Source organism: Felis catus, chromosome B1 (genome assembly GCF_018350175.1).
Source record: "Felis catus isolate Fca126 chromosome B1, F.catus_Fca126_mat1.0, whole genome shotgun sequence".
In the NCBI taxonomy this organism is placed as follows: Eukaryota; Metazoa; Chordata; class Mammalia; order Carnivora; family Felidae; genus Felis; species Felis catus.
In genome coordinates, this window is record NC_058371.1 from 36,642,237 (window position 1) to 36,714,325 (window position 72,089).

Here is a 72,089-nt window from a genome sequence, read left to right on the forward strand (position 1 = left end):
GGGTACATCCACAGTTCCCTGTGGGTCAATCCCTTTGGCTTCTTTTAGGTCCTCCTGTGATCTATAGTACTCTGGTGCCTCTTCTAGCTTAAACAGTGCATCCATTCCAGCAGGCCTATTTTACTCAGCCTCTTTATTTCTTCATCTAGCTTCTGCTAGGACAACTCAAGCATTTCTGTTTTACCAGTGGTGTCTCTCTTTTTTCTAGGATTCTAAGAGCTCCTTATTACCCACCTACCCATGGGTTTTTGCTAGGGAATTTAATCCTACCTCCCAAGAAAGAAGCCTAAATCAATGAATTCTTCCTTATATAATATTACAATTCTGGCCTCCTTGATAAAGCATCTTTAAAATCCAGTCTATCTGATTAGTCCTTTGGTTCTTGCTAGTACTTACCAGCTAATTCTTAGAACATCTTCAGTATATAGTCTTTTTCCTTCCTTAGTAAGTTCAGCATGTCTGTAGACAGATTATTTTGATGAGATTAATCCTAGTTATCAGTCTAGAAACTGGGAGAAGATGTGGGGGCTAGCTCTTGAGGGACGCACCTGCTGCTTTAAGGGAAGGAGTCCACTATAACGTCTTTGATCTCAGTGCAAGTACTGCCTCTTGCTAGACAAGACACACCCCTCTGCAAGCTCTGATGGTTTAGGGGTCTTCAGAGCTGACATTCTCAGGGGCATCTACCCAGATGTTGCAGGGCCCCAGCTTTTCCCTCTGTTACCTTAATCTTAATGTAAGAGGTCTGTGTCATTTGAGAACTCAAATGGTACTGTAACTGCTCAGCTGTGTATGCTCTTGTACTATAGAATGTAAGGGTGTTTGGGTGAAATTTTATGAATAGCCATTAGCTACTTGTTTCTCTTTATCCCTTTGCAGGACATCAACATAATTCATCAGTAAACCAGCCAATTCTACATTTTCTTTGTATACACAGTTTCTGCTTATTTTTAAATTCCTGAATCACTTGTACAATGGTGCTCCCCTTTACCAGAACATTTTTCCACCTGCAAGAGCGTTCTCCTGCATCAAGATGTTTTCGCAGCTCATCAAGATGTTTTCGCAGCTCAGTACCAGTGGAATCTTTGGCAATTGGGCACCCTTTCTTTCTTTTTTTTTTTTTTTTAATTTTTTTTTCAATGTTTATTTATTTTTGGGACAGAGAGAGACAGAGCATGAACGGGGGAGGGGCAGAGAGAGAGGGAGACACAGAATCGGAAGCAGGCTCCAGGCTCTGAGCCATCAGCCCAGAGCCCGACGCGGGGCTCGAACTCCCGGACCGCGAGATCGTGACCTGGCTGAAGTCGGACGCTTAACCGACTGCGCCACCCAGGCGTTGGGCACCCTTTCTTGCTGCAGCTTCTCCTTGTACCACTTAATACTCATGATGGAGGAGTGAGCCAGTTCAAAGTACACATCCTACTGTCTGTTTTCTCAGACCTCACTCCCCTACCACTTGTGTTAGTTTGGATCCACCTAAAGCAGATGCCACAACAAGATTAGATGTACAAGATATTTACTGAGGGGAAATGCCTGCCAGAGAAAAAGAGAAGCTGGAGGAGGCAAGAAGCCATCAGACCATAATGCAGGTCTATATCAGTTCCTGCTGCTGCTGTAACAAATTACCACAAAGTTAATGGCTTAAAACAACACAAATTGATTATATTATAGTTCTGGATGTCAGAAGTCTCACTGGCTAAAATCAAAATGTTGGCAGGGCTGTGTTCCTTCTGGAAGCTTCAGGGGAGAATCTGTTCCTTGCCTTCTCCGGCTCTAGGATGTGCCTACATTTCTTGGTTCATGGCCCTCCTTCATCCTCAAAGCCACAATCACATCACTCTGGCTTCTGCTTTCATTATCACATTCCCTTTTCTGATCCTCTTGCCTCTCTCTTATAAGGATAATTACATTGGACTATTAGGATGACCCAGGTTAATCTCTCATCTCAAAATCCTTAATCACACATGCAAAGTTCCTTTTACCATATGAGGTAAATAGTTCTGGGGATTAGGAAGTAGACATTCTCAGGGGGCACTATTCAGCCTACAGCAAGGCCTTCCTCTGTAAAGGAGAGAGGGAAGGAAGGAGAACTGGATAGTTATAGTCTCAGACTGTAGCATACTTCTAAGAAAGTATTGACTGGGCTAAGGAGGTCTTTGAATCAAAGTTTCCCTTTAGCACATGCACCTTAATGTTTATAGCAGCATTATCAACAATAGCTAAACTATGGAAGGAGTCCAAGTGTTCACCGACTGATGAATGGATCAAGATGTGGTATACATACAATGGAATATTACTCAGTCATGAAAAAGAATGAAATCTAGCAATTTGCAGTGACATGGATGGAGCTAGAATGTATTGTGCTAAGCGAAATAAGTAAGTCAGAGAAAGACAAATACCATATGATTTTACTCATGTGGAATTTAAGAAACAAAATGGATGAACATATGGTAAGGAAATAAAAGAGAGAGGGAAGCAAGCTATAAGAGACTCTTAACGATAGAGAACAAAATGGTTGTTGGAGGGGAGGTGGGTGGCGTATGGGCTAAATGGATGATGGGTATTAAGGAGGGCACTTGTTATGATGAGCACTGGGTGTTCTACGTAAGTGATGAGTCACTAAATTCTATTCCTGAAACCAATGTTACACTGTATGTGAACTAACTAGAATTTAAGTAAAATTTTAAAACATATATGAATAAATAAAGTTGCCCATCAGAAGAGTCGTGTGTCTCCCAAGAATAGGCCAAGCTTAGGATGTCTACCTCCTTCAATTATTGTCTGGGTGGTGGACACTGGGGTCATTCATTAGTTATACTCTGCACCGCTGGAGACCTGAGGTCACATGTTCATGGTTGCCATGGTCAAAGCCTCGGGAATCAGAATTCCTGGGTTTGCATTCAAGCTCCAATGTCTGGTTAACAATAAGAACTTATGCAAGTCATTTTTCCTTCTGGCCTCAGTTTCCTCATCTGTAAAATGTGAATAAGAGTAGCACTAAATTAATTAACTAACAGAGAATAATAAGCTTGCCGTGAGTAATAAGTTAGAGCAGTGCTCTTAATAATGTTTTCTAACTTAGCCACTGCTGGTGGCAGAATTATGATTCCATCTGTGTACCTGACTTTATTTTCTGTGCTGGTTTTGCTCTATCACCTTATTATGTGGAAAAGGCTTCATGGTGGGGTGGTTAGGTCCCTATGTCTGTTACTTTCTAAGTGAAGGCTTGTGGCCACCTGGCAGAAGTTTTATAGGGGAGATTCCTACAATGGGTGGGCACAAGACAAAATGACCCTACAGCTCCTCTTATGCTCAAACTCTATGATTCTGTGGTCTCTGCCTGTAAGGAAGACTGCTCGGTACAGGTGGGTGAGCTGGTTAGAAATCCAGGCCCTGGCTAATAACCCTGTCCTTGTCATGCCATCTTGGATTTGCCTTTCAACCTCTCTGAACATTGGTCAATAATCATATCTTACCTGCTTACTTTCCTTGTTGGGTTGTGGTGATGAGCAAGAAGATGATACTCACCCTTCCCCCCAGACTTCTGGTAAATATAAGCCTTTTAAAAGAAAAATACTTATGCTCCCTTGTCTCTACATTGCTGACTTAAAGTGTTTTTATTATATTATTACTTATATATTTATAAACAGAAAACTAGGCATAAACTCCTCTTATATCACTATAAAAGCAAATCAAATTTATAAACTAAATACAAACAAAACCACAAAACCAATAATGTTCAAATGAATAAAATTAACTGAATAGGATGAAATTTTTTTAAATAAAAATTAATTGTTACTTGCAATGGTACTGGTTGCCTTCATGTCAATTCTTCTGAGTGACAGTATTTGGCCTCTGGTAACTAAACATAATTTATTCTTTTTTTATTAGTTGAAAACAATTAGCACTATATTTCTTATTTATTACCAGTACAAATTTAAAATGATGTGCCAGATCCATGTTTAAGTGGTTATCCAGTTATGTATAATCTACTTTTATTATTTGTTCTAGAGTATAAAGACAAAAAGTAAAATATTCAAGATGAAATTATTGGAGAAAACTTGGAATCTCTAGAAATGTTACCCATCATCAAATACTCAGATAATGAATGTGAATGAGTTCTTCAAAATTTAAAAGGAGTTTTTAGTTGCTAGGCATCATTACTGAGACAAGATTGCAAGCTAATAGCAGCTACTCTAGATGACATGAGTACCTCTTTTTGTCTTGCTCCCATTCCTGACAGTGACTTGATCCTGCAGCATTCAGATTGGGAGGCAGATATTCCTGTTTCATTTTACATTTCCAGACTACTGCTACTTGCAGCCCCATGCGAAGCCTCCAGGGTCCAGCAGGAGTGAGACCAAGTGCAATAAGCCAGTGAGGCAACATCTCTGTACGGAAGGAAGAGCAGAGAGGAAAAGGGAATGGTATGTACTAAATAAAACATTTTTCTGGACATGACCCCATCTGGAAGGAAGGACAATGTTTCTTTCTCTCTCTGCCAGCTACTGGCTCTGTCCTCCCAGGGGGTCTGATTTATGGAAGTAGAATAAACAAATTGCAAGGCCCTGTGGATCTTTAAAACTCTTACTACAAGGTTAGGGGGGTGCCTGGGTGGCTCAGTCAAGCATTGGACTCTTGATCTCTGCTCAGGTCATGATCTCAAGGTTTGTGGGATCTAGTCCCACATTAGGCTCTGTGCTGACAGCGTTAAGCCTGCTTGGGATTCTCTCTCTCCCTCTTTCTTGCTCCTTTCCCGCTCCTGGTCTTTCTCTCTCTCCTCTCTTCTTCTCTCTCTTTCTCAAAATAAATAAATAAACTTAAAAAATAAACACTTTTACTACAAGGTTAACAATACTAATAATGACTTTTGGGTTATGTTTCTGGACACACAAAGAGCTGTGAAGCCTGTTCTTTTTTCTCTTTAATCCTCCTCACTTTCCCTGTAGTTACCTTTTCTCTTCTTTTTCTGTCTTTTCCTGTGAATTTTTCTTTGTGAAGGACACAGTCCTTCTAGATGCTTGCTCCTGATTTTTTCCCTGACTCATTTCCCAGATATCACATTTGAGGTTAAACATCTGACTGAGGAAGGAAGAAAATAATGTTAAAATAATATTAGTATCCATGTCATTTTCAGGTTTGTACAATGTTTTAAATGTAAATATAACTGGGACTCAAGTAAATGTAAATATAAAACTGGGACTCAAGTACAGAAGCTCTTTCTATCTTCTCATTTCCCATTGCTTGTCACCCCTCACTTTCAAACTCAGTCTTCCATCCAGAGGCAGGGTGGAGAAAGGCCCAGGTACTGCCAGACTCACTGGGGAGCTGCAGTGAGTGGCTCTGGTGGAATGGCAGAAGTGGAGCAGAGTAACTACAAGAATCACTAAGTAGATCTGGTATTCAACAGTGTGTGTCCCATACTCAGAAAAATGAAACAAAGTAGTCAATAGCAATAAACTCTAAGTGGGCCTGGGTAAGACCTTTAACAAAGACTTAAACATAGCTTTCATAAATATTTTTAGAACTAAAGGAAAAAAATGACAAAGTTTCAACAAAGAATCTAAAAAAGAAATAAGAAATGTAAAAACAAATAGCAAATGGAAATTCTGGAGTTGAAAAGTATAATTGAAATGAAAAACATGCCTCATGGGCTCATTAGCACATTTGAGATGGTGGGAGAAATAACCAATGGGCTTAAGATAGGTCAGTAGAAATGATCAAATCTAAAGAGTTGGAAGGGGAAAAAAAGACATAGTGAAAAATGAGCAGAGCCTTAGAAACCTGTGAGACAGATGCATATGATGGGAGTCCCAGAAGGAGAGGAGAGGAAGATAAAAAAACAAAATAATATTTGAATAATAGACCAAACTCCTCAAATTTGGTAAAAGACATTTAATGTACTGGTTAAAGAAATTCACTGAACCCCAAGTAGAATAAGCTCAAAGAGATAAACACCTAAACACATAATAGTCAAACTGTTGAAAACCAAAGCCAAAGAGAAAAATCTTAAAAAACACAGGTGAAAAATGACTCCTCACAAACAGGGGACCAATAATATGATTAACTTCTGTCTTCTCAATAAGCAGTGAAGTTACATATTCTAAGTGCTAGGAAAAATATCGTGTACCTGGGTGGCTCAGTGGGTTAAGTGTCTGACTCGATTTCAGCTCAGGTTATGATCTCACAGTTCCTAAGATCAAGCCCTGCATTGGGCTCTGTGCTGATAGTGCAGAGGCTGCTTGGAATTCTCTTTCTCCCTCTCTCTCTCTGCCCCTCCCCTGCTTTCTCTTTCTCTCTCAAAATAAATAAATAAAAACTTAAAAAAAGAGAGTTCTATACGTAGAAAGAGGATACTTCAAAACTGAACATATAATAAAAATGTTCCCAGAATACAAGGACTGGGAGGAGTGGACCTGCATTACAAGAAATACTGAAAGGAGTCCTTCAGGCTATAAGAAAATGGTGCCAATAATAACTAAAATCCACAGGAAGAAATGAAGAGCCCAGAAATGATAAATATGTAGATAAATATAATAGAAAATATAAATATATTTCCTTTACTTTCCTCTGTTAATTTCCTTAAAAGACAGAAGATTTCATAAAAGCAATACTTAAATACTGTATTTAGATATAAATAGAACATATATATTTATACCTATATGAAAATAATAACAGAGGAAGAGGAGGAAGTGAAGAGATACTAGAGCAGAGTTGTTGTATTTTATCGGAATGAAGTCAGTAGAGACTTGAAGTATCCTATGATGAATATTCTAATTCATACAGCTGACTGAGAAATCACTGAGAAAATAGCTGAAAATGTATCCTTAAACATCATAGAAATTAAAGGAATTAAGAGCAAAAGAGGAAGTAAGCAAAACAAAATTGCTTACAACAAAAGAAGGGTATAAAGGAAGAATAGATGGAGAAAAAAGATATGGAGTGTATAGAAAACAAAACAAGATACCAGATGTAAATCCAAACATAATAATTCTGTCAGGTTTGGATGGACTATACAGTCCAACAAAAAGGCAAGATTGTCAGACTGGATAAAAAAAAACAAGATTCAACTGTTTGCTATCTACAAGAGACACATTTCAGATTCAAAAGCACAACTAGTTTGAAATTAATAGAATGGAAAAAAGATATAGCATGCAAATAGTAGCCATAGGAGAGCTGGAATGACTTTATTATTATCAGACAGGAGTTTTTAAACATTATTAGAGAATAAGAGGTCGTTTCATAATAAGGGGCTAATGTATCAGGAAGCTATCATAGTTAAAAGGTAAAGTATCTAACAAAAAAGCCAAAATAAATTAATATAAAGCTGATAGAATTGATAGAAGCAGACAATTCAAAAGTTACAGTTGGAAATTTCAATCTTACACTTATAATATTTAAAAAAACAGAAAATCAGCCAGATATAGAACACTTGAACAACCTTATCAACTGATGTGACCTAATTGATATTTATAGAAAATGCCACCCAAAAGAAAAGAATTTGCATTCTTTTCAAGAGCACCTGGAACATTCTCCAGGAAAGATCATATGCTAGTTCTTAAAATAAGTCTTAGTCAATATAAAATATTTAAACCATTCAAAGAATTTTCTCTGTCCAAAACAGAATTAAATGAAAGATAAAAAATCAGAAGAAATTTGATACATCAACAAATGTTTTGTAATTAAACAAAATAACTTTTTAATAATGTGTAGATCAAGAAAGAATCCACAAGGGACGTTAGAAAAATTTGAACTGTGAAGGAAGAGAACATGACACATCAACACTTATGGGATGCAGCTGAAACAGTGCTTAGAGAAAAAATTATAGGTTTATTTGCCTATATTAAAAATGATGAAAGATCTCAACTTTCATCTTGATGAAATCATCTTGATGTCCTTACAAACAGAAAAACAAGGACAAATCAAATATCTAACTTCTTTTGAACTTCTGGCAAAATTGGCAGCACAGTGCATATTGGGGCATGGAAGCAAATCCTCAGTTGAGTAGCAGCTGCCTCCTTGGGGCAGGCCCCGTGTGGTTCCTCAGCCTATCTACAGCTCTCTTCTCCCTTACTGCTAACTATGCTGCTCTTCCAGGCACTTGAATTCAAGATCCCTGCCCTGAATTCACTTCCAGGAGCTGACCCCAGGATGTGCATGTGGCCTCTAGCCTGTTCTTTTCTAAGTATGACCAATTAAAAAAAATAACACAACTTTGCTCTTTTGTTTTTACCTATACAAATTACATGTATTACTTATGTATGGATTTGTTATGGTTGGGTTTCCTCTATAAAAGAGACATAAGTACAAATGCTTCATGAATATAATTTTACAAGAAAGAAAATCCTTAGGAATGATGTTTCCACAGACTACTTGTTAATCATTTCCCCTAAATGAGTCTCTCAAGTTTTCTGAGAGCTAATGTCTCACTAGGATGTCATCAGAAATAAGCCATACCATGAGAGGAGGGTGAAGGATGGACACTGGGCTGGGTGAGAGAGTGGTTGATAAATTACACAAATGAGAAAGGCCAGGAGTCAAATCCAGAAAAGGGTGAAAGAAAAAGAGGTAAGTGACCCCACACCTAGCCTTCCAGAAGACAAGGGATAAGAGACTAAAAAGAAGTCCTGGAGGCATGAAATTGCCTAGTATGTTTGGGGAATTTAAAGTCACTCAGCAAGTGATGAGACCAGAGAGAAGGGGAAGGAAGGCCCATGTTATAAAAAGTCTGATACACCAGGATAGGGCATTGGCATTTATCTTGCAGGTGAGGAAAGTCAAGGAAAGACATCAGCATGGAGAGAACTATGATTAGCTATACACATTGATCACTTTTGTGGTGGTGAGGCAGATGGATTGGGGGCATCAAGAGCAGACCAGTTAGGAGACTATTGGCACATGCAGGTGAGAGATTTGCTTGAACTAAGGAAGTGACAGAGGGTATGGATTGGGGAGGGGACTGATGAATGAGCAAAGTCAACAGGGCTTGAAGATTGTTGGGGATCAGGTGGCTGGAGGGGTTGTGAGTGATACACAGCTCTGGAGTAATCCATCAAGCATAGGGAGCACAGACAGAGAGAAAGCTGAGTGTGGTGTTGGGGGAGATATGGTGAGATGGTTTTCTGAGATATATTGAATTTGAGATATCTATAGGAAATTCATACAAGGACATGGAACATGTAGGTTTATAACTTACTTTGATCCGTTGTGGGTTTTATATCTTAAGAGAGTGGTCTTGGATGGAAATAAAGACTTGGAAACCATGAGTAACTAGATGTTAGTTAAAACCATAGGAGAAACGGTATCTGGTAAGAAAAGGATGTAAAACAAGAGAAGTGGCCAAATGCAGTATCCTAGACAATGTGATCAATTAAGGTGTGGGTGCAAGAGGATGGTCTACCAATCATGAACGATCAGAAGCAGAAGATCCGGGAGGGACCTGTACCATGCAAACCAAAGAAGGTAAGTTTTAAAGAGATGAGAGTGGCCAACTTTTTAAACCCCATTAAGTGTTAGGATAATTAATGGGAAAGGCTCCTTGGAGTTGGCAATAGTGATGTTGATGATGGATGAGGTCAGAGTGGTTTCCATGGAATGGTAGTGATTGAGGCCAGAGTGATGGCTCTAGAAGTGATTGGGAAATGAGGAATGGAGACAGCTAGTGCCAATTATTTTTCGAGATGCTTGTCTGCCAGGCAAAGGAGAGAGTAGAAGCCATGGGTGAGCAGCAAAACCAAGGAATGTTTCTCTGTTTATTTGTTTTAGGGTAAGGCAGACTTGAATGTGCTGATAAGTTAAAGGGACAGAGCTGGTAAGAACATCTGACAATACAGAAGAGTGAAATTAAAATTAATAGAGAAAAGGTCCAATTTGGTGCCATTTGGTAGCACATGGGCCCCTGGACACAGCTGGGGAAAGGCAGGACTTGGGACTATGACTTCTTCTCTAGGACTTTCTGGGAGAGAAGGTCAGGAGCAATGTAGAGTCCATATCCACCTAAGGTGGCAAAGGTGAGCATCTGTGTCCCAGATCCAGGGCTTTGCCAGGAAGGACATATGAATGACTGATACAGTCTCAACTTCCCCTGGTCTGGTCCCAGGTTTACTCAGCCTGTGCCTGTTCTCTTTAACCACAGAATTAAATTAAGAAGTTAGAGGACACAGGCCCTTAGGAACTATGTGTTGAGTTTTCAGGATGGTTTGTCTAAGCAGCAGTTAGCCTAAGACCACACAGCTAGTTAGGGAGGGTTAGGACCAGGGATTTAATTTTTTTTAAAGAGAGACAGAGAGTAGGGGAGGGGTGGAGAGAGGGAGAGAGAGAGAGAGAGAATCCTAAGCAGGCTCCACGTTATCAGTGCCAAGCCCCATGCAGTGCTGAAACTCATGGACCGTGAGATCATTGCCTAAGCCAAAGTCAGATGCTTAACCAACTAAGCCACCTAGGCACCTTGGTAATTCAGTTTTGCCAACTCAGTTGTACACTCTGAGCTCATCAGAGGCTGGTCCTGGACGTGCAGTAACTCTGTTTCCCTGATGAGTAGTCGTACCATTTTTGCCATTGAACCCCATATGTGTGCTAAGGGGACACAGGCCATTTCTGCCCTGCTCTTTCCTCTTTTGTTCAAGACTTTCTGTCACACAACTGGTTGGGCAGATAGCTCAGCAAGGGGTTTCTACAGAAACCCCCATCATAGCCCATGCTGCTATTGTTGTTCCTCTTTATGCATGGATGAAATGTGCCAATGATAATAACAGCTGTTTATTTAGCACTTACTACATGCAAGCACTATGCTAAAATGCTTTAATTCTGTAAGTAGGTACAATTATTATATTCTTTTTCTTCAGATAAACAAGCAGACACAAAGAGAGACATCGAGCCACTTGGCCAAGGTTGCCTAGCAAAGGGGGAGAGCCTGGATATGAACAAGACCTCCGGGCCCTGCAGCCTGCACACCCATAGGCATGGTGAGAAGGCAGTTGCCTCTCCTCAACGTCCCAGCCCAGCCCCTGCTCCATCCCAGGGCCCTTTCCCTGAGACCCCTGGGAATCCATCACCACTGCTTCTGCCTCTACTTGCTCTCTCTGAACCCTCCTCCAGCTGACAAACCATCCTGGCAATTCAAACCTGACGTCTCGTGAATTATGTTTCTCCAAATTGCTACATTAATAAGGGCCGTGTGTTCCTAGAGGATCATTAATTACAGACACATTTTTATTTCCTGCTGAAATATGGCCTGTGTTTCTGCTCCATGCAGCTCTGGCACAATCTTGCTAACGTGCCTCTGTGTTGCTTTTGACATCTGTCTCTGGCTTTCTAGTAAACAGCTCTTGCAGTTCCCTGCTCTCCACATCTTTCTTCCTTCCGGCATATGTGTCTTTCCCCAAAAAGAGAGTTCCCCCATGTAAGCCTGGATAAATGTGAAGGTCTCTCATTCCTCAAACTTCTCCAATCAAAGCCAGTTGTTGTTGCTGTTGGGGAAAGTGCAGGACGGCCAGAGGTGAACAGGGCAAAGAGATGACACCCGGCTGAAGTTCCCCTCCAAGACTTTCATGGCAATATGGTTCCATGGATTTAAGGTCTTTCCAATAATTGGAACATTCTGGGTAAGGTAGGAGGCACCGGGTCCCAGCCTCTGCCCTCATAGCTTCCTTGAACTGGATCAACTAATAGACCCCACTTTCAATCTCAGGCTCTGAGCCACATAGGACTGAGGTAGGAAACTGACAGGGGTGCCCTTCTTCCCCCATCTGCTGGGCTTGGAAATTAGTCATTCTAGCACTCTCTTGGACTCCAGAAGTGAGACACAGACACCTCCTGGATGTCTATATAGGTTAGAATCTGAAGCAGTTCCTATCCCTCTGCATTGTTCCTATCCATAGATTTTGGCTCCTCCTGGATTTTTACTCAATCTAACTGGACACCTGCTTAGAACACCAGTCTCTTTCTGCATCAATTTGAAACCATGCTTACATATTAGAATCACTTTGGGGAAATTTTTAAAAACTCTGATGCCTAGGTCACCCCAGAGACTAATTTAGAATCTCAGAGAATGAGACGCAGGCCTCAGTGGTTTGTACAGGTAATTGCAATATGCATCCATGTTTAAGAAACTGATGTAATCCTTGCTACTCAAAGTGGAGTCCAGGAACCAGCAACAAGATCCTGGCCTGAGAGCTTATTAGGAATGCAGAATCTCAGGCCCCACCCAGACTCACTGAATCAAGATCATCTACATTTTAATAGCTTCTCCAGGCAATTGGTATACCCTTTAGAATTTGGAAAGTGCTCTAGCTCAAGATGTTTTTCAAACTTAGCTTGCTAAGGAATTATCTAGAGAGCTTGTTAAAAATAAAACTCCAATAAGGTTGGTCTGGGATGGGGTGAGGGTCTGCCTTTTTAACAAGGCCCCCAGATAGTTCTGACGCAGGTGGTCCTGGGATTACACCTCCAGACGCCTGCCTCTAGGATTTGGCCTCAGGTGTCCTGGGCTATGGGCTTGCTGACCTTGGTCAGGCTCTCCATTGGGCAGGAGCCCTTGAGGCTGCCTTTTCCTGCGGTGGGTCAGCTGGATCCTCTCCCCCTTAGCTATGCTGGCTGAACTACCTGGTCCCCACTGAAGCAGGTCCTGGGTCCCCTGTGCTTAGCTGATTCCTTCACCTTGCCAAGGTCTGCAGTTGTTTAAGAGCTATATATTTTTAAATTGAGGTATAATGCACATAACATAAAATTCATCATTTTAAAGTGTACAGTTCAGTGGTCTTCAGCATATTCACTGTTTTGCAACCATTACCTAACTTCATAACATTTCCATCACGTGCCCAAAAAACTGTTCTCCTTAGAAGCCAGTCTTCATTTCTCCCTCCCCCCAGGCCCTGGCAACCACTAATCTACTTTCTGTCTCTATGGATTTGCCTACTCTGGACATTTCATGTAGATGGAATTATACAACATATGGCCTTTTGGGTCTGCCTTCTTTCACTTAGCATGATGTTTCCCCGTTCACCCATTTGTTGCATGTAACAAGGTCTGCATTTTTGCATTTCCCCACCCCACCCCCAACAAATGAGCCTCATGAGACAGCAGCCCTGGCTACAGTTTGGGTATCCCAGTACCACTGGGGTCACTGGAGTAGAAAGAGGCCTGCCAGGTCATTCAGTCCAACCTTTTTGATTAAGTTTTGGGGTGATGGTGGGGTTTGGAGCTGATGGCCAAGAAAGAATTCTTGAAGATGTCTTTGGTGCAAAAAGGTGATTTTATTAAAGCACAAGGACTGGGCCTATGGGCAGAAAGAGCTGCACTGGGGTGGTGAAGAATGACTGGTTACATTCTGTGGAGTGGTGGGAGGTAAAGTCAAGAAGTTTCTTAAAGGGATTTTCATATGCTAAAAACTCATAGGTTACTAGAGGCCTAGCTATTGTCAGGCTAAGGTTGTTTTCCCCTCTAGCTAAAGCCTTGACATTAAGACAGTAGGGAGTTCTGGACATTAGGCTATTGATAAGATTGTCCTTTCCTTGTAACTGTACTAAGATATTTGTAAACTGATGGAGACTCTATCAGTTTAACCTTTTAGTTTCTGTCCTTTCCTTTGTTCTTGGGCAGCCTGGAATGCCTGAGGAATGTCACACATATCCCACCTGGGAGGTAGGGGTAGGGGGGTTGCTAGCTTGTGCTTGGTCTTCAGCTTGCCTTATGGTCCCTCATCATCTTTATTTCCCGCATGAGGAAACTGACGCCTGGAGAGGCTTTCTTTGCATGTGTGCAGTGTCTCTAGCACACTCCGAGGGCTCCAGGATGAAGAGGAGCAGAAACTGTTGGAGCAGGAAGGACTGGAGAGAAGAGTTAAAAGAGACACTGGGACACACAGGGGGTGCTGGGAGGCATCCATGTCACAGTTTGGAATGCCATCCCCCTGAGGAGAGAAACATGAAGCCTAATGCTGAGATTTATATCTTGGATTTTCAAGTTTTCAGAAGATAGTGCAGAAAAGACACATTTATTGAGAGATGATAAATTTCCTTTTTGCAGATTTATTAGAACTTGTATAGAGCTGGATCATAGATTTTTTGGTGAAAGCCCTTAAACTTTTATGTCCCATCATAGTGGTAAATGAAGTCCAGCAAACAGTTTAAATAATTCTTGATTAAATGGTCCTCCCCTGCTGCCTGTTCCAAACCCCTTCCCCTCCAGCTACATCAGGCTGTGAAATGAAGAGTCTGCAGGCTCTCAGGGAGGCATGGCAGGAAGGAATAAAGTCTCCAGTTGGTAAAGAGTTGCTTCAAGCTAGAATCCAGGAGCTAAGCATGAAAAGGGTACAGGGTGGGTATGGCCTTGTGAATAAATACTCAGATTAAACTGATTTTTAAAAATAAATGTCTATTGTGTGGTAGTTCCTTTAAGATTTGGTCTCTCATTCACTGCTTTGGGAAGTAGATTTTCTTAATGAATTTCTCCTCTCTGTCTCTGTCTCTGTCTCTCCCTCTCTGTTCTAGCTCTACTGTTTTCCTTGCTAGCCCTCAAACACACTAAACTCTTCTGTTGCCTTAGGGCCTTTGGACCTCCTGTATCCCTGCTGAGAAACTCTTCTCTTAGCTACACACAGAGCTTACTTCCTGACTTCTTTTAGGTTGCTGTTGAAATATCACTTACCTAGAGAGTACTTCTCTAGTCTTCTTATCAAAAATAGACCTTTATTACTCTTTTCTCCCACTTCTTCTGCTTTACAATCCAATAGTAACACAAAGAATCCAGTGGGCAAAAGAATTGATAAGTACTTTATAATAGAAGATATATGGATGGCAATTAAATACATGAAAAGGTGCTCAACATCATTAGTCATTAAAAAAATGCCAATTCAAAGCACAGTTAGATATCACTATGTGCCCTTTAGAATGGCTAAAAACTAACACTCTCCCCACCAACAAAAACAAACACAAAGAACAAAACATTAAAAAAAAACCCTGACCATATCAGGAGTCAATAAGATGTTGATGAACCAGAATTCTCATTCACTTCTGGTGGAAATATAACTGGTATAATTACTTTGACAATTTAAAAAGTTAAAAGATGGACCAACTATATGGCCCAGCTATCACACTTGTTGCTATATATTTGAGAAAAATAAAATCATGTGTCCTTAAAAGACATGTACAAGTGACTTTATTTGTTACAGTCCCCAGTTGGAAAAAAAAACCCTCAAATGTCCATAAATAAGTGAATTAATAAATCAGGTATGTTATATCCACTTAAGGGAATACTACTTAGCAATAAAATAAAATGAATTGTCAATACACAAAACAACATTAATGAATCTCAAAAAACATACCGAGGTGTAAAAGCTAGACAAAAAAAAAAAAAAAAGGAATAAATACTATATGACTTGGCCTATATAACATTAAAAAAATTTTTATTTTACATTTATTTATTTTTGGGAGACAGAGAGAGACAGAGAGTGAACAGGGGAGGGGCAGAAAGAGAGGGAGACAGAATCCGAAGCAGGCTCCAGGCTCTGAGCTGTCAGCATAGAGCCCCATGCGGGGCTTGAACTCACAAACTGTGAGATCATGACCTGAGCTGAAGTCAGATGCTCAACTGACTGAGCCACCCAGGCACCCCGGCCTATATAACATTTTAGAAAATACAAACTAATCTATGGTGACTGAAAACAGATTGGTGATTGACTGTAGTTGAGTGGGGGCAGAATGGGTAGGATGAAGGGATTGTGAAGGGGAAGGAGAAAACTTTTGGAGGTGATGGATATTCATTATCATGATTGTGGTAACGGTTTTATGGGTATATAAAAAGTATGTCAAATTTTAGACTTTAAATATGGACAGTTTATTATAAGGCAATTATACCTTAAGAAAGTTGTAGAAACTCCTGAGTTTCAATCTCTGGGTTAAAGAATGGAAGTCGCAGGGTAGGGGGTAGGAGGTCCTGATAGTAAAGAAACAGACCTAGTCTCTGGAATGACAGCTCCCTATAGGTGCTCCTTCCCCTGAGAGACTTCTAGAAGTCAAAAACCATCATGGCCCCGAAAGTAGGATAAAGATGGATTGTCCTCTGTTGACTCTTTGACCCCAGCCTTAACCTGAGCTACACCCTCCCCCTTGGACCTGAACACTCTTGTTGATTTTCAGCCTCTTTCTGCATTGCTTCAGGCCCACTGATCTCACAGTTGGGATACAATGGGCTCTACATGTATATCCACCTGAACCCAGCTCATTGTGTTGAAGTCTTTGACTGTAATGGAGAATTTATTATTTCATCTTACACTTCCATCAGGTTTTGCTTCATGCATTTTGAAGCTCTGTTATTAGAAGCACAAATATAATTGTGTATCCTCTTTATGAACTGACTCTTCTATCAGTATGAACTAACTGTATCCTTGGACATATTATTTGCTCTGAAATTGACTTTGTCTGATATTGATACAGTCACTCTACTCCAGCTTTCTTCTGATATGTTGTTAGCATGGTATTTTTACCCTCACAAATTTACTTCTCAATTATTTGTGTTTTTATATTTAAAATGGATTTCTTGTAGGCAGCAGTGGATTTCTGTAGTCGTCTTGCCTATTTATGCAATCTGGTAATCTGTTTTTTAATTGGGATACTTGTGTCATTTAAATTTAATGCAGTTATTTTAAAATCTATCTTGTTTTCTATTTGTCCTATCTTGTCTTTTTTCCTCTTTCCTTCTGCCTTCTTTTAATTAATTATTTTAATTTTTAAATTTATTTTATTTTTATTTTTATTGAGGTATAATTAGCATACAGTGTTATATTGGTTTCAGGTGTACAAATAGTGATTCAACAATTCTATACATTTCTCAGTGCTCATCAAGATGAGTGTACTCTTAATCCCCTTCACCTATTTCCTCTCTACCCCACACCTCCGTCTGGCAACCACCAGTTTATTCTCTATGTTTAAGAGTCTATGTTTTGGGGTGTTTCTTCTCCCTTGTTTGTTCATTTGTCTGGTTTCTTAAATTCCACATATGAGTGAAATCATATGGTATTTGCCATTTATCTCCTTTGTTGGCTTATTAACTATATTCTCCCTTTTTTAGTTATTATGTTAGTGCTATACTATACATTTTTAATGTTTTATAGTCTAATGTTGAGTAATACTAAACCACTTCTTATACAGTACATGAACTTTAGCAGTATACTCCAATTTTTACCCTGCTGGCCTTTGTACTGTCATTGTCCTAAGTTTACTTTTACATATATCATAAAACCCATAATATTGTGTTGTTTTTTCTTGATTTAAGCATTCAGTTTTCTTTAAGATAGATTTAAAAAATAAAGATGGAAACATTTCATATTTACTTACAAATACCTACTATTTTTTTAAGTTTATTTATTTATTTGAGAAACATGGAAACAGCACCAGTGGGGGAGGGGCAGAGAGAGGGAAAGAGAGAAAATCCCATACAAACTCTGCACTGCCAGCACAGAGCCCGATGTGGGGCTTGAACTCACGAAACCGCAAGATCATGACTTGAGCCAAAACTAAGAGTTGGGTGCTTAACCGACTGAGCGACCCAGGAGCCCAAACATATCTACTATTTCTCAAGCCCTTTATTTTTCTGTGTAGACACCTGATGGTATTGTTAAAACAAGTATCTCACATAATTTTCATGGGTTAGTGATTGGGAGAAGTTTAGGTGAGTGATTCTGACTTAGGGTTTCTCATGAGGTTGTAGTCAGTTTGTTGACCAGGGCTGTGGTCATCTGAAAGTGCTAGAAAATTTGCTCCCAAACTCACTCACATGATTGCTGGCAGGAGGCCTTGTTCCTCACTATGTGGTCCTTTTCTCAGGGCTTCTCACATGCCATGACATCCCAGAGCAAGTGATGGGAGAGAGACAGAGAAGGGGAGAGAAAGAGAAAGAGAGAGAGAGGAGGGGTAGGTGTGGGGAGAATGAGTGTCCAAGATGAAAGTCTGCCATCCTCATTTACCACCACTCCTGCAGCATGCTTTTAGTCACACAGACTAGATTTGCAACGATGTGGGAGGTGACTATACAGGGGCTTCAATACCAGGAGGTGGAGATTGTCTAGGATCATCCTAAACCTTCAAAAGCTGCCCACCACACCTTGGTCTCCGTGTATCCCCAGCTCTGACTCCTCAACTCTGTCTCCTTCCGGATTCCTCTCTCTTGCTCTGCTGACTGGAAACTTTCTCTAGACAGGAAGGTAGAACAATAATAGGGCTCACCTTGTTATTTCTCCTCTGTCAGGGATCATTGTCCTGTGCTACCAGATGTACAATGTCTGAGAACTGCTGTTTTATACATTTTGTCAGTTTTTTTTGTTTGTTTTAGGAAGGAAGGTAAATCTGGTTCCTTTTATTCCATCTTGGCTGGAAGTAAAAGTCTTGATGTTTTTAGATATAAATTCCAGTTGTTGGCTAAGCTTTTACTCTGAGAACAGATGTTCTGTGAGAGAAGGATGAAGTGGATAGAGGGGGTTTGGGAGCACCCTGGGAAGCTGTGGTGGGAAGACAGTTGGTTGAGGCCATGAGAGGGAAGGGGCCTAGTGAGGAGCATAAGGAATCGGGGTATGGAATAGAAATCACCTTTATTTTTTCAAGGGTGATCTTGGGGACTTTACTTCCATTGTTTTAGGCATTATTCCCCCCTCCCATGGTGTCCCTTTGACAGGGTTTTGTCCTAGATTGACACATCTGATGTATAATCTTGTGGATTTCTTGTTTTGTATCAAGATAATGCAAGAATCTGAGAAGAGAGACTCAGGCGAACCCTGCATTAGAGGAGAGGTGGCAAGAAGAGAGAGTAGGGCCAAGAGCCGAATCTGGCCCCAGAACTGTCTGCAGATGATGGGAACCTTCCCAGTTATGGAGTATGCTGATCACTATCTTTGGCTAACTGCCTTTGCTGACTCCAACACTAGCTGTTGATTTATTTATCCATTTATGATTTTCTATATTTATTGAACATCTATTATTTCTGAGACATTTGGAGTACAGCAGTAAGCAAAACATGCATGCTCCATGTCCTCTTGGAGTTACATCTCGGCATAGGAGAGAGATGCTAGAATACTCATCACCCTTTTCACCTCATTGCAATCTTTATAACCACAGAGGGAGGCCCTTGGTGCTAGGCCTGTGTCAGAGGGACCCAATGGGAGAAGGGAGGTCTGTGAAGAGATAAGTGTCTGGCTTGTTGTGAGTCCTCCTTCCAGTCACCCAGCCTTCCTGCTCTCCCCCAGTGGTCTCTGGGGTCTTCTTGAGGGGCTTTTTACATTGAGGCATTAACATAAGTCCATACCACCTTTGCTCCTGGGTGCCCAGGTGCTGCAATGTGGAGCTGGTTCCTCTGCAGTCAGTTTTCATGGCAGAGTCAATATGCATAGGATTAAAGCACACATGGATTTTTGTTTTACAGTCTCCTGAAAGCCACAGAGTCCTTTGGTTTTCTGTGTAAATGTAAAGTCCGTTGATTCTTCCTGATCCCTGATTTTATCAACAGAACTTGGATTACTTACCCCACTTCCTTATTCAGACACCTGTGCCTGTGGAAAGCACAAAGGTCAGACAGGCCTAAGGATGTTGTGCTTGAACATGTGTATGTCTGTGTGTGTACCTGTGTGTGTCTGTGTACGTATGCCTGTGTGTGTCTGTGTGTGTGTGTTTCTGTACATGTGTATGTATGTACGCATGGGTAATAGAAAGCTCTGATGTGGCTCCTTGAATGCAGTTGTTTTGATGCAGCAGTTTGGATGTGGCTATGAGGCTTATTTTCAGTCCTCACTGATCCCTGATCCTCACCCATCCCTGATGATGCATGTGCCAAATGTCTCTTGTTTGCATGTTGTGTGCCCTTCCTGAGACCAGCTCTCAGCCATATGCCTTTTCCCAGTTAGCTCATCTTGCTCCATGTGCTCATTCTCTGATGGCCCATAGATTCTGTGACCCTCCTTTTTCTCATTCCTGGTGGCATGCAAATGCTGTAGCTGCCCACTTCTTCTGGGGACCAGCCCCTCTCTGGCTACACCCATTTCCTCTCATGTTAGCTGTGCAAGTTTGCTAACTCAAAGAGATATGTGTGTGTGTGTGTGTGTGTGTGTGTGCATGTGTATGCATGCATGCATGTGTAGTGTCTTTTCCTTCTCAAAATTATTTAAGTTCCCCATGGCCCAGTCCTAGTTTATCTCCCAAATTATTATAAATTAGATGAGTCCTTTCCATTACCACCCTACAGCAGTCAGACAGCATATGACTGCCAAGTGACATGTAGAAGAACAGAAAGAATAAGGAACATTTTTAAGGAGCTCAATATCAGATTTACATATATTAACTCATGTAAGCCCAACAGAGATTCTGTGGTATAAAGATTACCTTCATTTATTGATGAGGAACAAAGGCTGAGAGAGGGTTAGTAACTTTCCAAAGCCAGATAGTAACAGAGCTGAATTTTGAACCTAAGTAGAGGTTCTGAGACCAAAATAGTCAATGTGCTATGTCGTTCAAAGTCTTACTGAGAAGAAAGCCATCAGATCCTAGTAAAGGAGAGCAAAGGAAAATTAAGGAAAGCAGTGATTATTGCCTAAAAATACTTATTTAAGGAGAGTTGGGGCAATTTGTGTCTGGCACACGTGCATGACAAGCAAGACCCTGGATTCACAGCTGGACAAGTGTGCCTTATGTGCTAGTTTTGCTCCTGACCATGCCAGAACCCTTGGTCAAGTTTTCTGCCCTGTCCTTGAATGGAACCTACCTATAAGACCGTTAACTTGGATATCTGCACGTCCTAGGCTTTTGGTCAGTGACAACTCTGATGATCTTTATGGATTGGGTAAGTGATATTCAGTGGGACATGCACCCATGCACATGTCCCACACTAGTAACATGGAAATAGAACAGTTTTTGGTGCTTTTTCTGGTATTCATGTCTTTCATTGTACCTCACCTGAAGAAACACCATTCAGCTTAGATATAGGAAGACCTGGTCCATCTACCAGTGACAACCTAAGGTGGGGAAGTCATTGGATTTGGACCAATTTGTGGAGGGTTCTTGTATAAAATGCAGAGTCCTTGGGTCCCACTCAGACCCGCTGAATCTCAAAATGAGCATCTGCATATGCACAGACACCAGTGTAGTCACAAGGCCTACTGAAGTTTGAAAACCACCAGTGTCTGTCCACAGGATACCTTTTACCATGTGAAGGGACTGAGGCTGGCTCTCTCCCTGGGATTCTCTTTGGACCTGCAGGTGCCCTGAGCTAACTCTGGAAGCTATGCCCTGTTTCAGGGTGGTAGGGGAAGGGCTGACTGCATCATTTCCTGACCTGGAGCCTCCTGAGAACACCCCTCTTCTGGCTGGCCACCATCACTTTCTAGACTGCTTAGGTTGGGGTACCTGCCTCACCTGCAGCTGAAGCCATGCACAGTGGAAGGAGGAGTACTGTACCCCTTAGGCCTTGTGCTTGTCCACAGCCCACAGACTCACTAGGGAGAACGTGGTGTGACCTACAGCCTCCTCCTCTCTGGTCCTGTAATGTTCTGCTCACTCCCCCACAGCCACGACTGTGGGAGCCAGGAGTCTCGTTCCCAAGGCTGCCATTGCTCTCCTAGAGTGCTCTGTGCTCTGAGAGCTGGAAGGCTTTTCACTATTCTGAATGATTTTTTTCTATGTTGGGGTGGAACCAGCCCACTCCATGAGCAAAATCTATAGTGCTGAGAAGCGGCAGAAAATTGGCAAGGCTTAATAAACCTCATGCCTGACGCGCTCCTGTGGCTATATATCAAAGGGAAAACAAATATATTGACTAATTCCTCTCGGAAGAACATCCATAAATTACAGCTGTTTGAAATCAGCCTGTTGTGAAAAAGGTTACAGATGATGTAATTTGCACCATTATAGGTATAACTATGTGGCACCCAGGTTTTACTTCTCATGCAGCCTCTTGTCTTTGAGTGTGGGAAGCACCCAGCATCTTGGAGGACATGTGATTTAGGAGGATAATAATACCTTACATTCGCCTTCTCAGGTTCCTTCCCACCAAGGGCTCTGTGTGACCCTTCTGACAGCCCCATTGTGAAGGGTTCAGCTTCTAAGAGGCAGAATAAAGACCCTGAACACAGATTGGGGAAAATTGAACTGACGCATGTTTATTGACCCTTACCAGGTGCTCTGGACTTAGAGCTTAGACAGGCCTGAGTCCAGTTCTGTGCAGGGTAACTGCCACTGTCCCATCCCCACCTGAGACATTACACTTCCAGACTCTGTTCCCCTCTCACAGAACCACATAGTTCTTCTCATGGGACCTTTGTCTCCTAAGGTTATCTTAGGTATCAAGAATGGTGGCTCTTCATCAGCGTATTTCCTCTACTTGGTTGGAGAACAGCTGTACTTCTTTTTGTTTGAAAGTGCCCACTGTTGGAGCCAGTGGTATATTCCAGCAATACTCTACACAGGTAAAGTGTTAACCTTCATTTATAGCCACAGGACACCTTCAAAAGCACCCCTGGACTCCCATGTTATGTTAGACTAGTGTTAATATCCCCATCTAACAGATGAGAACACTGAGACCAGCAGGGTTAGAGCTGTCCATATAGTCAATGACATAAGTAGACCTGGTATTCCACTCTCCTGTATCCTTCATCTACATCCCTCCTTAGTAGATTGTTGGTTTCCAAGCTTAGGTGCACATCAGAATAGGATACTGGAGATGCAGATTCCAGGGCTCCAACCCCAGAAAGTCTGAGACTTTGAGTCTATGTATTTTTAAACAACGCTTCAGTAGTTGCAATGTTCCCAGGTTAAGAACTACTGGAACTGACTAAAGGGCCCTTTGGTGCAAGCTGGATCATGGTCTCCCCTGCATCCCTTACTGACCAGGGACGCTGACCACAGGATACAGGGTTTTTGCTGCTCCCTGACTCCCTGATTGCCCAGGTTATGCTGAATAAACTCCTTGTCCCAGAGCTCTTACTACTGACAGGGAGCAGGGGGAAGCCAGAGGCCTCTCTACCTGCCAGATCGGGAGGAGTGTAACGGGAAGGTGTGTAATGGAGTAGGTCAATGGCTGGGCAGAAAGACAGTGTCTGAGTCAGAAAACAGGCTTGAATCAAGCTTCATTATGTGGCTTAATTTAGTTATTGAACTAGTATATCTACAAATAGTGTTTCTGGGTGCTGCATTCCCACTGCGGCGGGAGGGGTCTCATTCCACAGTGAGTATAAAGAGTGGCCCCCAGGCCCAGGGCACACTAGCTCCTTAACAGCAGGCATGGAGCAGAGACAGCTCTGCTGACGCAGGCGGACACCCCATGTGTCTGATTGCAGTAATTGCTTGCTTGATGTTTTGTATTTGTCTGCATATACCCCGTCAGTGGCAGCCACCCACTCAGTTTCTCTCGGAAAGCCTCTTGCTCTCCTTTCCCTCATACGCATGTATTCACATATACACACAAATATACATGGCCACAGGCCCAGCTTGGCCCACTCCCTGCCGTCTATTCACAAGATAAAAATAGCCACAGACTACTTGCAGATGAGTCTGATTAGACTGTCAGTTGCTCCCCTCCTTCTCTGATCACAGCCCTAAGAGCCACCCACCCTCTCCTTGTTTCCTTAGAGGGTCCAGCTGAATGCCTGTGTGGGGGTGGGAAGAGGCATGAATGGGCTCCACTTCCCTTCTCTCCCTGCCTTGTTTTAGAGTGCTGCTTCTTGGAAAGCCCAGGTAACACAGCACGAGTATCAGGAAGAGGATTTTCTTTGAATTGTGTATTGAGAAGGAGTCCAGATTGTTTGGTAAGTGAGCATAACCTAGATCTGTGGACATGGGAGATGAAGAGTCTAAAGGCGACTCAGAGAGCATGATTCTGCATTGAACTTGCATTCAGAAAAGTCAGAGTCTTCTTAGCTACCTCCACGTCTGACCAGGAGAATTTAGTAATGCTCTCTTCCCAGTCACACTAGTGCTGGTTGTCATTTAGTTTTAGTACCATTGGAAGTTTTAGGGATGTACAGTTCTATAAATTTTAACATATGGATACACTTGTGTAGCCATCACCACAATCAGGGCACAGAAGAGTTCCATCAGCCCCCCAAACTTCCCTGGGCTTTCCCTTTCTAGTCGCACCTCCGCCATCTCTGATTTACTCTCCATGACCACAGTTTCATCTTTCTGATTGGGTCACATGAATGAAATCATACAGCATTCTGCAGACTAGTTTCTTTCACTCAGCATAATGCCTTTGAGATCCATCCAAAATATTCTGTGTATCAATAGCTTGCTCTTTCTTATTGTTAAGTACCGCTCCATTGTGTACATCTGTACCATGATTCATTTATCCATTCATCCACTGAAGAACAATGGGTTGGTTCCAGTTTTTAGTAATTTTGAATAGGGCTTTTGTAAGCATTCATGTATAGATTTTTGTGTAAATCTATGTTTTTACATCTCTAGGGTAAATGCCCAGGAGTGGGATTACTGGGTCAGATGGAGGTATATGTTTAACTTTATAAGAAACTTGAGTAAGCACTTGGCATTGTCAGTGTTTTTAATTTTAATCATTCAAACAACTGTACAGTGTTATCTCATTGTGCCTTTAATTTGCATTTCCCTAATGGCTAATGATGCTGAACAATTCTTCATGTGCTTATTTGCCATCTGTTTTGTTAAGTATCTGTTAAGTCTTTTGCCCATTTTTTAATTGGGGTTTTTCTTTCTTACTCTTGAGTTTTGAGAGTTCTTTCTATATTTTGGATCAAGTACTTTGTTGGATATGTGATTTGCAAATATTTTCTCCCAGCCTGTAGCTTGTCTTTTTGTTCTTTTAATATTGTCTTTTTAAGAGATTTAGTTTTGATGTGGTAAAATGTACTACTTTTCTTTTATAGATCATGCTTCTAATGTCATGTCTAAGAACTTTGGCAAGTCCCAGGTCAAAAATATTTTCTCCTATGTTTTCCACTAAAATATTTATAATCTGATTTTTTAGATATGGATTTATGATCTAATTTGTGTTATTTTTTCATATGCTGGGATATTTAGGTTGAAATTTTTTTGCCATTATTATTTTTCAAAATGAGAATAATTATTTTAACAGCATTGTTGAAAAGAGTGTTCTTTCTCTATTTAATAGCTTTTGTGCCCTCATAAAATATCAATTGTTCATATTTGTGTGGTTTTATTTCTGGACTTTCTATTCTGTTCCATTGATCTATGTAGGTATCCCTTCATCAATACCACATTGACTTGATTTTTGTGACTATATAGTAAGTCATAGAATTGTGTAGCTTGATTTCTCTTTTATTCTTCTCTTTCAGAACTGTTTTATTTATTCTAATTCCTTGGATTTTTACATAAATTTTAGAATAAACTTATCTATTATAGAAAATATCTACAAAACACTCTGTGAGGATTTTAATAGAATTACATTAAACCTGTGAATCAGTTTGAGGGAGAATCAGCATTTTTAGTATGCTGAGTCTTCCAATCCATGGACAGAATATGTCTATTTATTTAGGTTGTCTCTAATTTATTTCATCAGGATTTATAGCTTTCAGCATATAGATTCTGTGATCCCATATATATTATGTTAAATTTATATCAAAGTATTTAAATTTCTGGAGTTACCCTAAATGGAATTGTTTGTTTTTTCAAATTATATATGTATATAAATAGTATTATATAGTATATAAAATATTATATAGTATATAAAATAAAATAAATTTTGTGTGTGTTGATTTTGTATTCTGTAAGCTTGCTAAGCTCTAATATTAGCTCTAGGAGAGATTGTTATTATTATTATTATTTTTTTGTAGATTTCTTGGGGTTTTCTACACAATCATGTTTTCTGCAAATAGCTACAGTTTTATTTCCTTATTCCCAATCTTTATGCCTTAAATTGACTTTTCTTATCTTATTACAATTACTAAGACTACTAGTTCAATACTGAATAAGAGTGGTAAAAGTAGGCATTACTTCCCTATTCCTGGTTGTAAAAGAAACATTAAATCCTTTATTATTAAACATTATTCTTGTGGGTTTTTTTTTAAGTTTATTTATTTATTTTGAGAGAGAGAGAAAGAGAGAGTATGCAGAAGGGGCAAAGAGAGAGGGAGGGAGAGAATCCCAAGCAGGCTCCCATTGTCAGCACAGAGCCCAAAGTGGGGCTATATCCCATGAAGTGTGACATCATGACCAGAGCCAAAATCAAGAGGCAGATAATTAACCAACTGAGCCTCCCAGGCACATGCTAGTAGGTTTTTTAAAGATGCCTTTAATCTGTCTCTGGTGGGTTGAAAATTTTTATGATGAATACATGTTAAATTTTTCAAATGCTTTTTATTCATCAATTGATATGATCATATAGTTTGTTTTCTTTAGAAGGTGCATACAGTGGATTACATTGATTTTTAAAATATTGAACCAGCCTTGCATTTCTGGAATAGACCCCACTTAGGTTATTATATATTATTCTTTTTATATACTGATAGATTTGATTTGTAATATTTTGACTTTGTGTCTATGTTCATGAAGGATATTGACCTATAATTTTCTTTTTTGTAGTATTGGTCTGATTTTGATAACAAAATAATGCTGACCTGAGAAAATGGTGACCTGATTATTTTCTGAAAGAAATTATATAGAATCCTGAATGTTTGGTAGAAATTAACTTCTAGGCTGAGGAGTTTTCTATTTCAGAAGGTTTGTGAACTATGGATTTAATTTCTCCTCTAGTCATAAGACTATTCAGATTTTTTATCTCAAGTTGGGTGAATTTTGGTGGTTGTGGTTTTTTTTTTTTAATTTTTTTAACGTTTATTTATTTTTGGGACAGAGAGAGACAGAGCATGAATGGGGGAGGGTCAGAGAGAGGGAGACACAGAATCTGAAACAGGCTTCAGGCTCTGAGCTGTCAGCACAGAGCCCGACGCGGGGCTTGAACTCACGGACCGTGAGATCATGACCTGAGGTGAAGTCGGCCGCTCAACCGACTGAGCCACCCAGGCGCCCCGGTGGTTTGTGGTTTTTGAGAAATTAGCCCATTTCATTCAAGTTGATAATTTGATGTCTATAGAGTTGTGCATGGAATTTCCTTACCATCCTTTTAATGTCTGTGGAGTTTGATGTTAGCAGTATATGTCCTGCCTTTTTCATTCCGTCTTGCTAGAGACTTATCATAAGTTTTTTTCACTTATATTTTCTCTGTCATTTTTTTCCAGTTGTATTGTTTTCTGATATTATCTTCACTATTTCTTTCTTCCTGCATGATTAGGGAGTGTTTTGCTCTTTTTTTCTTCTTGAAATAGAAGCTGAGCTTATTGATTTGACACCTTTCTTCTTTTCTAACATAATTGCTTAATGTTAGAAAATAATCTCTGAGCACTGCTTTAGCTGCATCCTGCACATTTGGATAGATTATATTTTTATATATTAGAGTTCAATTAAAACTATATTCTAATATTTTTGAGACTTTTTCTTTAATTTCTCGGTTATTTAGAAATACTGTGAATCTTCCAAGTGACTGGTAATTTCCTTATATCTTTCTGCTATTTATTTTCAATTTAATTTTATTATGGTCAGATATTTAACTTTGTATGATTTTAATTATTTAAATTTGTTATGGTTTGTTTTATGATATAGGATATAGGCCATCTTGATGAAATTTCCATGCACATTAGAAAAGAATGTGTTTTCTACTGTTGTGGGGTTTAATGCTCTATAAATGTCTATTAGATTCAATTGGTTCACAGTATGTTTAGTTCCTCTATATCCTTGCTGATTTTCTGTGTAGTGGTTCTATCAATCAATGAGAGGATTATTAAAGGCTCCTTCTATAACTGAATTTGTATATATTTTTTCTTTTAGGTCTTTCAGTTTTTTCTTCAGGTATTTTATTTTTAAATTTACTTATTTATTTTGAGAGAGAATGAGAGGGTACAAGTGGGGGAAGAACAGAGGGATAGGGAGAGAGAGAATCCCAAACAAGCCTGCAGCTGTCAGTGTAGAGCCCAATGTGGGGTTCAAACTCATAAACCATGAGATCATGACCTGAGCTGAAATCAAAGAGTCGAGCACTTAACTGACTGAGCCACCCAGGTGCTCCAGCCTCAAGTATTTTGCAACTCTGTTGTTAGGTGCATGCATGCTCAAGATTATCTCCTTTTGCTCCCTTTGGTGAATTCGTCCTTTATCATTATGTACTGTCTTCATTTCTTGTAATTTTCTCTTCTTTGAAGTCTACTTTGATGTTAAAACAGCCACTCCAACTTTTTTATTAATACTGTTATTGTTTACCCTTTCCCATTGTTTGACTTTCTTAAGTGTTAAAATTTGAAATAAGTTCCTTATTGATAGCATATAGTTGACATATTTTATTTTATTTTTTTAGTGTTTATTTATTTTTGAAAGAGAGAGACAGAGAAAGAGTGCAAGTGGGGGAGGAGCAGAGAGTGAGATACAGAATCTGAAGCAGGCTCCAGGCTCTGAGCTGTCAGCATAGAGCCCAAAGTGGGGCTCAAACCCATGAACTGTGAGATCATGACTTGAGCTGAAGTCCAAAGCTTAACTGACTGAGCCACCCTGGTGCTTCAAGACATATTTTAAGTATATTCTGACAATTTATGGGCTTAGGCCATTAATTTAATTTTAATTTATGGGTTTAGACCATTTACACTTAAAGTAACTATTGCTATATTTAGACTTAAGCCTGTCTTTTTATTACTATTTTTTCTGTTTGTTTCCTCTATCTTTTCTTCCTCTGTTCCCTTTTCCTGCATTCTTTTGGTTTATTCACATCTGCTTATACTTTTTAGATATTTCAGCAGTAGATATTACAATATTGCTCTATTTCAACCTCTATATTATAATATCCTTGATGTCAGAGATTATATTCTATTCTTATTCATGTTTGTTCTTTGCTGTCTATTATTGTCAGACTAGGACAGTACTTTTCATATAGTGACTTCTCAGTAGCTCTTCATTAAGTGGATCAACGAATATTGAGTTATTTGAATTTATGTATGATATTTGTAATATTTTATGCTCAGAGAATTTTCCCTTCTCCTAGAGGGAGTATAATCTATAGGGACTACAACTCTTCAGGCATGTGGCTTAACTTTAAAATCTTCTGGATTAGAATTTTGGATTTATATTTAACAATACATGTGGTTAAAGGGTAGGGAAGATGGTGTTTCAGTTACCTATATAACGAAGTGTCTACTAAAAAATATGAGAAATCAGTTTGTCCTCTATGTGTTACACATAGCATCAATTAATGAAAGGTTTTAATAATGTTGTACAAAAAGCCTCCCAGGTCAGTCAGACTGACCTGTCAAGTCTATTACTTGACTAAAAATATTACATGTTGAAAGGAAGATGTTAATCAAAAAGAGCTGGTAGAAATTGCAAGTATAGGAACAGAAGGCTCCTAGAGCACAGCACTGGTAGTACCTAATTCCTGTCCAGGGGAGGCATTGACTTTGAATATTAGAATCCTGTTGGCTGAACTACCTACCCCAGGGAGTAGTTGGATTTATGAGGCTATCTTAACCTAATTCTATTAAATGTTCAATTTTATCACCTCTCCTTGTTCTACTCTTGGGATCACCAACTAAACTTTCTTATAAGTAATTTTCTTGTCATTGTAGAAATAAGAACTACAGGATAACAATGGAAAATTAAATGCACACATCTACTTTTGCTTCCTTCTGAAACTATTAAACCAATAGTAAAAGGATTTTTCATAAAGGCATCAACCCGAAAGGAAAGTGAAGCAAGGTGAGGAGATAATAGCAACACAACTTTGAAGGTGGAGACTATATGGATAAGAGTGAATTAGCAGCTTTCAGGACACAGAATCCTATGAAAGCAGTGAGGAAAATGGAGAAGCAACAATATCTATGTTTACAAATCCTAAAACAGCTTAAGAATTGGCTGTATCAGGCATGCCTAGGACAAGGAAAGGGTAACAGAAGGCCTACTATCAGGAGGATTGGTTTAAAGTCTCTTTATAAGAATTTAGATCCCCAAATCCCTTTCCTTACTCTGTCCAGCTAGGTAACTCACCCATCTCTGTAGAAGACAAAGGTTTATTTCCTAGAAGATAAAATAGAAGATTTCTGAATTTGTAATCCCAAACACAACTGATGGTCTGGACACCATCAAAAACAGGGGGATCAAGCGAGTCCCCCACTCTTAGCCTGCTTCCCCTGTTGGTTCTAGTGCTCTGGCAGCTGTAACTTTATCTTTCAAGTAAGAGGCTAGGAAAGCCTTCTCTAGGGACCCAATCAGCACAAGAGGAATGGTATAAAGTTACTGAATTGGGAGTTTCCCAGTGAATCAGGCCAGCCAGATTACCCTAGTGTGACAGGGCCAGTCAACAAAACCCATCCATACACTCAGTGCTTTTAGACTGCCAGTCTTAAAGATTATCATACAACTAAGGAGAATCAGAGATCTGACAAAAATCTCCATGGGAAAAATAGACACCAGAATAAAGAAATAGAAAAAGGCAACTTTATGGAACAGAAAGTACACAGAGAGCAAAAACACAAAATGAAAACATCAGTAAAACCTTTAGATAGATAAGAGAATATATTGCAATCCTGAAACAGAACATGATATTTTAAAATGAAACATTTAGAGAACAAGATTGTTTAGAAATTAGCACTGTGATGGCAGAAAATAAAAACTCAATAGACTGGTTGGGAGATAAAGTTAAAGAATTTTCAGAGAAAGTACAGCCAATAGTAAAAAAGATGGAACCCAGGAGTGAATAATACAGAAACTTCAAAGACCTTTGCTGAAAAAGAACTATTGTTCAAAGGTTATGACATTATTCAATTTCTGAAAGATGGTTACAGAAAGAGTGAACAGAGGAAATAGAAATGATAAAAATCATGAAGGTAATAATTTAAGGAAATTTCTTATATTTGAAAGACATGAGTTTCCAGATTGAAAAAGCAAATGTATACTCAAATAATGAATTGTAACAAACCCACACAATGGCACACCTTTGAAAAATTTTAGGACACTGGGACTAAAAGATTCTAGAAGTTTCCAGGGAGGATAAAATGTAGATAATATATAAAGGATAAGTGATCAGACTAACGTTGACTACTCAGGAGTAACACCAGAAGTTAGAACTATTTTGAACAGTGATTTACAACTTGGAATGCCATATCCATTCAAATGATCAATTATGTATATGGGTAGAATAAAGACATTTTGAGATGTGAAGTATTTCAAGATATTTGTTTCCAGTGCACTTTTTTTTGGGAAGCTATTGGATGCTATGATTCACCAAAATGAGACTGTTAACCAAGGGAGAGAAAGACATGAGTTACCAGAAACAGGTGTCTGTGTGCAGGAGATAGGCAAAGGGAATCTTAGGAGGATGGTGAAGTAGAACCCCAGGCTACCTCGAGTACAAGTACTCTAGACCAGAGTAGCTCAGAAGACCCAGAAAAAGATTTCTCTAAGAAAATGAAACTGCTCGAGGACTTCATGGGGCCAAATATAGTAAGAGGAGATTTAGAGAATGGGCACAGAGCTTGAGGTTGAAGTGTGATAAGCATACACAAAGAACAAATGAAAAAATAAAAGAAAATAAAACAAAACCAAGCCAAAACAGAGAACTGTGCTGAGAAGGAAAAGTAATCACAGTGAGCCCTAAGGCTTAGCCATGCACAGCATCTACACAGTGGCGGTAGTAATGGGCCTTGGTGTAATTCTGGCCAACCAGAATTACAAGTATATCTCCATTATGAGGGTGTGGAGGCTGGATGGGAACAAATGTAAGTGGTGGGATGGAGGGCATAAAAGTGAGCTCACATGTCAACTTTCATATCGAAGGTCGGGGGAGAGACCTAAAATTGATAAAATTCAAGAAGTAGCTAAACATGCATATAATTTCGAGGAATGGAAATGAATATTGAACAAGTCAGCTGTAAGTATTGAAAGTGTTTGGTTCTGGTTGACAGTAGACAAACAGGGAAGAAGACAGAGGCTGCTGTTTGCCTTCTAAAGCAAACAGATGATGGGCAAATGCATGTCTGATTAAGAAAACGCAAGAAAGGTAAGAAAATAAAAAGGAATAAAGGTAAATTTTTGGTTCATATCCAGCTTCAAGCAAAAATATATACATAAATGATTAAATAAATAAAAATAAGGCATTCAATGGCCACTATAGAAAAGCTGGAAATGCTAATAATACGGTAGATTGCACTACTGCTTTCAATATTCACTGCCTTTCACCCTCATCCATTGCCATGTGAATTGTAGTCCTCTTCCTATGGAAGGTGAATGATCCTTTCCTCTGCTGTTAGTGCCAGGCTTGGCTACGTGATCTTTTTAGACCAATGAAACGTGACAGGAAGTGACACAAAACTCCCAGCAGAAACTTTAAGAACAATTCTGGCTTCCACCGTTGTTCTTTTCCCACTGCTTGTCTCAGATAGGAGACGTTTCTTTATTGAATGTAAAAGACATGTGAAGCAGAACTGCTGCTGGTCTACAGATATAGGTAACATGAGCAGGAAAACAACCTACAAAAAGCTGAATAATACAACATATGTACATTCCTACCACTATGAAATGATCACATTTAAACTTTTGATATTGTGTAGAATGTATTATTATGCCCAATTCTTCCTCTCCTTTGTGGCTTGCAGTGTCTTCCCCTACAGGCAAGTGGTACCCTCTACCCTTTCAGTTGTTTTTTGCTTTTGGCCTTGCTTTGGTCAGTGGTAGGTAAACAGAAGTGATGGAAGCAAAGACTTGGGATGTGCTCATGCAGGTGGGCTCGCCTCATTGTCATGCATCGGCCATGAGAAGAAATAACCCAGATAACACAGGCACCTGAGCCTTCCTGGCAGTCTCATTGCCTTGAATTCTGAAGACAAAATACCCTAGCAATGCACAAAAAAATGCACAAAAAATTCTTGCTACCATATGCTTTGGGGTGGTTTGTTAAATAGCATTTCGTGGTAAGAGATGACTGATGCAGATGCCTGTCCTTCAAATCTGTTTCATTGTAAGCATATGTTATTTCCCAAAGTTGGGGTTGTACTATCCTGTTTCACAACTTTTTAACTTTATTTATCACCACTTTATGTAATTATGCATTCTTCTACAGCATAATCTTAAATAGATAGAATTATATTATTGCATATTTAAACAGTTGACTACTGCTCAGCTTTTTCTATATCTTTCATCTTTATAAATAATTGTGTTATAAAAATCCTGATACAAAAAATTTTTACACACTTGCTATTTTATTTCCTTATATTAAATTCCAAGATATGTGACAAAGTAACCAGGCTTTGATACTTATCGCCGTATTTTCCAGAATTTTGTATGAATGCCCATTTCCCAACATTTTACTGACACTGGAATGTTATTCCTTAAATTCTTTGTAAATTTGAAAGATAAAAATGACATTATGTTTTAATTTAAATTTTTTGGTTACTAGAGAAGTTGAAAAATATTTTTTTAAATAGCTTTACTGAGGTATAATTTACATATGATAAAATGCACAAATTTCAAATGTTCAAATGAATGAATTCTCATTAAATGTATGACGTTGTGCAATCATCACAACAATCCAATTAGAGAATATTTCCATCACCCCAAAACATCCCTTGTGCCCATTTGCGGTAACTTCCTGTTCCCTCAGCTCTAGTTATCCACTTAACTACTTTCTGTCTCTATAGACTCATTTATATTTCCTTTTTTTTTTTTGTAAATTGCCCACTTTGCCCCTTTGCCTATTGGAGTACTAGTGATTGTCTTAATGACTGTTAAGAACTATTCAAAGACTGAGTCTGTAAGTACAATTAAAAATACAAACTTTTTAGGTCAGCCTACATATCCTTGCTCACCTGTTCAGTTATTCCTCTTGCAAGTTCCTGTCTCCACAGTGTGCTCTAGACACTTTGTTCTTGCTTCTTATGACACCTGACACAGAGGTCTCTCCTTCACCTGAATCCTTCATCTTCCTACTGTCAATTTCACTCACTCCTAGTCATGTTATAGATTTTGGTGTAAATAATGCTTTTCAGAGAGACCCTCCTTGAAAGCCTCATCTAACTTCAGATTCATTCAAGAGTGGTCCTGATTTTAAGGTCTGTCTTGCTTACTAGGTTGAAAGCTCTATGAAGGTAGCATCTTATGTGTTTTGTTAATTACTGTATCTCAGTCCCTGGATGCTTGCTTTCTTTTTCTTTCTTTTTCCTTTTTTCTCTTTCTCCTTTTCTCTCTTTCCTTCTTTCTTTCCTTCTTTTTTTACCACCCTCCATCCCTTCCTTCCTTCCTTCTTTCCTTCATTCTTTTTTCTCTTTTTAGTTTGTTGTTTCCTCTTAATTTTGTCTGTAGTATCTTTGGATCTTTAAACATATTTAAATTTTTATGTAATCAAACTTACACTTTTGTTCTTTATATTTCTTCCATTACTTTTATGCTTAGGAGTGACTTTTCTGCATGAGAATAGGTAAATATTGACTTATATTTTCTCCTAAATCTTTAATTTTTTAATAAAAAATTTTAGTGTTCTTATCCATTTGGAGTTTATATTGGTTTATAGTGTGAAGAGTATAATGTAAAGCAACTGTGTTTTTACAAACAATTAATAACCCTAACTTCATCTATGAAATAAATCCATCATCTCCCTACTGGTTGGAAGTGTCACCATTATTTGGTAGTAAATACATATGTATGCTAAATTGTATTTCTGGGCTTTCTAGAATGTACCATTGATATATCTATTTTAGCGCCAGTGTCATAGAAATGCAACCAATTTCTGTGCATTGATTTTATATCCTGCGATTTTGCTGAATTTATGGATTAGTTCTAGCATTTTTTTGGTGGAGTCTTTTGGGTTTTTCACATACAGTATCAAGTCATCTGTGAAGACCGAAAGTTTGACCTCCTCCTGGCTGATTTGGATGCCTTTGATTTCTTTGTGTTGTCTGATTGCTGATGTTAGGACTTCCAACACTATGTTGGATAACAGTGGTGGGAGTGGACATCCTTGTCGTGTTCCTGACCTTAGGGGGAAAGCTCTTAGTTTTTCCCCATTGAGGATGATATTAGCGGTGGGTCTTTTGTATATGGCATTTATGATTTTGAGGTATGATCCTTCTAACCTTATTTTCTTGAGGGTTTTTATCAAGACAGGATACTGTATTTTGTCAAATGCCTTTTCTGCATCTATTGAGAGGATCATGTGATTCTTATACTTTCTTTTATGAATGTCATGTATCACATTGATTGATTTGCAGATGTTGAACCAGCCCTGCATCCCAGGAATAAATCCCACTTGATCATGGTGAATAATTCTTTTAATGCATTGTTGGATCCAGTTTGCTAGTATCTTGTTGAGAATTTCTGCATCCATATTCATCAGGGGAATTGGTCTGTAGTTCTCTTTTTTAGTGGGGTCTTTGGTTTTGGAATCAAGGTAATGCTGGCCTCATAGAATGAGTTTGGAAGTTTTCCTTCCATTTCTATTTTTTGGAACAGCTTCAAAAGAATAGGTATTAATTATTCTTTAAATGTTTGGTAGAATTCCCCTGAAAAGCCCTCCAGCCCTAGACTCTTTGTTTGGAGATTTTTGACTCCTAATTCAATTTCTTTACTGGTTATGGGTCGTTCAAATTTTCTATTTCTTCCTGTTTCAGTCTTGGCAGTTTATATGCTTCTAGAAATTTGTCTATTTCTTCAAGATTGCCCAATTCACTGGCATATAATGGCTTATAATATTCTCTTATTTGGATCCTTTCCTTTTTCTTTTTGATCAATCTGGCTAGGAGTTTATCAATTCTGTTAATTCTTTCAAAGAACCAGCTCCTGGTTTCATTGATCTATTCTACAGGTTTTTTTTTATTTCAATATCATTGATTTCTGCTCTAATCTTTATTGTTTCCCTTCTTTTGTGGCTTTGTGCTTTATTTGCTGTTCTTTTTCCAGTTTTTTTAGGTGTAAGTTTAAGTTGTCTATTTGAGATCTTTCTTCTGTCTTTAGGAAGGCCTGGATTGCCATATACTTCCAACTTATGACCACCTTTGCTGCATCTCAGAAGTTTTGGGCTGTTGTGTTTTTGTGTTCATTGGCTTCCATGTACTTTTTAATTTCCTCTTTAATTTCTGGGTTAACACACTTATTCCTCAGTAGGATGTTCTTTAATCTCTAAGTATTCATGGTCTTTCCAAATTTTTTCTTGTGGTTGATTTTGACTTTCATAGTGTTGTGTTTTGAAAATATGCAAGGTATGATCTTGGTCTTTTTGTACTTGCTGCAGACTGATTTGTGACCCAGTATATAATCGATTCTGGAGAATGTTCCATGTGCACTCAAGAAGAATGTGTATTCTGCTGCTTTAGGATGAAACATATCTGAATATGTTTGTTAAGTCCATCAGGTCTAGTCTGTCATTCAAAGCCATTGTTTCCTTGTTGATTTTCTGCTTAGATGATGTGTCCATTGTTGTAAGTGGGGTGTTGAATTTCCCTACTATTAAGGTATTATTATCAATATATTTCTTTATGTTTGTGATTAACTAATTTATATATTTAGGTGTTTCACACTGAGGCATAAATATTTACAATTGTTAGATCTTCTTGGTGGATAGATCCCTTAATTATGGAGAGCACAGTTGGGCGGGGCTTGGTGTAATGCTTCCATTCTCCACTAGGCAGTGCTGCTTAGCTTACTGGGGTGGATCAGTGTGGTGTGGGAGAAGTGGACATGGCATTACCCAGGCCCTCTGGCACAGGAACTTCCTGCTCTCACCAACCTATGATCATGCACCCCTCTTTTGTCTCAGGCCTCCATCCACTCCCTACTTCTACCCTGCCCATGTCCAGGGTGTCTGCCTGTTAGGCAGCACCTCCCTCCAGAGTTTTGTATCAGATGGGGTTGTGTTTCAAAACCCCATATTTCAGAGACCACTACAGCTTGGACCCAAGCCAACTCACTGGGGGAGGGTCTTATTAACCAATGGCCAGATGCTGGCTTGGCCCAGAAAATGTTCATAGGATTGTGCAGTGGCAAAGTTTCAGAGATTATGGAAAATCACATCGCCCAGCCAGTGCCAAGTTCTACTGCACTCTGACATCTTTGTCCCAATACTAGAAAACATGTCTGTTTTCTGAGGTCCGCTGGGACCTTTGCCCATGGGGAGACTGCATGACCTCTACCAAATGCTCTCCCTGGGATACCACTTCTCCCTGTGTGGCACATCGACCCCTTAGACCCCACTCCCTGCTCCCGGGGATTCACCCTACTTCCCTACCAAAGCACTGTCAGGCACTGAGCTCCAAAACTTCAGATTCTGCACTCCACACCTTATAGAATCCTGGTGGTATTGACACCCTCTTTTTTCTCCCCATTAATTGTTTTGGGAAACAGATTTCTTGTTCAGGTCCCTGCAAGTGTTTTTTTCACTCTTTCTTTCTCTCTCTCCAGCTACTTTTGAGGGAGTTCTTTTCTTGCACAATTCTGATGTGCCACACTCCTTTTCTTTGTCCTCTCTGTAAAATGGCTCCCTACCTTCCACAGCTTTTCTATTCCCCAGTTCACCTCTACACTGTGCATCTGTCAAGTTACATGGCTCAAGTTATGCAGATTGTTGCGTTAATCCCCAGATCAATTTCCTAGGTGTTCACAATGCTTTGGTGCTGATCTGGCTGCGTTTCAGGGGTGAGACAAGCTCAGGTGCTCTGTCTTCTTAACTCTTCCCAAGATTCTTTCTTGATGTACTTGCAAAGTCACATTTCTGGATCTACAAGACTGCAGGTCAGCATGGAGGCTTGGATAACTGTTCTACATTGCTACATGCTGCTTACCTTTGAAATTCTGTGCAAGGCATCTCATATTCAAACTTTCCAGATAAAAATGGGTGAAGTAGTCTGGGTATGAGATAATATGGAGAAGTGGGGTCTGTGGGAATCTGGAGAGTGTACTTCTGTTTAAAGACATTCAAATGGTTTAAAAGCAAAGCATGGAGAGGATTGGATTTGACATAAAGACCACATCCTTTGACCTCTGACTTGTATAGCAACTGTATTGCAATGTGTAGTTTATTTACAGATTGTTTCATTTGATTCCTAAAACAACACTTTGTGGTTAAATATTGTGAATATGCCATTTTATAGGACATACACTATGCCTTCAAGAGGCTGAAGAACTTGCTTAAGTCCTTATAGCAAACATATCCTATAAGGGACCCAGAATTCTGATGTGAGCCTCAATTCTGTTCTCTTTCTTCCACACCACATGATGGTGCCACCCACAATGACTGCAGGGATAACAAGGGGAGAAGCTTTCTTCAGGGAAGGATGAGCTATTTTTGTTGTTGAATCTAAAAATACCAGAATCTAAGTGACCCTCAAAGTACCAATAAGCCTGATTCTGGCCAAATTCCAAATATCAGGGCAAAAAACAGGGATAAGTGACACCAGAAAGTGAGGGCTCCTGCTGACAGGGGGCCATGGTGCACAGGAGGCATCTGGAGTTAGCCTGGCCAGAGACGTTGTGGACTGAACAGCCCAAATGTATTCACCTACTTATTGTCAGTTATTTGGGAAACTCTCAGAGAGAGTTTGATGGAGAGGACATAGACCTAAATTTCCAGGTCATTTCCAAAACTGATGTGGGCTCTCTATCTCTGTGTCTCTCTTCTTCCTCTCCTTCCTCTCTTGCTGCTTTCCTTCCTGTATCCCCTGGTACTCGACCACTCTCCTTTTGTAAGTACAAGATTCAGCAGCTCCAGGTGTTTCTAGATTACTTGCTCAAGGCAGCTGTGAAGGCTTATGAAAAGAAGGCTGTTCTTTGCTGGGCCTGTGCAGTGGCTCACATGCCAGGGAGCTCTTCAACTTCATTTGAAAGAAGATGTTAAGAGTAGCTGGGGAATTAGAAATTCTGCTGTAAAGACCTTTGGTTGAACTTAAGAGCAGGAAGAGGATCCTGATAAGCTTGAATCTGGAAGAAGACCATCCCAATTTGTGGGGCACTAACTGCCAGTATATTTGTCTGAGCTGATGACCTTGTGGGAATTCAGAGGACAGTATAATCAAAGGTCCTTTTCAGATAAAAAAGAACAGTGCCTTCAAGTGAACCAGAGGGGATGTATAGGAGCCTTCCTGGGATCTGCAGTAGTTTTCTAACACTGAACATATCCCTTTCATTAAGCCTATGGTTTATGACCTGGAAATTAAGAATCAGTACATTTTTAGAAAAAGCAGGAAAACTATATCCACAAAAAAGACATTCCAGCTGTATGGGGATGAATTCTCTAGACTGAACAGCAATGGAAAGCCTAGACTGAGGAGTTAAATCATCTTACTGGTACAATGTAAGGATTCTAAAGATAGAGAACAGATTTGTTGTAAAAAAATTGTGGTAAGATCCATATAACATAAAATTTACTATCTTACCTATTTTTAAGTATACAGTTTAGTAGGATTAGGAATATTCAATTGCTGTGTAACCATTCTCTACAACTCTTTTCATCTTGCAAAACTGAAACTCTATCCCCATTAAACAACTGCTCCCCATTCCCTCCTTACTCCAGCCCCTGGAACCATCATTCCACTTTCTGTCTCTATGAATTTGACTACTCTCGGTATGTCATATAAGTGGAGTCATATAGTATTTGTCTTTTTGTGACTTCCTTATTTCACTTAGCATAATGTCTTCAAGGTTCATCCATGTTGCAGCATGAGTCAGAGTTTTCTATCTTTTTAAGGTCAAATAATATTCCATTGTATGTGTAGACCACATTTTGTTCATCCATTCATCTGCAGATGGACACTTTGGTTTTTCCATCTTTTGGCTACTGAACATGGAAGTACAAGTATCTCTTCAAGACCCTGCTTTTAATTATTCTGGGAATACTCAGAAGTGGAATTGCTGGATCACATGGTAATTCTATTTTTAACTTTTTGAGGAACCATTATACTGTTTTCTGTAGGGGCTGCATCATTTCATATTCTCACCAGCGGTGGACAAGGCTTCCAATTTCTCTACATCCTCACCACTTATTTCCTGCCTCCATCTCTCCCTCCCTCCTTCCTTCCTTCCTTCCTTCCTTCCTTCTTTCCATATTTTTTTCTTTTTTAAAAAATAGTTGCCATCCGAATAGGTGTGAGGTGGTATCTCATTGTAGTTGATTTTCATTTTCCTAATGACTAGTGATGTTGAGAACCTTTTTATGTGCTTATTGGCCATTTGTATATCTTCTTTGGAGAAATATTTTTCAAGTCATTTGCCTATTTTAAAATCTAGTTGTTTGTTTTTTTGTTCTTGAGTTGTAGGAGAAGTCTTTCCATGCTCATATCTCTAGGATTAGAATAACACCTGCCATGAAAAAATATTTGTTGAATGTCCTGGGTCTTTCTGATCCAATTATTTTATTCCAAGATTTGGTATAAGTTATGACCAATAGTCAATAGTCAATAGTGACAGCTGGAAATGCATAATGATGGATGAAATATCATAATATATGAAGAATGAGATTGTTTAAAACACAAAGAAGTAAATTTAGAACTCTCACTTTGTTGGATGAATGTGTTATGGATCAATCCAGTCTACTTAGCTTTCCTGGTATCTAAACCAGACTCTGTGTCCACCAGACACGGGGATGGGAAAAGAGAGAAGGGAGAGAAGCATTTAGTTACAAATATTATCACTTTTTAAGAAAAATACATATGCGATAAAGGTAGCATCTTTCCTCAGGAGGTTAAACAAAATGTCTGCCCATCTCTCCTAGCCACCATCTTTGGTTTACTGTGAATCATTTTTTTCCCCCTGAAAGGCCCTTAAATCTCAGCACTGGCTCAGGAGGATATGAAAACCATTTGGGCTGCACTTCCCATGTTGCCACTGGATGGCAGTATCCCCTCATATGCCTGCCCTGAAGGAGACACTTCTTCACCAGTCAGCAGAATCTTGATTTGCCCAATTGGAGAAGTTGGTAGACTAGAGATTTTAGCAGGATCACTTGTTTTTAAATAAAATGGTTAACATTCTTCTTCTTCTTCATGTTTATTCCAGAGTCCAAAGAACCTTGCTTCCAGCATCTCCTCTTCTGATAATTTTTCCCTTGTGCCAGTTGCCCCACCTTAATCTATTGTGCTAATAACCCCTCAATGATACTTCCTTGTAACCAAGGACCTGCAGCATGTGTTCTGCACTGTAACTGCGGAGAAGGAAAGGTTCTTACTTGACTTTACATCCCAGGCACTTACCATGGTGCCTGTACATATTGGTAGTCTCAAGACTTGTTGGGTAAACCTATCAGGTAGAAGAAACATAGAACAATAATTAACCCCCCTTTGTCAGTATATCCAGATAGCATACATGCTAAAAATGAGCCTTAAGAATAACATATTTTTCTGAATAGAAATTTAATACATACAATTCGGTAGGTGAAAATTATATTTCTTCTTATTTTGTACTTCTATAACTATATCTAATATTGAATTAATCTCTCATATGTCTATTTTTATGCTCCCATCTCTATTTTTTCTGAATTTTCTCTTTCTGAACTTTGCCATTTTTATTGTCATACTTGAGTCCTGAAACCTTTGAGATTTTTGAGTATCATCCTTAACAAATCCCTACCACTCATTTCCTATATTCAATTAGTCACATCTATTTATTCTATTTCCTAAGTATCCCTCAAAATCTGTCTACATTCTTTTATCTTCACTGCCTCTGTCTTGGCCCAGCCTCTACCTTCTCTCTCTGGCAGTGCATTAATTCCTAACTGGACTCTACACCTCTGATCTTGGCTCTTTCAAACCCTTTCCCCACACTGCAACTAGAGTGATCATTTCAAAGTATAAATCTGTGCACGCCACACCCATAGTTTGTGGGCTTCTTGTCACCCCCCATATAAAAGTCTAAGCTACCTAACCAAGCACATAGAGACCCCATTAACTCCTCCAGCTTCCTCTTTCTCCATTCTCCACATTAAGAGTTACCCTCCTGCAGTGGTGACCACTTCTGTGGCTCAAGAATTACTTCTGTTGTGTTTCATCTCCCAACATTCACACATGCTGTTCACTCTCCCTCATTTGCCCTTCCATTCCCTTTGTCTGCCTAATATTTTATTCTTTAGAACTCCAGTTAAAATTACCACCTCTAGGAGCCTTCCATGCCCCCTGGAGACTAGGATGAATACACGTTCTTGCTCCATGTCACCCTATCCCCACCACATTGTAACATACTATACTCTATGATTTTTGCACATTTATATGTCTATTTGTGTGTTAACTCCTTTGCCTTTTACCCCTAGTACCTAGCACAGTGTCCAACCCATAGTAGACACCAGACAATCATTTGTTAAATGAACAAAAGTACTTCTAGTTGACATTTATTGGGCACTCGCTAATTGCTAGATATATGCAAAGCAGTTTATATTCTTTATCTCATTTAATATTCACAATGTCTCTCTTGGGTGGTTATGCTCAGTTTGACAGGTGAGGAAACTGAGGATTGGAGAGACTATACAGCAGGGACATAGTGGAGACATCCACATCTGCCTCCTTGCAGAGTCAGCTGTACAGATACTATTTTTCATCTATGAGGGATCTGTAAGCGTCCTTCATATGTAAAAGTCATTAGACTTTTGTTGGTTCTATTTGTTACAAATATTTACCTCAGTTTGATGTTTTCTAATTTTCTGTGTGATCATCTTGACATTTAAAATCTTTTAATTATTAAATAGTAATCTTTTAAATATTAAATCAGCCACTCTTTTCTTTGACGATTTATTCTATGGATTATTATTTGAAAGTTTTATTCTTTCCAAGTTCAATTGGTCACCTGTACTGTTATTATATATTTTAATAGTCTCATTGTTTTAAATTTAACTCTTCTCCTCTCCACAAATAACAATTATTTTTCTAAAACAATGTATTAAATAGTGCTTTCTATTAGGTTATGATACTTTTATCATTTGTCTGATTCTTAAAAGTTCCCGTGTTGGGAATTTTGCTTATTGGCATGTCAACTCTCAAACTATTACCACAGTATTTTATAATTTATTTTCTGTTCAGTAGGGTAAGTCCTGTCTCTTACACACATGCTTCTCCCACTCAAATAATTTTCCTTTTGTAACATTATTTGGCTAATCACACTGGTTTTAAGATGATCTTTGAATATTTTTTAAAAAAATATAAATGTACACTATGTTTATTATACAAAAATAGTAAGTATAGAATATTAAAATAAATGAAGCCTAGAAATATTAAAATTTTATTTCCTCATGGTTTTCATTCTATGTAAATATGAGTAATACAGCTGGAATCATGTGGTAATACATCTTAGTATCCTGCTTTTCCCTTCAAAAGTTACCTATAAGCATTCTCATATCTAATTAAATTTTGAAATGATGAGATTTAACCTTGTGTAATTCTCACTAATATAAAAGCCTGAAAGTCTATTTAGTGATTCCCCTATTATTGGACATTTAGTTTATTACAAAATTTTTTGTTTCCTTTAAACAGTGTTGTAATAAAAATTTGTGCAAATGTATTTTTGTTCACATTTGATGATTTCCTTAGGGTATATTTCTAGATCTGTGTCAATAGGTATGAGCAATTTTAAGGCACCAAATTGCTTTTTAAAAAGATTGCACAAATTTAAACTCTTACCAACAGTGCATTAAAATTTCTGTTTCCATTGTACTCTTGCTAACACTTGAGTATTATTATCTCATTGAGATTTTCATTGGGGTTATGTTAAATCTATAAATCAATTTAAAAAGAATTGCCTTCTTTACAATATTGATTCTTTTCTTCTAGGAAAATGTTGTGTCTCCATTTAATTAAATCTTTATTTTATATCTCTCAGTGAAGTTTTGTTGTTTTCTTTACATAAATCTTGAACATTTATGATTGGGGTTATATCTGGATATATTAAGGTGTTATTTTTATTTATTTTTTTGTTTATGTGAATACCATTACAAATTTATATCATCTTCTTTTCCAAAAGTATGTCTTATAAACATTTGACCCTCAGGATACTCTTGGAAAACAAAGGGGTTCTATGTTCAAATTGGCTTGGAAAAGGCTATGACCTTCACTACCTTCACTTGGTAACTCTTACAGAGGCTTGAGAAATCTTATTGTAAACAAACCTGTTGCACATGATTTATTACTACACATAGCACATCCCAAACTTATTTGATAATAAAAATTTTTAATGTGAAAATAAAATTTTAATGTAAAATCTGTTATTTATTTAGTAGTGCTAATATTCTAGGAAGCCAAATGTTGTCTTACAAATGGTCCTGTAATGATATCTTTTGCTATGAAACTGTGGAGTCCTCTTCTACTCTGACTCTAAACATGGCCATTCGACTTGGCCAACTGTTGTTAGCAAATATAAAGCACATGAAACCTTTAAAGTGCACTTAGTCACTGTTGAGTTCTTCCATATCCATGAAAAAGATATGCTTATGGTGCCCTGTTGGAAGATAAAACATGTGAAGCAGAGCTAAGTTACACCAGCCATCCCAATTGGGACCATACTAGATTAGTCAAAGATCAGTCAAACCTGTCCATGAAAGTGAGCTCAGCCAAGACCAGAAGAACCATCCAGCTGGGTTTTAGGCTTACAAGCTAAAGAAAAAATTCTGGTTGTTTTAAATCACTGAATTTTGGGATCGCTTGTTACATAGAATTATTATGGCAATAGTTAACTGATAGACCCACCATAAGCTGGTTTGATATAAGTAGTTAGCTTCAGCTTGATAGTCTTTATTATATTAAGAAAATCTCTTTCATTTCTATTTTTCTAAAAACTTGTAGCCAAAAATGTTATCGAGTAACTTTTGGGCAGCCATTGACATTATTTTAAGCTTTTCTAATTGAACCTACTAATGTGATATTTTTATATTGATCAGCTTTCTATTAATAATCTGTCCTGGCTTCCTAGGTGAAGTCATTCTTGGTGGTAGTTGATCATTCTTTTCATGTACTATTGAATTCTGGATGCTAGTATTTTCCTTAGGGCTTTAGCATCTGTATTAATAAGTCAAATTAGTTTGTAATTTCCTATTTTGGTCCATCTTTCTCGTTTTTGGTATAAAGCATGTGCCAACTTCATGAAATGACTCTGTTAGCTTCTAGCTTTTGCCTATGCTCCAAATCAATTTTTAAAATTTATTATAAAGTTTATTTATTTATTTTGAGAGACAGAGAGAGAGAGAGAGAGAGAGAGAACAAAAGGGAGAGGGATAGAGAGGGAGAGAGAGGATCCCAAGCAGACTCCATGTCAGAGGCTGACATGGAAGTCGAACCCACCAACAGCGAGATCATGACCTGAGCTGAAATCAAGAGTCAGAGGCTTAACTGACTGAGCCACCCAGGGGCCCCCAAATCAATTTTTATAACATGGAAATCATTTAGTCCTTAAAGTCCTTAAAAAACTAATAAAGTTCATTGCTAAAGCCATCTGGTCATTTTACCTTTTTTAGAGTTGGTTACTTATTTGATAGTTTTATTTTCAATTTTCCTTCTGATTTTTGATCTTAAGGTTTTCTACTTATTTTAGAAAATTCAAATTACTTTTATGATGGGCATTGATATGCATACTGTACTTTGTGTATTGGAAACTGTGAGTTATTTTGGAACAAAGTCTGCTATAATTAACTAAGTACATACCAAGCCATTTATTGTAGTAACTACAACTTAACATCAGACCTAACATGAGTTCTCATCTTAATGTAACCTAGTATTTCTGTATATAGTGGTGTGGTAACATACATGTGTGGTCACCATATTTTCTAACTGTTTGAAGGTTGGGTTGTAGGGAGCATCATCTGCCAACAGTTTGTTATGTTTCTCAGGGTTGGGGAAGACAGACTGGAAGAAGTAATCTGGATTTGTAAATATTGGAATTTCAAATACTTTCACATGATTTGTGTCCATAATGTAAGCAAATACTTGAAAGTGGAACTTTTCAAAAAATCACTCAGTTTTGCTTAATATGGGCTTTGAAGTTTAATATAAAATGGTGATAGTAACACTAGCTGACCCAGACCATTTCCTCAATGACCTCAAGAGACACAGAGGAAAGGAAGGCACTTGCCATCTGCAAAGCATGAACTAGTCTACACTCTGACTCTGTAGGCTCCGTTGTCTCTGCTAGTTGTTTAATTCTTACATTTCAGACACTTTGTTTTTCTGGCAGCAAGAATAAATATTTATACAGTTGTTACCAGGTGCCAGACACTATGATAAGCACCAGTGTTGACCCTATTTTACAGATTCGAAAAGGAAGGCACTGAAAGCTTATGTAATTTTCCCATGCTTGCCAGTGTGTGAGTGGTGACATTGATTCAAGTCCAGCCAGTGGGTCTCCATGGTCTTTGCTGGTTGCCCACATGTAATACTGCCTTTTATTCTTCTTCAGTTTGTCTTATCATCCACCTGTTCATCAGAATGCCAGCTCAGGGCTGGGCTTCAGTAAGTGTTTAATACTACATACAGATTTGCTTACTGATGAAGCTAGAAGAGGTAAGGGGAGAGAGAACAAGTCAAAGAGGAAAAAGTAATGGGATGTCATGAAGAGAATTTGTGGATTCTGAGTTGAGACTCAGCTATACAAAATAGAAATAATTAAATATCTTTCTTATAGGGTGATTATGAGGATCTCTGGAGCAAAGGGCCTGATACATAACCAACACTTGATACATACTAGTTAATCATAATAAATAATAATGATGATGATGAATAATGATCATAAAAACAAGCTTCTGCCACCAACTGGCTCTGTGATCTTGCTCAAGTCTTTTTGCTTCCCTGGGTCTCAGTTTCCTCATTTGTTAGGTGCAGGATGGCCTCATGACTCCCAGACGATGTGATCTGTGACCCACAGTGAAAACCAAGCAGGACAGAGAGTGAGAGAGCATAGTAGAGGTCCTACCAAGAGGAGCATCTGTCTGGAGGCACTGGGGCACCAGGGCTCCATCCACATGTGGGCTCATTTCACTCACCTCAACCATCTCATGGATGGAGGACCTGAGTGCAAGTGTGGCTGGAATGGTGTCCACGGTGACCTATTTCTCAGCACATTCATGGCCCATTAGGGTGAATGTTGAGAATTGAGTAGAAAACAAACTGACAAACAAACAACAATGAAGACCAAAACCAGGATTCCCTCCCACCAAATTTGAATTTTAGATTAACCAAGAATACCTGTTCAGCATAAGTATGCCCCAAACACTGCATGGGACCTCTTTATACTAAAAAAAATATTTGTTATTTGAATTCAGTTCTCTGGGCTTTCTGGCCTGGTCCAGTGTCCAGATTTCCCTGATGGGAAGGCTGCAGTGAATCTGTACCAGGCCAGATTGTTTCCTTCAGTCAAAGATCTGAGTTCTAGAATCTCTATGTTTTCTGTTCTCTCTTCTTCCTTCTCCTCCTCCTCCTTTTTCTTCTTTTTGTTTATTTATTTATATTGAGAAAGAGAGAGAGAGAGAGAGAGAGAGAGAGAGAGAGAATATGCACCAGTGGAGAAGGGGCAGAGAGAGAGGGGGAGAGAAAGAATCCCAAATAGGCTTGCCAGTTCAAAGCCTGACATGGGACTTGAAGCCAAGAATCACAAGGACCTGAGTCGAAATCAAGAGTCAGATACTTAACCGACTAAACCACCCAGGTGACCCATCTTCTTTCTTCTTTGGAACAAAAAAGCAGAGTAACTATATGGGGAAATGTGTTTGCCATAAATTACTAAGAGAAGAGCTTCTCCAGATTCAATGAGGCAATTATTATACCTTAAGTAAAGAATGATTGATTATTCCAAACAAATGTACCAGGCTGGTTTAACGGAAATCTGTATCTATAACTTGCTATAGTTGTTAAGTCAGAAGTAAATATGTTCTTAATAACCAACTGGTATTTATTTAATGTACAGTAACTTGCCTGCTAAGCTTAAATGAAATGCACAGTTAATTAAAACTATCTCTGTATCAAGTCCTCTGGGAAAATATGTTACACACATTCTGACTTGGAATTTTTTTCCACCTTCCCTTCCCAACTGAGCCTCTGTTGGTAGATTTTAATATGATCTGTTTGGAGGTCTACAGATAATTTTGCTGGGAAATTCTCATCCTGCTCAGGGACATAGAAATTCCACTCATCTATTAAGATCTTCAGCAAGGTCCCAAGCTGAGGCTGCAGAGGTTGGTGCCCCAAAGCCTGTTTGGCCACTTGGAGGTGGGTGTTGCATCCGAGTTTGCCCAAGGATTTGCTGTTAACAATGGGCATTTTACTTTGCCTCTCTGAGCTTGAGTTTCCAATTTGTGAAACAAATGTGACCTCTCACAGATTTGGTGACAGGTCAGAAAGAGGCTGGGCAGGATTTGAAAGCACAGGCCAAACTTGATTTGTGAAATGGATCCCCAAATGTGCTAGGGGTTCCTCCTGCTGTGTGAACCCCAGATTTGGTGCTGGTTAGAGGAGACTTTGAGATGTTCAGTTATTTATCCACTCACTGATTGTTTTGTTATTTAACAAGCATTTGATACCTGAGTATCCACTGGACCCAAGATCTCATGAATACCACCAGAGTCACACTCCCAGCTATGTCTCTCACAGATATATGAACTCAAATTTATGCAATTCAGACAGTATTTCACTCCTTGGAGTTTGTTCCCTTTTCTGAAAAGTAAGGATAGTGCCTTCCCTACAAATCATTGAATAGTTGTGAAATTCCAATGAGATAATGTATGCACAAATGCTTTCAAAGTCTAAAGAATTAACATATAAATGTGTATTTTCCCCAGTGGTGGTGGTTCATGAGTGTTCCACAGAACCTACTGGATTTGCAGTTCTGCAGCATGCTGAGGACCAGAGCTTGCTAGCTGTGAGCACCTAGGCAAGGTTGGCGGTCCAGGGGATGGGCAGCTCAGCCTTCTGAAGACCCCTAAAGCTGAGAGCCAGCCAAATAATAAAACCTGTGTGCCCTACAAGATGTAGAGTACAGAAAGTACTTTTAAAGACGTGACCTCATTTGATTTATGTAGCATCATGAAGAAGACAGAGCAGGTACTCTCTTCCTCATTTTATGCCTAAAGAAACTGAACCTCAGAGGAAGAGAAATGAGTGGTGCAAGGTCACTCTGTGCAACTGACAAAACCAGGACTAGTGTGCAGATCTTTCCTTCATACCACATTTGCTTTCAAAGGAATAGTTCATTCGCCATTAGACTGCGAACCCGAGAGCTTGGCTGTACCCAGACCTCAGGGAGTGTGTGCGCTGGGCCAGGATCCTCTGAATGAGAGACCTGTTTTGTGCTGCTGAGCTTAGCAAGTGACTTCAGGCTGCATTTCAGCCACTTAGCCCCCAGCTGGGTGCTCTTGTGCAGGGTGTAGTCAGGACAAGAGTATGTGGTTGTCCTGGGTGGGTGGGGTTGACTAGGCTCGGTTGCTCCTGAAGGTGGTCACCAGGGCTGCTGACTTTCTGGGGACAACCCCAGTCTTCTCCAATGACATGGTTGTCTCTCCATGAGGACTGTTCTCAGAGGATGCGATAAAAAGTTAATATCTGATTGCAGTGGGAAGCCGTAAGCCAGCTATAATTACTTGGGTGTGTGGATATTAAGGGCCAATGTAATTATAATTCCAGGGTAATGGGGGGAGTACACTCAGCAAGCTTTTTGCTAATGTTGCCTTTTTTCCTTTTGTCTCTCAAATTCCCTGCATTAATCAGATAGACTCATCTCTGCCCATGTGGCAGCTCTTCCTACACTACTTCTTAATAGTAGTGGGTGACCTGTAGTGGGGCTTGGAGCCTGGCAGGGGCCTCTAGGGATGCCCAGTGTGTGCTGGGGCACCGCTGAGTTTTGCCTTTGCAGTCCTCAGTCTTTCTTTCCAGTACCAGCTCTGTCACTAAAACAATACCATCTGGCCCTCAGATTCTCCATCTTGGTAATGAGGAGGTGGATGAGGATGATTTCCCAGGGCTCCTGTAACTCTGAGCATTCTGTGTTTCTGGAACCATTGCTGCATTCATGAAATGCTAGATCCAGGCCTTGAGGGCAACCTTTGAGGCAAAAATGAAATGAGAATTAAAATCAGATTTTGGGCTCACCAGTTCACGCTCACCAGCCACCCTTACCTCATGTGCTCAGTTGCTGTATAGGGCTTCTGGCCTTTGCGCTGGACAGCACTGATACAGAACATTTCCATCACTGCAGGAAGTCCTATTGGGAAGTGTTAAGGGTGGTCCTGGGAGGAAGCTGGTGGGTTACAAGGTGCCAGGGAATGGGTTGATGGTGGGAAATAAGGGTTTAGGGTCCAGTCAGGCCTTGTGTACTGTCCTGGAGTTGCCTTCTAAAGTAAAGTGACTTGGACAAATCACTTAACTTTTCTGAACTTCTGTAAAGTGAAAATTACAGTACCATTTTGTGGGGTATTTTGAGTATATAGTGATTTGAATATCAATATGTTGAATATTAAAATAGATATGCAAAGAAAAGGTTGGTGGGGCCTCTGCATCATTATCCTTTTTAGCAGTTCCTGCCCCAGAACGGTGTCCTGCTGAACTATTGTGGGAAGAGATGTGGATGAGATGGCTTCTCCCAGCCTTCATCTAACTTGTCCAACCTTTATGGTTTAGCAACTGACTAAAGTGTTTGACTAAATTATTCTGTTTTTTCTTCCACAAAGGGAGCTAGAGCTTGTCCTTTTCTTCCTACCTTTTCCTCTACTCACCCCAAAGCCTTCACCTCCACTGGTCATCCTCTTATGGTCGCTAGATTTAGCAAATAAAAATACAGTATTTTTAGTTAAATTGAAAATCCAGATAATCAACAAACACTTGTTTTAGTATAAGTATACCCCGTGCAATATGTAGGACACACTCCTACTAAAAAATTATTTGTTGTCTGTCTTAAGTTCTAATTTAATTGGGTGTCCTCTTGCATTTTATCTGTATTATACCCTCATCACTTACTATGTCAGGCCTGGATGTCAGGGGCAAGATCAGAGGGTACCCCATACATGTGTGAAGCCTGGGGTGGGGGGCAGTTACTGGATATCTTCTCAAATTTTGCATGTGTCTTGGTGTGTGTCTGTTCATGTGACAAGGGTGGAGGGTGAGTAGAGGAAATTCAGAGGTCTTCCCAGGATGAAGGCTTTAAGTCTGGCTTAGTTGTGTGGGCAGGGGCAATGATGCCATCTTTGTGGGCTTCTTACTATGTTTCTGCCAGTGACCAGGGTTTCAGTGTCTCAGGCTCCACTGTCTTGATGTCTCAACAGTGAAAAGAAGAAATTTACTGCTCCATTTGACAGTTTTTTGATGGTTGAAGGGGGCTCCCACTCAGAGCAAACAGCCCTTCTGTGCATTGTGGGGCCTCCCTCCTCTCCTATTCCATCCAGAGTCTCTGGGGGCCACTTCCAAGTGAACTGTCCAGCCTCTGCCCCCATCTGGTCTCCCATACACTCCCGGGTATGTCTCAGGCTGTATATGTATGGTGGGGTCAGGAAGATGAACAGTGAGAGACAAAACTGCTGTCCATGAGGCTTCCTGCTGCAAGCTCTCACTGCTGGTCCTGATTATTTCCTCCCTTCCCCCCCCCCCCATGCCCTTCTCTTTTTTCCACCCAGGTTGGCGTTGGTGAGCAGGTTGGCAACAGTACAGCCCCACCTGTGTTCCTCACTCAGATCACAGCTGTCCTGCTCTTGGGTTCCTTTAGCCCACATGAATCTCTGAATAGACTTTGAAGATGATCCTTCCCATGCCCTCTCCATACTCCTATTACCCCTTTATGGGAATCATTTTCTTCCATTTCCTCTATGTGTTGCTTCCCAGATACTCGATCATCTGAACCTTATGCTCTGTTCCAGGCACCATCCCCTCCTGTCACCCTTCCCACTTGATTTTCTGCTTCCCTAATTGCTGCCTGTCTTGCAGGGTCTCCTCCAGCCACATGTCCTGTAGGAAGTCTTTGCTGGGCACCCAAATCTCCAATCTCTCCCTTCTCTGGTGCCTGCAGCACACAGGGCCCTGCCACATCTGCAGCACTCAGCACCCGCTGCAGCAACAACAGATCTTGTTGTCAGTCAGACCCCTCCTCAGCTACCTTGGGAACCTTAAAAGGACATGAAGGGACCAGGTCTAAAACCTTCAGTCTCTCTGATAGCTGGTCCAGAGTGCTTGAGGCACAAAAATATTGTGGATAAGTAAAGTTCAGGGATCCTGTGGAGGGCATTGTAGTAGTGACAGAGAGAAGACACGCCCTTCCAGGCTGCTCCATCTTGGGCAGAACACTCCACTCTGGATCACTCAGAGGTTTACAGGTTACTTACTTATGTATATACTTTGTAGCTGAAGAACCTTGTTTCTAAATGAAGCATTATGCAGAGCCTTAACATACTGGACAGATACCAGCACCACTGCTGGGGCGAAGAGAGAGGAGGGAGAAGGGCTCAGAGCCTGTGCTCTTGTCCCCTATCCCCAAGGTGGTTCTATAGAACAGAGTTAAGCCACCCCTTGAGAAGTCATGTGCCTCTCCACCTTGTCAGGTCTGGGGATTCTGCTGTCCTCATGGAAGGCTCTCTCCATGTGTGTTTGATTCAAATCTGACATTGCCATTTTTCGCTGTTTTAGTGTTTTTTCCTGGAAAATAATGTGGCTGGGACTTAGGACAACTCATGGAGGGTCCAGTAAGCACTGTCCTCCATTCTCTCACTGTCTTAGCCATATCTCATGTGTCTGTGGAAGCTTGAGGCATTCCTGTGGCTGATTCTTTCACATCAGTCCTGTGCCTCATCCTGGACTCTAAGCATCAAACTGATGTTTGACAGGTTGTGACATACTCCATGACTGGAGAAATTTTTTAGCTGTCAGAGAGAACTAGTTGATGGGCCTGTTTCTCAGAACATTTTCTGGGTTCTGGTGCATCTTTCTGGGGGTTATGGAGATAATTCACCTGCTCAGGACAAGTGCTGTATGTATGCCTCTGCCACACTTTCCTTTACTGGAGCCTGGGCTGGTCCTACAGGAAGCTGCAGAGTGCAGAGGGCTTTGGGGATGGTGCAGGTAATAGCTCCCTTTCTGGTGTGACCAAACCTATGTTTGTCCTCTCTAGAATGTCTGAGAACAGAACCAGATCAGGATGACTGCATCAGATTCATCCCTCTTGAGAGGGCATAGGAAAAACACTCCACAGTGAGTAGCCCTGTGCAACATCCTTTCCCTGATGCACTATTCTTCTTGTATCTCTCTACTAGACCTAAGATAGATCTCTACAGTAGGACCATTAATATGCAAAGCTAACATATTTTCAGCTCTTATTATCCATCAGGCTTTATAACTGTTTAACACGTATCCACTCACTTAATCCTTACAACAAACCAACGATGTAGGCTCTGTGTTGTGCCCATTTAGTAGAGGAGAAGGTTAAGGAATAGAGAGACCACTTGCCCAAGGTCACTAGCTGGAGTAGGGTAGGATTGGAGTTTGAACTGGGGTGTTCTGGCTCTGGTAACACTATGGCCTTCCCTAGCAATTTTTGCCTTGCCTACTCTGCAGAGTTGTCATGAAGTTCAAATGAGCCAATGGATGATAAAGCACTTGGAAAAGCATAAAATTATTATGCAAACACAAGGTGTTTTATGAACAGCTTGCTCCTTCACCAGATACTGAGATGACAGTCAGATTTGACGGTTTAATTAATTTAAAGGCAAACCTGTCAGGTGGAGGTAGAGAATATATATAGGCCCAATCAGACTTTAAGAACACCTCTGTCTTTCTCAATGCCTTTGGATGGCTTTGCTTTTCTCCTCGCTAAATTTGTGAGCCCTGGTTTATTGAGAATTTTCACCGAGTATATATTCCTTAATTAAACAGTGAGATGTCCTCATAGAATCATGGAGAAAAGCAGGTTTTGAGACCATTGGCCCATTTCAACCCAGGGAATATCTAAACTGGATCTTTCCTGTCTTTGCTTTAATAATTCTCTATGGATCTGTCTTTCATGTCTTTTTATGAAGTTTTGAAAAATCTACTTTAAACATATTATTTATATATTATGTATCCTGTCCTTTCAATAAAGCCTGTCCACCCACAGGCTCTCAGGGAGGACCAACATAGAACTTCAGAATCAAAGCAAATGGGCAGGGGGTAGTCCAGATGAAATGCAAAGAGAAGGACCTTAGCCATCATCCTGCACAGGTCTCCAAGTCCTTTTACTGGCATCTCTATCGGAATGCCCATAGCAATGAGGAACTCACTCCTTTTTGGATGCCCACCACACCAGGCCCCTTTTCTTGGCCCCCATGGAGTCAGAGCATTTGAAAGTTGGTCTTTTAACTTTCTCAACAGTCCCATAATTTTCCTGAGCGCATCATGGATTCTGCCTTCAGTAGGGAGGATGAAATATCCAGTAGTGAACAAACATCTTATCTTAGAGCCACACCTTTTTTGAGGGGGAGGGGAGTTTAGTTGGCATAAGTAGAGGTTGACTTTCCTTGATGTCTTGGTTCCCTTGACTTGTCCCTAATCTATTCTTACTGAGTTTCTGATTTCTATGCTCTTGTCTGATTCACTTCCCAGGGGCCTCCATGAAGTTTTACCTTAAGGTCATTGCTCTGGAATCCTGCTGCCACCTGCCTCTCTTCAGATTTTTCAGGCCTGCTTGTTAAGTTTTTCCTAGCAGTTCCAAAATTGGTGTCTCTATGCTTTGCAAGATACAGCAACAAAAGAATGTGAATCAGCCAGAATGACCTTAAGAACAATCAACATGACTCCATCTGTGATCAAAATATCACTCTCGTGGTCCAAAATCTAAACACTTAGGAGGAAATGTGTGAGGTCATAGTCATGTTTCAACTATTTAAAAACAGCATCTTTATTTTCTGTTCTTTTCCTTTTCAGCCCTTAGAACCTAAGCTAAAGGCCCCAAGGAAATGTAAATGTTATAATAAAATGAATAAAAAGTCTTTTAATGCTTATAGTAAAAAAACTTATAATAAAGCAGTGACTATAAATTGAGCCTCTACAATGTGCTGCACTATGTTGGACATATTATAGATTTCATCTCCTTTAATGACACAAAATTGATCAGTACATGAAGATTATACAAGTGGGAAGCTTAAGAGTCAGAGGTCAGTACTCTGGGAAAAATGAGTATTCTGAGTTTGACTGAAGGCCATCAACTCCTTCTGATTACAAAAGGGGGAGTGCAAAGGCTTGTCTTCCCAGTAAAGTGGGGATGGAGTAAGTTGGGGTGTTGGCATCCCTTGTGCAGTACCTGACATAGATCAGCAGTGGGAATGATGGTGAGAGAGGACCCAGGACCTCAGGGAGTCAGGCATGTAAGCCATGTCCACATGGCCCTAAACACCAAATCTGGTCAGCAAGCATGAATAGAAAGCCTATGATTTGCTTGGTCTTCATTTAGCTGCTAAGGAGATAGAAGGATCCCCAGTAAAAACATAAATCCTGGTAGCCTCCTCTAAGGGCTTTATAGATGTAGGAGAAACAACAGAAATATACATAAATTATTAGAACTAGACAAGAATAAAGACACAGGTAAGTAGGACCTACAAAATGTGGTTGAATACGGAACATTTAGGAAGCTAAATAAAATTCACTGGATCAAAATGGCCATATTTCAATAGAAGACTTATCAGGGTTTCTAGCAGTATGCTAAGTGTTATGGGAACCATCAAAGCTCTGGCACAAAGCTCTTCAAAAATAATTTGCATCCAGTAAGGGAGGAAAAAAAACCACAGTGGGCCACTACTTTCAGAAGTTCTGGACTTGGAGACACAGCCTATAAAGCCAGGAGGGCATTGTTTTGGGGAGGATGTCCCTTTAAATTCCTCTTCTGTTCTGTTTCTGTTCACAGCTCCTTGGCTGGCATGATATGCCCCTGTTGAGGACAACTGGAAAGTCATGGTAGAAGGGGGGCTCTCAGATGCCACCTGCTACATTTAACAGGGACTTAGGGTGGCTGATGAGCTCTACAGCTCATCCTTAATTAGGAAAGCCGCTAAAAACGCCACCAGAGAGCCCTGCCCCAGCGCTGAGAAGCTGTCTGTTTGCTAATGTGAATTGCTTGGGTTGATTGATACTTGTTTTGCGATTCCTTCCGTCAGCTTTCTCTGGTCTGGCCATCTGTTTTCTACCCAACAGGAGGCACGTTGGCTCCGATCCTTGCCTGATTTGCAGGGGAGGCAACTTAATGGTGGGTTGGGGACTTGAACTGGGGCTTGGCAGTGATGTGCTTTTGGCACAGAATCTTCTCAGAGAATGTAGCCATCATGGGCTGGAAAGATTTCTTGGGCTTTAGGTTACATTATCTGAGATTCAAAGCCTAAGTCAGAAGAGGACCCTCTGATGATACTTCTGGAGCATCTTTGAAGAAGCTCATTTGCCTTCCATGAGACCATTCAGTAGTCCTTTCCACCCGTTATCCCACTGACCTAGACATCTTAATGTCTGCCCAATGGAAAAAGATTATGCTTCATTCTTCTGAGTCAAAGCCTTTCTTTCTTTGGCAATAATCATATAAAGAACATTATATTATAAGGGGAAACAAGAAGGTAAGGTTGGAGACACACCAACATATATTCTCACATATAAAAGATCTGAGGGCAACGCAGAAGAGTTAATGATGAAATAGTTTAAATTATGTTACCAATAGTAACCCTGAGAAATGAAGAGTTTAAAATAGTCTGTAGAGTTTTAAATCACTAGGAAAGTCTTTAGAAGGGAAACAACTCATGATGTGAAGCTTAATGCCTGGATGATATTTGGATAAGTGAAGCAACAAAGAATGGGTGAAGAAGAAATTTATTTAACACATAAATACATATGTATGCTATGCATATGGGGTAAACTTTGCTTTAATAATAGTCTAGCTAGAAAAACACCTAAGTTGCTAAACTATGTATGCTAAATTATCTCCACAGCATCAGTGTGAGGATGTTGTTGAAAACCATAGAGGAGGAGGACTTTCAGACCCAGAGGAAAAGTGCAGGAAGAGCTCATCCATGTGGGACAGGATGTGCTGTGTCAGCTGGAGCAAAGGGACTGGGCTGGCTGCTGATCTCAAAGCTATGGGTGGAAGGTAGTTGGGCAGGGAGAGGCCCAGCAGCTGCTGTCACCAGCATGCCAAGCCCTGGTTCCATGCAGTGGGGTCCGATGTACATAAAACAAAGTCCAATTCATCATATGGCTGGGATGCTTGGCAATGGCAGGAATGTAGGAAGTCACAAGCATTCCAGGAACTCAAGAGAACTGAGGGTACCAAGACCTCATGTAGGCAAGGTGGAGATCTGACACATGACTGATGGTGATGGAAAGAAAAATGTTAACTAGGGAAAGAGGCAGAAGTGCAGCTGTCTGCCGTGGAAGGGTTGGGAATGATGTATACTGAGAAATTTGTGTGTTTGAGGAACCTGGCACTTGGCATGTGGGCTGATTGACGTAGGACAGGTTCCGGGGCAAAAGGGTGGAACTGAGGCTGTGTACCCTACCTCTGTTCAGTAAAGGCCTGCTGACTTGAATTTCAAGTGTTTCCTGTCCCTGGCAGAGCTGGGCAGACAAAGGGCTACAGGTGAAGAAGGATATCAGGTGTCCCTCTGAAGCTGTAGGGTGCTGGGATGGGTAGAGAAGGGAAGAAGAGAGGTGGCCAAACAGAATATTTCTTAAAAATTTTCCAGAAACAAAACAAAACAAAACAAAACAAAACAAAACAAAAACACACACACCTCACTCCACAGGCCAAGAAAAACTTCCAGTAGGGAAATGTGAGACCTTGTGACTCTGCAAAAGGGTGATGCAGGAAATAATGGCAGGAATTATCACTCTGAATTTAACTGGTTTAAAAGCTGACAATAGTAGAAAAAAAACCCCTCAACCCTGATAAGTAAGGCTCCAAGTTCAGTACTTACAAGTCAAGAAATAAAATAGCACTTTTTGTTGTTGCTTTTATTTAATTATCTTTTCTTTGCTGAAGATTTATTATTTCATTTATGGTTGAAAATGTATGCTAACAACTTTTAAAAATCTTAGTAGTTAAATGGTAGTTAATGAATTAAATACTAACTCATTTTAAAATAAAAAATATATATTTGTGTATATGTATACATATATACATATTCACATACATGTATGGTACACAAATATCGCTTGTACAGTTAAATATGCAACCCAGGTATTCCCAGATCCTCTAGTTTGAGGTCACCTTTCCTTTGCCATGCAAATAAAATGGTTTGAGGCTCTCATCCTTTGCACTATTGGATATTCTGCATCAAACCCAGTATTTTGCATTCATGTAAGTGTATGTGTTGGGAGGATGGAGCTTGAGTTTCCCTGATCAACGTTTACTGCAGAATTCTACTCTTACTGTACCCCCAGTCCCTGCTTGGATTCTGTGTGGCTGGTCTGCCCACTCATTTTTTTCTCTCCAGCTTTATGTAGGTATAACTGACATATATAACAATGTGTAAATGTAGGGGTGCCTGGGTGGCTCAGTTGGTTAAGTGTCTTGATTTTGTCTCAGGTCATGATGTCGGTTAGGTCATGATCTCACCAATGTGAGACTGAGTCTGCACTGGGCGTGGAGCCTGCTTAAGATTCTCTCTCTCTCTCTCTCTCTCTCTCTCTCTGCCTCTCCCCTGCACATGCCCTCTTTCTCAAAAACAAAACAAAATGAAATAAAACAATGTGTAAGTGTAAGGAGTACAACATGTTGATTACATACATTCATAAACTGCAAAATGATTACCCCATGATATTAGCTATAATCTCCATCCTGTCACATAGTTACCAATTCCTTTTTTGGGGGTGAGAATATTGAAGATCTACTCTCTTAGCAGCATTAAAATATATGATATAGTGTTATTAACTATAATCACTATGCTATATGGTAGTCCCCAAACTTATTGATCTTATAAGATCACTTGTACCCTTTGAGCAGTACCTCTCAATTTTCCCTATACCCCAACCCCTGGGAAGCATCACTTTATTCCATATTTCTCTGAGTTTGTCCCTTTTGGATTCCATATATAAGTGATATCATACATCTTTTCCTTTCTCTAACTTACTTAAACTCAGCCTAATGCCCTCAAGGTACATCCAAGACAGACAGACACTTGGGTTGTTTCTCTATCTTGGTTATTGTGAATAATGCTGCAGTAAATATAAGAGTACAGATATCTTTTAGATATCCTATTTTCATTTACTTTGGATATATACCTAGAAATGGGATTACTGGATTATATGATAGTTCTATTTTTAATTTTTTGAGGAACCTCCATACTGTTTTCCACAGTGGCTGCACCAATTTACATTCCCACCAACAGTGCATGAAGGTTCCCTTTTCTCCACATTCTTGCCAGGTGTGAGGTGATACCTCATGTGGTTTGATGTGTATTTCCCTCATGATGAATGATGTTGAGCACTTTTCATGTGTCTGTTGGCCATCTGGATGTCTTCTTTGGACAACTGTTTATTTAGTTCCTTGGCTCATTTTTAAATCAGGTCGTTAGTCTTTTGTTATTGACTTGTATGAGTTCTTTATATATTTTAGAAATGAACCCTGCATCAGTTCATATGGTTTGGAAATATCTTCTCCCATCTGTAGGTTATCTTTTCATTTGTTGATGTTTTCTTTTGTTGTGTAGAAACTTTTTGGTTTGATGTAGTCCCACTTGTGGGTTTTTTCTCCCCTGCTTTTGATCCTTGTGCTTGCTCTCATATCCAGGAAATTTCTGCCAAAACACATGTCAGGGAGCTTTTTCTATGTGCTTTCTTCTGTTTTTTTTTTTTTTTTTTTTTTTTTTTTATGAATTCAGATATTTAACCCATTTAGAATTAATTTTTGTAAATGGCATAAGATAGGGGCCCAATTTAATTCTTCTGCATGTGGTTATACAGTTTTACCAGCATCACTTATTGTTGAGACTATCTTTTTTTTTTCTGGTTTCCTTGTCAAATACAAGTTGACTATATACTGTGGGTTAATTTATGGGACCCTGATTCTGTCCCATTGTTCTGTGTATCATTTTTTATGCCTGTACCCTACTGTTTTGATTACTATAACTGTAAAGCATAATTTGAAGTCTGGAAGTGTGAGGGCCCTCCAGCTTTGTTCTTTTTTCTCATGATTGCTTTGGCTATTTGGGGTCTTTTGTGGCCCCATATAAAATCATATGATCACCTCAAGAGGTGTGGAAAAAGCATTTGATAAAGCACATCTTTCATTGTAAAAACACTCCACAGATTTGGCATAGAATCATATCTCAACATAATAAAGCCTATATATGACAAATCCACTCAACATTATACTTAATGGTGAAATTTGAAAGTTGTTTTTTTTTTGTTTGTTTTTTTTTGTTTTTGTTTTTTGTTTTTTTTTTTTAGATCAGGACAAGACAGGTTGTCCACTTTCACCACTCCTATTCAACATAGCACTGGAGGTTCCAGCCAGAGCAGTCAGACAAGAAAATGAAATAAAAAGTATCAGAATTGGAAAGGAGAAGTAAAATTGTCTTTGCAGATGATAAGATCTTATATATATAAAATCTTTAAGACTCCACCAAAAAGCTGCTAGAACTAATCAATGAATTCAGTAAAGTTGCGGGACACAAAATCAATACACAGAAATCATTTGCATTTGCATACACTACCAAACATTTGAAAAATAAATTTAAAAATCCCATTCACAATAATCAAAAATAATAAAATACTTAGGAATAAATCTAACCAAGACAGTGAAAGACCTGTACACAGAAAATCATAAGACTTTGATGAAAGAAATTGAGGACACAAATGAAAGATATCTTATGTTCATGGATCACAGGAATTAATATTGTGTTAAAACACCCTTTATACCTAAAGCCATCTATAGATTCAGTACAATTTCTATCAAAATTACAGTGGCATTTTTCATAGAAATTAAGAAAAACTGTTTTCTGTCCACTCTTTAACTCATCTGGTGGGGGGTTAAAACCTCCTTCCTTCCTGGACCCAGGGTACAGCATGGCTATAAACACTTGAGGCTTCTATTAAAGCCTTGAGGTGAAGACTGCAGACCAGACCAGCATAGGAAACTGCCCTAAACTGAATACTACACACCTCTTTTCCAAAAGTCTTCTGGACATTCCTGCCACTTTTCCATAACCTATCAACCTATCACTGCCTTCACTCTTTCTCAGGTGCCCTAACTGGGCACCAGACCCAAACACAAACTCCTTACACTTTGTTAAGCAGAGTAAGATAATCATCTTTGTCTTAACGTTTTTCAGCTCAGTCTGGCTTGGGCCTTGCTGTTTATTAACAAAGTCATTAAATTATTTTTCTAAATAATTGAACCATGTTTATCTGCAATTTTAGTATTACAAAGGCCTGGTATAAGCATTGAGATAACATTTTTTTTAATTTGTCTTATATCAAATTTGTAGACCAGCCTCCCTTTCTAGCCAAAAATCTCTATGTGTAAATGGAGGCACTGAATGATGTAGCTCTCTTTTATCTGGTCATTCTTCAGGAGGTGCGTTTTGTTTTGTTTTGTTTCTTTATGTTAAGGATTTGTGTGTACTTGATGAATACAAAATTCAGAATTTTAGCTCAGTCCATACTTATTGAGAAGCCACTGTGCTCCAGGTACTATATTTGTTCTGGATATACATAAATGAAAAAAAAAATACCAGTTCTTGTCCTATTTAAGGAGCTTAGAATCTGGTGGGAGAGGCAGACTCAAAAAAGACGTTGTTATAATGTGGCAAATGCCATGCTCTAGATATGCACAGAATGCTATGGAAGCCCAGATTGCAGGATTTAGAATGGCCAGGAGGTTGAGGGAATTTTTCTGAGAGGAAAGAAAATTTGAGCTGAATCTCAAAGGGTCATTAGGATCAGCCAGGTGCAGAAGACAAAAACAGCATTCTAGGTACAGGAAGTCATATGGGAAAGAGTGTGGAGGCATGGGACAGCAAAGAGTGTGCAGTCATGTATGATGTCATTAGAGCAGAGAGGGCAAGACATAGTCGTGCAGGGTATGAGATAGAAAATAAGACTGGAACCAGTCATGGCAGTCCTCTTTATCTTGTGAAGAAGCTTGAACTCTAGCCTCCATTAAGCAGGAGATGGACTGTGGTGAGCCATGGGCCTTAGTTCAGTTTTATGGCAATGAAAACAACAAAGCTGAGCTGCAGCAAGACCAGCAAGAGGAGAATTAGCTAGAAATGCGGTTGTAATAGTTCAAGCAAGAGATGATGCAGCTTGACTAATATGGGAGGAGATTGAAGAGACCAAGTAGTGTTGGCAACCCACGGGATGTCACTGGGATGTGGGCCTTGACAGTGAGGTTGTGTACCTTCCCCTCCCCAGCAGCATCAGCACATCTTCAGGCAGCCTGCCTGGTGCCGTGTCAGCTCTCCTCAGTGATGAGACTACAGCCATAGATTGAGTAGAGTCTTCATGAAAAATGGTACCAGTTGGTGTGTCTGAACACTTCAGGCTGCAAGTAAGAGACTATTCCAACCTCAGTACACTTAAACAATGATAAAATTATCTCCTGTAATAGGAAGTCCTGAGGCAGGGATGCTCACCTACAGGCTGGCTAATTCAGCAGCTATTTTAGCAGCTCAGTGGTGTCAAGGGCTCTGGGCACATTTTCCTTCTACTCTGCTATCCTCAGCACAAGAGTCTGTCCTTGCTAGCTGCCCTCAAGGTCAGCCATTATATTCATACCTGAAGACTTCCAAAGGCAAAAAATGGCTTCTTTTGTTATGTCTCCCTTTCATAATGAGGAAATTCCCTCCTACCCCCTCAAACTCTCAACAAACATCCTCCATATCTTGCTAGTCAGCATTGATATGTCCATGTCTCAACTAATGGCAAACCATTAGCAAAAGAAATAGGACCACCATGATTGGCTTAGACCAATCAAGACAACTTCTTGTACTGGGGAAGGTGACAGGGCTGTTCTGCCTTGAAGCACATAGCTGAATGGAGGGAAGTAGGACAACTGACCACATTCTGACTTCTGTTATGAAGGAAAGAGGAAGACATTTAATGTTGCATAGGCATCTAATATGTCTGAGAAAGTATGTAGGGATTTAGTACACAAAGAAGCAGATCCCTTAGTTCCAGAAGGTGGAGTCCACAAGCTTCATACTCCTGAGTTTTGGAGGTACAAACCAAAAGGAGGACATGGGAGATGGTTCTAGGGACCCATAGGACTTCATTCTGAGATTAGGAGAGCTGAGAGGTAAGCAGATGGTAAGTGAGCCTGGGGAGAAGATTGCTAGTTTGCCAAAGGAGAGTAAAAGAAACTACTTTCAAGGGTTCGTATCACAGAGACAGCAAAAGGCAAGGAAAATGTGTTTCTCTGCCATTCTAAAAACAGACTCCCAACAGAAAGGATTTATTAGTCCAGAGTTTGTCAAGTTATTGGGTTTCATCACCACCAAGGTCTTTACCAGCTTAAAGTGGGTTGAGTAGATATGATATGTGGAAGAGTTATTAGAGTCTCTGGAACCCTATGACAGTCTTTTATGTGTTATGTGACTCACCTCCAATGTCTCACTCATGCTTCTTGATGAAGAAATGCCTCAGTCCTCCTCCCTGTCCTGCAGTTGAACATTTGAGTCTTAGGAAGAATCAGGTACCTTAGCTAAGGTCACGTAGCTGATAAATGATAGAGCAAGAACTTCAGGGCACTTCTCTGCTGCTTCTGCTCGTAACATGACCAACCATCCAAGAGCTCAGGAAAGTGCCAGAAATGGGTTTACTTACAGGGGAGAAAAAGAGAACAAAGCCCATAAAGGGAGAGAGAGAAAGGTACTGACCCATTCATCTTGTGATGACTCTCTGTCCCCTCTCGCTCCACACCACCTGGCCTTGCTGACCTGAGTGTCAAGCCCCTGTCACAGAAAAGAAAGAAAAGATGTATGTACCTGAGGGGTCAGGCCAGATGCAGAGTTGTGCCTGTCTATGCCACCCTTCCTTAAAAACTCTTACACTTTCAGTATGTTCTCTCTTTTCTCTCAAGAAGAATAAAGTAAACACACAGCTCTGGCATGTCTGTCTCCCAGCACTGCACTCCTGGGCTGCCCCCCCCTCCTGCCCTCACACCACTGCAGCTCTCTCTTTATCCCTTCACACCAAACACTTTCAAAGTTAATTTCTAAAAGCTGGGAACACTTGATAGTTTTAATTAATCCTATGCCTGGGGAAATATGATTTTGTGCATACAAGGCCTCTCAGCTTCTCTAGATAGATAGCTTGTTCTGGGTAATGCCAGTGTTTCCAATTTAGCTGTGATTATGCCAATGACTCATTTGTTTGTTTGTTTGTTTATTACATAAAAGAGAAGCTAACACGGATGTGTGTGTCCTCAGGAAGAGATTTCTGGTTTTCCTAATAATTCTTCCTAGTTAAGCAGCACTTTATGCCTTTCATGGTACTCTCATGTTAGCATCTCTGCCTCACCCCTGTGAGTCAGGGAGGGAAGGTGCCTTTCCCCATGTGAGAGGGAGAACCCAAGGCTCAGAAAGGCTTGTTGGTTTGTGAAGTGCAAACCAAAGATGACTTGTAGATCAGGATTCTTTATACAACTGATTTTTCTTTCCCTGAGAATTCCAGTCAGATAATGTGCTGTCCATTGCCAGGAGGGCCAGCTGGAAAGGTGGCTTATGGTCACTATTAATCCGAAAAATCTTTTGCTATTTGGGAAATATTCTTTGCTGCTATGCAGAACATCTGAGGTTCAAACTGATGAGGTGCTATAGCTGTGTCACAATTCTCCATGCCCTTACTGGGTCCTCTCTGGTCCAGGCACAGAGAAGCACAAAGCCATTCTACTAAAATATAAGAGATTCTTGGAGCGTGATAAACACCAGTAAGTCATAGATAAATAGTTCCATACTCCTGGCAAGATCTAAACTTCAGCTATCTTTTGCAATAGTTTCATTCAATTAGTAATGAGCTAGGTCTCATTTGGTTTAAAGTGGTGGAAATCCCAAACTAGCTTTATTATAACTTGAGCTCAAACAATATGACCGCTATTCAATTTCTTTTCATCTCTTGCCTCTCCTTAGCCTCCATTCCCAGACAAGCTCTCCCCTTCTGGTTGAAAGATGACTGGAGTGGCTACCATCCACTTCAAATTTCTGACAAAAATAAAAGGCTTTTCCCAGTGGTTCTCACAGAAACCCTGAGAATTCCTCTGATTGGTTTGGTGAAGTCATGTGCCCATTTTGTACCATCTGTGATGAGCTGATTGGTTGGGTCAAGGTCATGTGCTTCACAGCCGGTGCTCGGGATGGGTTCAACTCCACCAGATACCTCATGGGTCCAAGAAAAGAAAAGGGATCCCAGCCCCGGAAAAATTAGAAGAAAATTGTCAGTGGAAGAGGAATGGATGCTAGGCAGATCCCCCTCTCTCTGTGAAATAAAAGTTATGTCCTGCTTCATTTTCTCATGTTAAATTTTGGGCTAGAGTGACTAGAATGATTACATTCATCTCCCTTAATAAGAGAGACAGTACATTTTTTTTCTGATTGCGTCCTCAACCCACAGCTGGGTTTTTAGATACCTGATGTTAGTGTCCTTCTTGGATCTTTCCACTTTCTATGTCTCTGGGATTAGGAATTCTAAATTCTTTGATTAAAAATAGCATTCTTCCAATCTCAAAAAACCTTGTTTACTGGCAATTTAGATTCCTATTCCTCCACCATTTACTACACTGCAAGCATCACTAGTTGCAGCTTTTACTCTTCCATTCTTCTGTAACTTGCTCCTACATTTTTGGGAAGACTCATAGAAAATGAACCTCTTTTGGTCTTTTTTGTTTTTGTTTTTCAAATAGTCAATTTTTCCTTTCTGTCTCCATTGCCCCATATGTGCATGCTTTCTTGGAAATAGAGATGCACCCTGGGGCAATTAGAACATGTCCTTTTCAGCTTCTCTACATGCCTTACTTTGCTGGAATGGAAAATAAACACAGAATGTCACCCACTGAGCCAATGCAAAGAACAGTACATGTGATTATCACTGGGACTGTGCCAACTACTTCAAATAAAGAAGTATGAGTCTCAATCTTCTCTTTTTATGAATCAGAAAATCATGAGCATGTTTAATTAAGACCTCCCGGGAAGTGATACCATTTTCCTGGCCTGTCCATTTTGTTTGACCAGTGGCTGGATTTTAGGGACACCAGAATCCTAAGAGACACACTCTTAGGATGAGAACAGCCTTCTTAAGCTCATCTTAGGCTCTTAGTAAGCAGAGATAAGAGCCTTCCCACTTATTTACTCAAACACTCAATTCAAATGCCTAAAATTTATTCACTAAAAGTGCTTTTTCTCATTATTTTTCTCCCTGATTCAGGAGAACCTCTGGTAGAAAAAGGGGTGTAGGTGTGCATGCATTTGGAGAACATTTTTATCCTGGAATTTTTAATAAAGCATGTTGATATTGTTGAATGAAAAATGAAAGTTGGCAGGCAGGACCAAGAGTGAATATAAACAGTGGGGAATTCACAGATCCAACTGAGGTAGGTCTTCTGGCAGAGCTTCGAGGTCTTGGAGATCAGAGGCTACTCTGAGTTCAGCCTGGCCAGAACTGGAGGGTTCCAGCACTTGGATTATTGTCCTTGGCAAGATGAACTGTCAATTTCTTGATGGCAGGAACAGCATTGTCATCTTGTCACTCTCCCAAAGGACTGTATACACATTGAGAGTTCAGTGGGTTTTGATAAATGAATGAATGAATGATTTACTGAATGCACAAAAGAACATAAGAGTTAATGAATGAGGAGAGACCTTGTAAAATCCTGGTCAGTGTGATAACTCCCTAAGTTTGGTCTGACTCCTGTTTTATTGATTACTTGTAAATTAGAGACCTAAGAATACTATGAACCTTGCTATTTCCTGACACTGAAAAGTAGTCAAATGTGACAACTTTTGTTGAGATAAGATATGCCTTAAACAGTCAAATTCCTTAAAAGTTATTCATCTCTCTTAGAGGGTCTTTCATGTGACTCTCCCAGCTTTTCAAGAGAGTGGAAAAGTGGCACCAGGAGTTTTCTGTATATAATGACTCTCCCCTGGTACAGAGGCAAGGATGGTAGGACTGTGTAGCCCGGAGCTACTTCTGCTTTTTGGGAATTCTCTTGTACTATTTCTGAAATACCTGTTGAAAATCGAAAAATGGTTCTGCATGGCCCCCTCATGATAGAACATCCAGGATCCTACTGTTTACTCACTGAGTTAACAAGAAACTGAATTGTTTTTCACTGGAGTCACACTGGAATCTGGCTCAGGAGTCCATTTCTCAAGCCTAGTTCCATCCCCCACCTCCTCAGTGTTTTCCCCTTTATGACTCCTACAGGGCCTTCCTTGGGGCCCTATACTGGGTCTTGGGGCTCCCTTTTCTGGGAGGTCAAGGTGGAAGTACCATGTCCTCCACAGCCTTCAGTGATCATAGCCTAGTAATGGGGTGTCTCTTGAAAGAAGGTCTCACCCTTGCTCTTTGTCCTGCTCTTTCTGCAGGCAGATTATTCTGACAAACACATAGAGGCTGGGTAATGGGAAATGAAAGCTTCAGGCAGCAGAACAAGAGGATGCTAATTGATAAACACATAATTGTTGAATTAAACCAGATTCTTGGGAAAACCATCAGGGGGCATAGGGCAATCAAAACTCCAGACCTCTCCCTGATGATGGAAGGGTGAAGGAGTGAGATTTGGGGGTGAGGCAAGATGGACTGCTGCAAATTATTTTAGCGTTGGGTAAACCTAGGTTTGAATCCTGGCTTCATGTTTAATTAACTGTGACATTGGAAAGCTCGGTTAATTTCATAGAGTGTGTGTCTTTATACTAATGTGAGGATGGTACCTGTCTTATAAAGCTGTTGTGAGAATTAACTGAAACAGCCCATCCTTCCTTCCTTCCATAAAAGGCATGTATCAGGGTTAGGTGAGTGCCTAACCAAGTTCTGCCTGGAACTCAGTTTTATTTAAAATGATATATTTGACCCGTATCTTGAGACCTCAGTTTCCTTCCAGGAATCATGAAGGGTGATGGTCTCTAAAGATTTTTCCAGCTCTAGCATTTAATAATACAGATATCACCCTCCCTATGTGGTGAGTCTGGCCACAGAAACTCAAACTTTCTGGCCCTGTGCAGTGCCATGTGCCTGATGCAGGCACAGATTTGTCCCCAGAAGCCAGCCTCCCCACCCCTGTGCCTGAGTTCTGTCATTCAGGTGGTTTTTGGGGAAACCATGCCTGTGCAGAGGTTTGGAGCCAGTTAGCATCAGCTGGCATTTACAAGCGACATTTAAAGGTCACCTCAATCCTCCTGCTGGGAAATCGGGGAAGGAAGGTGCAGCAGAGAATGTGGACTTGTGTTGAATCTAATGAGCCTGGGCAAGAAGCAGGGAGGCTGCATGCACAGGACAGTACAGTGGGAGGGATTTCTTTGTAGGAGCTGTTGGAGGAGTTCAGGGCATGGGTTATGCCCAGGAGGACTAGAGGAGGTCTATTCATCACTCAGAAGAGAGGGGTCCTTGAACTAATTGGCTTAATCCCCACCAGTGTGGGTGTATTTAGGTCCTGGGGTTTGTGTCCTCTAAGAAGTGTTATTAAAGAGGAAAATGTTGGTGGAAAGTGCAAGGAGAAAATACCTCTAGGTCCTTCCTTAGAAAGCCCATATCCTGCCCAAGGGACAAGTGTACCATATGGTTAGAAAGGGTCATCAAGCATATTTCCTGAACCAACAATTAGGACATACTATCATATGTCCTAACTGGCTGATACTCTATCTTATAATGGAGAGATAATGAACGTCCTATTTGAAATTGAGGCTGCCTTGGAAAATAAGAGACACTTGGAACCCATGTAAACAGCTGATTAGAAATACAATGTTTCTGTTCTCAGTCAAAGGAGACAGTGCTGCTATTGGAGGCTGAAAGGGCAGTGCACTGGAGCTCTCTGATGAGTGCCATAGGTAATGGGTGCCCCACCCTCAGCTTTGCCAGCTGCTAACTGCCCATTAGCTTCTCCTCTCTTCCCCATAAATAGTCCTCAAACGTGCTCCAGCAGTGTAAACCTTAACTCCTCTACTGCCACCTTCCTTGTATGCCCTGAAGATGACCCTGCCCCACCATGTCCCATGAGACGGTGCCTGACTACTTCTGAGCACACTGGACCTTAGGAAGGGCAGTCTGCCCAAAGTCAGATGCTGACTGCAGATGGCTAAGATGTGAGGCCTGGTAGCCATGGGAGAGACCCACACCTCTCTCATAGGGGAGGCTTTCATCACATGGTTCTCTACTCTGGGAGGTAGCTTTTGCTATAAATCAGAAGGTCATGGGAATTGGCTTGCTTTCTATCTGTCATATAAAGCCTACCCATTGTTAACTCCTAGTGTGCCATATATACCTAAACATATTTTGAATATAAAAGGAAAAACTGCAAATGCTTCCCAGCTTTCTCTCCCTTCTTGATCTTCTCATGCTTAGTAGAGAGCTCAGTGGAGAGGAATTTCTTACTACATGTTTGAGGAACCCTCAGGAATGGGTAAATAGCCAGCTGGGCAGTATGATCCATGGAAAGCCCTACTTGTCCTAAAGCTTTTCCCCTGCCCTCCCTGATTGCACACAAAGCTGCATCATTTCCTTCTTTGAGGGCCATTCCACTGTGTCTGAAGGAGTCCCCTGATAAAATGCAAACACCCTGGGGAAGGTCTCAAATGCATTAAGCTAAGAGCACATTAAGCTGCTGTCAGTTTTAGCCAGGACATTTTAGCAGGGATTAATTTATCAGGCTTCTTTCAGATGTGATACCTGGTTGAGAGGGATTTGGATTTAGGAGAGAAGGAGGCTGATGGCAGGAAACAGAAGAGACAGAAAAGAAAGCCCTAAGAAGGGGACTGGCTGCCTTGAGAGGCCAGACTGTGTGGGGGCTGACATGGTACTGACAGTGACGTGGCTGTGGAGCTGGGTTTTCACCATTTAGGAGGGAAAGTGAGCAGAAAGAACACCTCTGGGAGAACAGAGGATGGAGGGAGCTGCTGAAGGAAAGTTTGTAGGGCCATGGAGGCCTGGCTGACCCACAGCTGTGTGATGGGCAGTCTAAGGGTCTGTGAGCTTCCTCCCTGGTATCTTAAGGCCCAGGAGCCAGGGCAGCCAGAGGCATCTCAGGAATTGTGCAAGCAGCAGGTGAGGGCAGTGGGGAGTTCTCAGAAGCAGCACACAGCTATTTTACCATCCTTTGCTCTGATTTGGGAGTTGCTTTGTGTGCTGCCATTACTTTTATGGGGGCTGATCTCTGGAGGGACTTTAGCACAACTTCTCTTTCACCTCCCTGGTGCATCTCCCAATCCTGAGGCTGGTCCCTCAGTGGGAGAGATTTCTCAAAAACAGAAACAAAGACATTTGTGCCCTCCTTGAGGGAATTAATGACTGAACCTGTGGCATCAGCCTTTGTTGCATTAGACAGATCATCAGAGGCTGGAAATACTCAGGCCTGTCGTTTCAAGAAGAGCCATGTTTTTAAAAAACTGTAAGGGAAGACTAGAGACTGATGTTGGGGAAAAGGGAAGGGAAAGAGGAAAGTGGTGTTTATGGACAATCTACTATGCACCAAGTACTGTACTCTTCCTGCACGTCTTATTCTCTCTGGCCACATGCTTGAGGTAACACCAGTGTTATCCCCCAAATAACACACAGGACATTCAGAGAGGTTGTATGACTGGTCTAGCTGGTAAATGATGAGCACCAGATTCAAAACTATATCTGTGTGATTCCAGAGGGAAGGTAATAAATGGGAAAAGAACAAAATAGAAGGAGAAGAAGAAGAAAAGGTTTTCTCTTTTGGAACTAAGTCCCTCTGTCATGGCTCTGGCTTGTGTTTTCAGGACAATGCAGATAGTGTGGAGATTATAGGGTATCTTCCAGGGAACCAAAGCATAACTTCAGGTTGAGGCTTTTGGTGGGCACTCAATGGCCCTGCACTGACACTGACCAGGAATCAAATAATGTGGCCTGGACTATGTTTTTATGCAGAAAACATGAAAGGTTACTTGCAGTGTTGACAGGGGGCAAATAATGGGGCCCAGGGTCCCCGGGGGAGGTTTGGAGAGGGGTTTAGGTTAGCCAACTCACAGCTAGGGTAGCTGATTTCTTCCAGGGCCTCTCCAAGCTCTGACCTATGCTCTTATCAAATTTCTTCCTGAAAAAGAAGATGAAGGTCCTACTAAAATATCTGCTTGGAGAAACCTTTCTCACTATCTGAGTAGAGAAGCAAGAACCCCTTTCACTGGTCATCAAGGTTATAGCCCTATACAGTGGACAGAAAGTACATGGAAGCAGTGTCCACAAACACTACCTACACCAATATTGTAGTTCTCCACATACTTCTCTTCTTTCTTCTTTCTGGAAAGTTATAAAAAATACAAGCAATTTGATAAGTCAAAGTTAGCAATTGTTGAATTCAATTGAATATATCAAATGCCTATTCAATCTGAAGCACTGAATAACATGCAAACAAACACAGGGTGAAGTTTCTTCCCAATGTATATACTGATAAAATAAAAATATAGAAGAATCATCATAACAAAACTACAATTATGACAATGTTGAGGATGATGATGATACTTTTCTTGATGTAGCACTTTATGGTTTAAAGTGCACCAGCCACAACTATCCCCACTGGACAGAAGAGGAAACTGATGTTCAGAGGATATAAATCATCTTCACAAATCACCAGAAGCAGATAGTGGTGGAACCAGAACTGGAACCATGGTCTTTTGTCTTTTAACTCAAGACAGCAAGTGACTGCTCAAAGCATTTGATTTCCCTTGATCAAGTCAGGCCTCTCTACACTCAATTCCTAACCTGCCCATCCCAGTGGTGGTTACTGATGCCCCCTATTTTTAGACTTAACCTTACTCAGTCTCTGAGCCAGGCCAGAAAGGAAGTACATCTGTAACCTCAGCCCACCATTCTATGTGGAAACAGATCTTGCTGGCCTCAGCGATGACTGATGAATGCCCAGGACACTGTATTCCCACTAAGTCACAGATTTCCCTGACACCTGGCACCTAGTTTCAAAATGTAGGTTTTACTATTA